This window comes from Plectropomus leopardus, chromosome 15 (assembly GCF_008729295.1).
Source record: "Plectropomus leopardus isolate mb chromosome 15, YSFRI_Pleo_2.0, whole genome shotgun sequence".
NCBI classification, from domain to species: domain Eukaryota; kingdom Metazoa; phylum Chordata; class Actinopteri; order Perciformes; family Serranidae; genus Plectropomus; species Plectropomus leopardus.
This window is the reverse complement of record NC_056477.1, coordinates 16,702,415-16,763,362: the sequence shown is the minus strand read 5'-3', so window position 1 is coordinate 16,763,362 and position 60,948 is coordinate 16,702,415. Positions and strand designations below refer to the sequence as shown.

The following is a 60,948-nucleotide window of genomic DNA, read 5'->3' as shown; positions in this document are numbered from 1 at the left end:
TAATTAATTAATTAATTATTTGAATAATCAAACAGTGATGCTGGTCAAGGGTGGTCCACAAAATACTAAAACAGTATTGCTGTTTGCAAAACTGTGGGAAAACGGAACAACCCTCCTCTCTCAGGATACCCTCATTGTGTAATGTTGATAGGTTCACAGACGGACACACACACACACACACACACACACACACACACACACACAGAAAAACACACACACACACACACACATGTACATAGACCTCATGGGAACTAGCTGGCAGAGTGGGTCACTCAGAAGAACAATGCTAATCTGTGCTCCAGTCACTGTGGAAGTACAGGAAATAATAAAGATAGCTGTGTTCTTTGTGGGAAGTCGGAGCTGGGTATTATGTTTGGTGTCAGCAGAGATCCAACAACAGTTATAAAGGCCACACTAAAAGAGATTTATTACATAAAAAAGGTCCAAGTCAGAGAAAACATGACCAAAAACAGCTTGTATAAATGTTCAAATTTTCAGTGATAGTTATCATACAAAATGCAAATATCTTAACAGCAGAGATATCAAAGCAGTGATACACTTCATATTAATAACAAACGGCTTATACAAACTGTCCGGATATGTAATTGTAAAAGTAGAAGCACGTTGGTGTATGATATGATTCTGTTGCAGCTTTTACTTTGACCCTTTTACCTTTACCTCTACATTCACTACAATACTGGCAAACGTTTCCATAATAAATCAACAATCATTAGTGTTGAACCCACCCCTTCCCCTCTCACACACTCTCACACACTAACACAGGTTACATCTGTGCATACAGAAACACTCATACTCTGTCACTGGCATGAGCTCGGCCTTCGAGCTGATGTTGAATCATAGACTTCAGAGCACTGTACCTGCAGAGGGGGAAACACACATGATTAAAGACACTTTCACACATGCACTGCAAACCTAAAATTATCAAGACATTACCCGGAGGAGCTGTATGCGAGAACACAAATGTTTTTTATTTGGACTACCCTGCTAGCTCCCAGTACAGAGTCCACGTAATGTCTGATTGAGCCCATGTCCAGTCAGCAAGTGGGTGTTTATTACATTTCTATGATGCGGCTTGCATGAAACCGTTAGGAAACTAACAGCGAAAGGTGTGGAGGAGTCATTTACATGTCGATGGCAAACGGAAATGTCTAACTTTGGAGATGACAAGATTTGGGATCTTCTGTCGGCAAGGGCAGAAGCTGAAATCGTCAGACAAAGCTACAGCAAGAGACATTGTTGTTTATGACCAAATTACAGAGCGGCTATGCGACCGTGGTGCAGTCCGCATAATGTTGTGCCCCTGCAAGTTCTACACCAGCACCACACTTTGTCTAAACCTCCTTTAATAGCCTCTGACACAAACAATCTCCTGTTGAGTGCTACATTTGTGAAAGAGAAATCTTTTCAGTATTCTTTTCGGTTTTAAGCAGGAACTTGAGATGTTCAACTTAAGATCTGGTCACAAATATATATACCGTCTAACTCTAACACAGTAAGTGTGTGTGTAGTAGAATATGCTTGTGTATGTAAATAAAGGAATAAATCATATATTTGAGACCACATGCCCCAAGTCACACACAAACAAAATGAGTCACGGGGCAAAAATCTCAGTCATGAGAATGAATGATTACACAATCTTATAAACAGTTAGTGACAAATGTTTCACATAAACAATGTCCTCATTGAGGGTCTTGTCTTGACTACGTACTCGTCAGTCACAGATATTGGCTTCACATAAAAAAAACAACATTAGGCTCCACTAAATGACACTTTGTCTGGATTGGAACTAGTTTTGTAACTCTTGTTTGCTGAGTAGAGAGGCTCTTAACTTACTTTTTGGTCAGCTTGTTTATTTCACGTTCCTCTTCCTCTTTAAGTTTCTCTACAAAGCTGTCTAAAACAGGAATCTCAAACTTTATGTATTGGGCAACCTGGGGAGAAAAAGATTAAAACATATCAGCACATATATCAGCAAAAGGGAGCTACATGTCCTCAATGACATGATACTAACTGCATCCATACTCTGAGTGCACAGGCATCCAAATAGCATTCATACTCGTTTTCTCTGTCCAGATAAAGAAATCAAAACCATAAGATTAAAATAATAAATACTTAAAATCGACCTAAGTTGACTGTAACACAAGATGATAACCTTCCAGCAGAAATAGAAATAGAAGAATAGCTCTAACCACTATTTTACAGGTTCAGTTCACCTCATGAACAACATCCACACAGACAAAGTCAACTATGTTTTTTTACATTTGTAGAACTATCGCTGCACAATTGCATCAACTCCTCTTGCACTTCAAAAATGATTTTTAAATATATTACGCCTAGCAAAGTGATCTTATTCTTAACACTAATATGTAAGCGTTATTGATGTTACAGAGCTGTTTTTGTCGCTGGCTATTATCAAATGTTGTTGTTTACCACATTGCATTGTGGGATACTAATGCCAGCATAGTGTCCAGTTTTTTTTTACTCTGCCATTCACATGTTAGTTTCATACTTAGGTTTTGGACAAACAAAAAAATCTCACACACTGTTTTAGTGTCCTAAATGGCATGTTAGAACGGAAATTTGGAAGCTGACTATATTTTTAGTGCAAAGATATTCTAATGTGTTCTGTGGTTCATCCACAGTGATCATTCATTCCTATAAAAGTTAGTCAGTGGCATATGATGCCAAAAACGCTTTGGTGGTATGACATTACCAAGAGCTGCATTGTGGGGCCTAGAACAGCTAACTTTTGGTTTAGCGCTCCACTAACTTGAATGGGGTCACAATCATTTAATATTGTGGCTCTTGTACTGGACCTAATGAATCAAATCCCAGTAGTGAAACAAGTAATTTCACTGTGATTTTTATGCAAATTTTTTTTTAAAAAAGTGTCCCTGAGCAGACGGCTCTTTCACATTGTAAGTCAATGGGAAAACATCTTTTTGGGCCAAATGTCATCACACGACTGTGTAATTCCACTTTTGGCCTTTATGTAAACTTGGCTTCAAAGCCTGGCGCTGTTCCTGGGGGTTTCCTCAAAGTGCACTATATTGTTTCTACAGTAGCCCAGAGCGGACAAACCAAACGCTGGCTCTTAATCAGGCCATCTGCATTTATTTGCATCGGCCACTGAAGTTCTACATACTTGGCACATTGAAGAAGTTTCCTTCTGATGCCATTACATCCTACACACTAGGACCTTTAATGCTCTGAGTAACACGAACAAAATGTCATTTATCTCCACTGTGTTATGGTCGAGGCAGAAACAACAGTTGTTTCCAAACATGGACAAAAAGCAAAACTGTGGCTACATACAACTAGAGGTAAGTCAGATTTTTTTTAATTAGCTGATCTTACTGAGTTGCCACACACTGTATGAGAGTCATTCCCTCTAAGACAGTAAAGAAAAGTTTTCGGCAACAGGTTTTATTTATTACTCAGTGCAGTCACAACATACAATCGGCCATCTCAGCCTATTGTTACATCAGTCCCCAAACAGGATATCTTTTCTCAGAAAGCTAAATTTAACCTGACCGTCTATCATTGGTCCATTGTGTCATTGTGTGTCTGTGTTGAGGAATATACACAAAAAATGAAAAAAGGGGGTCACTTATTGAGAAGAAGATGAGAGAACAGAGCTGTGGGAGGAGGTCCAGACTCACATCGTATGTGACTTCCTCTCCCAGGTCGGCCTCCGTGATCAAGATCTTAGAGATTTTCTCACAGGGTCCATAAAGCACACGAGCCACCAGCGGGTATTCACCATCCCTCAGGCGGGTCCTTTCTACAAGGTTGTACACACAAAGAAAATAAGAAACCACAAACACACACACAATTTTTCTATTGACAAAACTGCAATGGAAGAAAGACCGACTTACCACCAGACTCATGCACCATATACAGGACAAACTCTTCAGGTTTATTCTCCACCTTAAAAATACGTAAATACAATTATTTTTAGTTTTGCTTAACCCTGAAACCTGAGTAAATTGACATGATTTCTTTTGAAAACATTGGAAGAAGGCAATGAGCAACAAAAATAGAAATTACCCAAATGAGCAAGAAATAAGTATAAAGTACAAGAAAACTAACTGAAATTTTAAATTGAAAATTATCCTCTTAAGAAGGATAATTGATAGTTTTAAATATATAATTAAGACCATTTGCTATAAATATTGTTATTGCCTAGATTTTTTTTCCTCCAGTGTTTTTCTTTTTTTCCACAACATTTTTTTGCACAGTTTAAAAAACATATTTTCTACATTTACAAATTTCTTGCAATTTTTGGTGCATTTGCCTCTTTTTCCATTTTGAAAAAAAAAGCCACCAGTTTGCTCAGGGTTCAGAAGTTTAGAAACTTGAGAAAGGCATCTAAAAGCAGCACAAAAGAAGTGATATCGCCCAGGGTTTTAAAGGGTTAAACACCCCTTGAAATTTACTCAGAGTCTCACTGCCTACCCTAAACTTGTGTAGTAGCAGGTTGAGGACTTGTCCGGTCGTCATTGAGCTGTTCACTCGTACGTTAGTGACTGAGCCGTAGGCTGGAGTAAATACAGATGTCTGAAAGCAAAAGAAACAAAAATGCAGAAATAACTGAGAGAACGAAAAAAACTGGGAACATCACTTTATCAACATGAGGAGGGATTCCTGGACATGAACACCGTGGACATTTATAACAGGAAGGAAACCCCTCAGTTTGTAGCTGGAATACGTTCAATAAAAACACACACACGCACACTGTATTCAGGAGAAACTGAATGCAGTGTATCCTTGTATTCTGTGGAACAGTAATGAAATCTGCCCACAGCTATTGTGAAATTCAGCCCAAGTACGGGCGCAGCAGCACAGGAAACTCCTGCCCTTGTGCAGCTGGAGCTGTGTCAACAATGGGATACACTAATGCTGGTGCTCGTGTGTGTTCTGTTTACTGTACCTTGTGGTTGTAGAAGTGTCCATTGATTGAGAACCTGTGTGTGCGCAAACGTTGCAGATCTCTGGCAGTGTGTGTCTTTGACCTCCTCTGGACCTGCATGAAGGAAGCATCACTCCTGGTTCTCAGCAGCTGAGGAGAATCCTCCTCCTCCTGACCCGCCGTGTCATCACCTCAGGGTCAACAAAAACACACCTCTCTCTTTACGCAGGCATCAGATGGTGCATGCTTTTATACACATCAGCAGCTATGCATGACAGTTACACTGAAAACGTAGCGACAAAAGCACATGATAATCACATGTTTGGAGGATGAAATTTTAATGTTTACGTAATTTTGACAATTTGAAGTTAATAAGCAAGTTTAACTTTATAATGAGTAATGGCTACAGAAAAATGAAACCATCTGTATTTAGACTGCTTCCCTATGAACCTCGATCTCACTATGTAATTCTGTCTACCACTGGGAATGATCTCTCGTAAAATGAGGGCCCAGTATTGATCTAGTCAGGCAACTTATTACCATTCTTTCATGTCTCCATTGAAGACTACCCCTTTTCCACTAAATTTAACATGTGTGCAGGAAAAGCTCCCTGTTTTTTGTCACATTCAATGTCACGCATGGGCCAGAAAAAGTATCTGGAGTGTGAAAATTAAATGAAAATACTCAGCCATTTCAGCGTAGTCGTGAGTGTTCAATGTTTCTCATGTCAAAAACAACATAATAGTAAATCCCAGACAAATGATCTGGTTTAGCAAAGTAAATGCAATTTGTACAAAGAAAAAAACAACAAAGTTCTTTATTTGTTTCAAGGCCAAAAGGCCAATGTCAGAGCCATGGCTAAGTAGTCTGATGTTGATTATTTATAGAGCTGGTGATCTGATCAAGATGGCATCTCATGTAATCTGAGCTCAACACGTGAGCCAGCCTTTCCTATGGAACTGCTGAATGAAGCACTTGTTGAGCTCTAATTTGCTTCATGTGTTCGTAATCTGCATAAATCCAGCAGGTGAGCGTGTGTGAGAGGGATTGCACGTGTCTGTTACTCACAAGCAGGTGTGGTGTTTCTGCCCAGTGAGTTATTGTTAGACTCCGCTGAGAGCTGCTTTGCCACAGCATCGTTTCTGTAGAGCCAGAGCAACAATGTGTTTATCATCTGTTAGCAGTCAACACTCTACAGTGTTCAACACTTAAGATGCATCTAGGTGTTTCGAAAATAACATTTAGCTGATCTTGACTCAAACAAAGTCTATTTTCTAGATTTTTTTCAGGACTTTTAACTGCATCTCAGTGAAGATCGTATCCTGGAAAAGCTAGCGTGAGAAATTGAGTTAAAAAAAACAGTTTAGCATTTTGGGAAACACAATTAAACACCCCACTCTTCCTCTCTTGATCTACTGCACACACCTTTTGAATCTTTTGGAACCCTCAGTATCCCTTTTTTGAGTAAAAATGTGTATGCTGGTGCTCCAGCAGCATATGCAATCACTCACTCAGCTCTAGTGCAATGGGCAGACTTAACATTTTTGCACCTTTAAGCACTGAGAGAGGCCTCAAGGAGCTTCAATTATTTTCTTTTATGCAAAGTCCAGTCTTTCAACTGATATATTCTGCCAAGTTTTAATTATGTTATGTCACTAAATACTAAGAAGTTAAACCAAACTTTTCGTTCCAGGCTTTCCGAGGGCCTCCTCTAATCACTCCCCCTTTTCCCTCCTTGCGTTTGCTAAGCAAACTTTTATTTTTTAAACAAACTACGACTTCCATGGTCAATATTACTTTCATTATAGATTATTCCGCCATCTACAATCATTTCTTGATCAGTTTATTTATTTTATTGATTAATTAAAGCAATAAAAATATCTGAAAAAAACCCTCATGTATTCAAATTGCTGGTTTTAAAATAACCGTCCAAAATCAAAATATATTCAACTTATTATCATATGTGACACATCTGAGAAATTGGAGCCATTGAATGTTTTGGACATTTAAACATATTTCCAATCCAAAAAATAAAAATGCATACATTTTTGCATTTTGTTAGTTAATTTCTTAATGCGTTTTATTATTCATGTTTCATTCACTATTGGGCTACATGCTGTAGTCAGTAAAATCTTCTCTTATTTTATCTTTTGTAAATTCTAACGTATCTCTAAATCTTAAATAAAGCACCATTATGTACTTCACATGTACAAGGAGTTTTCCTAGTTTCCTTAAACACATAATACAGGGTGGGGATGCAGGTGAACGAGGTCAGCTGTTGGAGTTTGAATTTCTCTGCTATTGTGTGAGAGGTCCCTGCTGACGCTGTTGTAACACAACCCACATCTGTTTTTGTAGCACATGAATCTGCAGTCAGACTGTACCAGGTTGTCATACCGGTTCAGGCGGAATCTTTCGTTATCGTCGTACATCTGAAGTCTGATTGGTCGGCGCAGACCCCAGTAGATATTCAGCAGCCCCTCAAGGATGAGCTCTCCATCCTCCTGCACACGCATGCAAACACACACACACACACACACACACACACAGACACACACACGCACACACACAAAACAATAATCAGCACTCGTGGTCAGAGGGGATATCCTGCTGGCCGCCTGCCACAGGGGCTCAATATCAGGTGTACGTGCAGAAACAGTCGCTCACAGCTACAGGGTGAACCTCTCATCTTGGAGAAACCCGTCTGGTGTGACCCACCTTTTTTTGAACAGTACAAGGGTGAAGTCATGTCTGAGAAGGCAGCAATAATGAGAATAGAGACATGACTGCTTCAGGTCACGTACACACAGGGGGAAGGCGTTTTGATATCACAGAACTGAAACTGTAAATTTAGAAGAAGTTGTGCTGATGCATGAATTCATAAGTAAGGAGATTAAACAGTGTCAGCCACTTTGGCACCTTTTCACTTGGCTTTTCAAAGTAAAGCTAAAAATAATAACAATCAACTAGAATTACCGCGTCATGGTTATATGCCTTTCGCGAACCCGTTTAGTAGAACTTACAGTTTGCATTCTGGTGTGTGAAAATATGCGTTTCACACATATCTTCCCATCAGCAGCACAAAAGATCCATACATTTGTTATAGTGTCAAGGTGGACACATAAGATTAGGTTTGCCAATTCAGTATCTGACCAAATGTCTCCCCTTCTGTTTCTGAGTTATGACATTAAATAAAGGCCAGAAAAGTGTTTCGTCATAAAAACAAAACATTGTTTTGTGAGGTCACAGTAACTTTGAGCTGTGACCTTCAACAACCAAATTCTAAATCAGTTCATTCTTGAGACGTTTGTGCCAAAGATATTTTATTTTATCCATATTGCCCAGCCCTACTAAAAACTGAGGCCAGCTAATCAAAAAATATGGCTGTAGTTTAGAAGTCTATACATTGAGATAAAGTCAGAAATACTGTCAGGTATTCTCATTGTCTAGGAGCATGTGACCACTCACACACTTATGCCTATAAAAGCAGTTGGCTTGTGGATCTCTGACTGCTTTAAAAGCCATGTGGTGTTTACACACAAACAGCTTATGAAGCTGAACCAATTCTTCATGCTGGGCCTCTAAATGCAGGCCTTTTATGTTTGTAGACTGTTATGTAGACTGTCACGCTGCATGGATAACTTGTGGCTGACATAGTTATTTCTGACCATTATGTCATAGTTATGTATGATCGAAAGCAGGCTTGATAGTGAGAACTGTGCAAATTGATGAAAAATATTATATAAAAGATATGAAATCAGTCATTTTTAGTGCCATATTTAGTTAGAAAATCATTTTAAAACTGAAATTTAAGGGAAAAGAGTTTTCATAGGTAAGACAGATTGCTCCCTGGGCTTCATTGTTAACTGGAATATAAACATTCAAAGCAGCTGCACCAGCAAACCTCGCTGACCCGCCACTCCTAAGCTTCCTGAGTAAGAGTGAACACACCCTCAAACACACACATGCACAGACACACGCACATTCACAGAGAAGGGAGTAAGGTCAGCAGAGCTATTTTTGGAAGTAACGGTTAATCGCTCTGCATCAGGGTGCCTCTATAAAGCCTGGAAACACACTCCCCTCCAGTCATACTCAACTGAGCCGACTAGACATCACTCCGTTTGACTCTGCATGTCAACGCTACAAGTCAAGCCTCAAGGGTGAGAATGCCTCTTCTTTTTTTTGGTATTATTATCAGCTAATATTTATTATAATGGGGTTACAATTTAATAATTTCTGTAAGTAGATTTTAACATTACATAACTTATTTTACTTAATTCAGATGTAGAAGATTAGGGACACAAAGTTAAATTTAGTTTCTGAAGCTCAGGACAGAACCTTCTTAAAAACAGAAAAGTACAATCACTATCTAGATTTGTTTTTTTAGTAAATGGTATCATCATATGTCATTGAAGTCTGCAGACAAAGAGTCACGGTCTCACTGTTTTATTTTTCCTCTTCTGCTACAGCATGAAACGCAGGCGGCTGTTGCCTCCCCTGCCTCTCTTACCCACCATCACTGAGACGCTCGAGGACTCCCCTGCCCACCTGTCATCCTCTCAATCTACCCAGAGCTCCCAGTCTCTAGAGGACTACATGACAAGCATCCAGGCTCTTGCCTGCCCTGCTGAGACCCCGAGCTGCGGTCCCGTCCGACTCCAGAGGTCCCCCAGGCTGCGGCAGTTCTCAAAGGCTCAGATGAAGCTCTCTGTGACAGCCGCACTTCCTCGCGGCTCTCCCCGCACACTAAGGACTTCCAGACATTACAGTCTGGGTCTAAACAGCTCAGAGGATTTTTCTCTCAAGATTAGCAGAGAAAAAGACTGCCGGGGCAAAGACCCTGTGGACTGGCTGTTTGGACAGATAAGGACTTAAAGGGAGATGTTGCTGTGGGACGCACTGAAAGCACTTTGGTGGAATATCTCATATTCAAACAAGGCTGGAAGAACCTGTTCTGTTTATCAAGATTACAGCAGCGCAATGTCTGATGGGACTTATTATGAAGGCTGAACGCAGACATGATCAGCATATGTCTCGGGAGAAAAGTGGAGATCTATTTATTTCTATGCACTGAGGACTCAAGTCTACATGTTTACATTGTTGGATATTTTGTAATGATGTAAAGGATAAGGTTTCTAATAAAGTACTAAAATAATCATGAAGATTTTTTTCTCTGCTGTTTAATTTACAAAAGAGCTGGATGACATCACATCTCAAACCTTCCTGAAAATATAGCTGAATTCACTTGTAATTAATCAACAATTTTAATAATTGTTTGGAGTCATTTATCAAACAAAATATTAAACATTGTCTAGTTCCAGTTTTTTAAAATGTAAGAATTTGCTGCTCTTTTTTCTATTATCTCTTGTGAACTGAATCTCCTTTAGTTTTGGATTGTTGGTCAAACGAAACTAAAGACATCAACCTGTTCTCTGGGAACTTGTGCTAGACAGTTCTCTTGTTTCTGATATATAAATACTAAATGACATTGAAAAAAATAAGTAGTTGAACTTGATAATCTGATAATAAAAAAGTAATCATTAAAATGCTGCTGACAGGGTTGCGAACATGGATGTTGTGGACAGGCTCCATCACCTTGGGGTGATGTGGTTACGGCTGTTACCATATTATTATCCAGTCATGAAACTAAGGGCATCTGCTCCAGTACAAGGATTTGAGGTACTTGTAAACCCACTATTTTTTTAGTTACTAGTTAGTTTTCAGATTCAAATAAATAACACAAAATATAATCATCAAATTATCACAATATATTATCACAGACAGATAAGATAGGACTGTATTGATATCCTGGGTGATATTCACAAAGAAAGACAAATCCCAGAATTCCACTGTCATCTAGTGGTAATCCGTGACACTACAGTGGTGGCCTTTTAAACCAAAAAGTATCTGACACAGCCACCAGAGGGAGCTACATGCACATCTGTTGATATTTATGTTAATGCAGCAGACATGCACAGGCAAATACATTCAGCCACTCCTGTGTTAAACTGAGCGCAGTATTGACTCAGATCAAACTATTATATTTTGCTCCAACCTGGAAAAATTATCTTGAGATTAAAAAAAAAATCATTAATCAAAGGGTTTACAGCCCTTTTAACACAAATCCTCATGCTAAAGTGCTCTTGAGCTAGCTAGGCTGAGAAAGCAGAACAACACCTTCAGAAATCAGCGTGACCTTCAGCTAACACAGTTGTATTCTTAAACATTCAAGTTGGAGCTTGTTTTCTTATCAAAAATCCTGGTTCAGTTTACTGCTGATGTCACTGAGCTTCCAAGTCAAACCACCTGACATTTCCGCCCACAACATGACTAACGCTCATCACCTGACCACACCTGTAAAGCATGACCATAATGTAATGTTAAAACAACAAATCAACTTGTTTTTTATTCCCACACAGAACCGTTTTACATCAGTCCAGATAATTAATAGAAATTAACTCTTAGTCATGTCATCACAGTAAACGCCTGTTAATAATGTTGATCATCTACAACTGGTTTTGATCAGGATTCGTGGCCACTGTATTTTCCGGGAAGCACATTAGGAGTTTTTAAATTTTGGTCTTAGGCCAGCTTACAACCCAAGAATGTTGCTGCTGAGTAACTTTTACCCTCATTTCCACAAAATATGTAATGAGTCAATAGTGAGCAACCTTTGGCCTAAACGGCATCACCTCTAACAATGACCCCTCTTACACTGCCTGTTAAAGGTGGGAGTACTGAATTATGCTCCACCATAGGTGCTAGTAAAAGCACCATGTCTGAATAAAAAAGACAACCAGCAGGACAGGAGCATGAACAGGACAAGTGGGATGTTTTGACCACATGCTATGTGTGAAACCCACTGCAGGAAATTTTAAAAAGCAGCTAACTGTCTGCAAATTGGGAAAACAATGAGGTTCCCAAGCTCCTTACCCTCTGAGCAGAGGACAAGATCAGCTGCCATATAACAGGGACAGTAAATGATTGGAATGCCATGTTATGCCATTGTGATACTTTCAAGGTTTCTCTGTTTAAAAAGGCTAATGTCACTATATCAAGGTAAATGCACTTGCACTTTTATAGCGCCTTTATAGTCTTTTGACGACTCAAAGCACTTGTCACACTTGCACTTTCACACACACAATTATACACTAGTGGTTGAAGCTACCAAACAAGGTGACACATACTAATCAGTTAAACATTCACACCAACTCACACACCCATGCCAACACTGTCACAGGAACAATTTGGGGTTCAGTATCTTGCCCAAAGATACTTGCAAGACTGGTGGAGCTGGGGAAAAACTTGATCTTTTGATTAGTGAACAACCTGCTCTACCTCCTGAAACACAGTCACTACATGTTAAGCATGAATTATTACAGCAAGACATAAGAGCATATTACATAAAGAAACACCACTTTCTCATCATTGGCCATACTGTGACAGTATGTGCTGTATACAAGCATTACCATTGTCAACATGCTTTCACAATGTATTTTGTACACTAACAATACACTGACAAGGTTTATTTTGTCGCTGTTCTGAAGTTTCTAATCCAATCATGTGATCTTTCTCGGCGTATGCTTTTTCTTAATGGATGTTCAAATTCACCTCATGCATGTTGTTTGGAAAGCTGATATTAAAAGTTGTAAGTGTCCCCTCTGGAGCTTTTGATTGTATTGAATAATCTGACCATGCACACAACTGATTTTCAAATGATATTTGAACATTTTCATGTTCATAACAAAAGTAATTGAACTGGCTTAGATATGAGATTGTTTGGTGCGTGGCTGTTTTCAGCATCAAGAATAAAGGTTCAATCTAAAAAAAAAATTCTGTAGCTTCAAATTGTGAATCTACTAGCTCTTGTGGTTTCGTTTCTTTTGTTTTATTAAAGACAATGAGTCAGGGATTTTGTCCAAATTAAACTCTTGCCTCTGCTCCTGCACTTACATCACCAGCTAGAGATCAGTAGGACTGAGTCAAAGCCTGTAAAGATGACACATAAACAACAAACAATGATGTACTACATGTACCTGTATTCTTTCATTTAGTATAGCAGACAGAGAATTAATGATGGACATCAACAAAGTGGTTCATCAAAGCTACTACCAGCAAAATTTATGACATAAAGTGGGATGGCTGCTCTTTAATGCCAGTTACTCTTGAACACTAACAACAAACTAGAAAATGAGATTTTTTTAGTGTTCCTGCAGCTGAGAGTATGGTGACTTCTTTATGATCACCAATAATATTTCAGCATTAACAGTATGTCAGAGAATTTTTAGGATTTCAGAGTCTGGGACAGGAATGCCGGCACGCAGCATGCAGTGAACAATGCTAACAGCACCAACAGCGCAGGCGGGTGGGGGTAGTAACGCTGTCACACCACCTTGGGTCATGATGGTGTTATCAGCGGTAACCGCCGCATGAGGACAGTGCAGAGCGACAGCGAAAAACTAGGCAGTGGGATACGGTTACAGTCAGTAATGAGGTGGATGCACCACTAGGTATACGGGTAGGTTACTGAGGAGGAAGCAGGTAGACTCTTCGATATATTCCAGTGACTTTTTGGCGAATAGGTTAAATTACTGTAAGCGGTCAGAAAAAGGGGTGGGCATACATTGTACAATGACATAAATGGGCATTGGAAAACTACCCAGGGTTTTTAGTTGTGCGTGTGTGTGCATGTGTGTGTATGTGTGTGTGAGTGTGTCCCTATTTATAATTCTGTGTCTCCTCTCTAATGTCTAATTTTTTGGGGGGTCTGTGAACACAGTGCAGAACCTTATATGATTTTTTTTCCCCTCAGCAGCAGTTTGTGGAATCTGAGTCACGGGATGGTTAACTGATCATTTAATCTGATCAGAGCTGGTCAGATCAGATCGATGGACAAGAGCAGCAGCTGCTGTAAAGGCGTGCGTGCAGATTAGTTTCACTTTAACTGGGCATCGCGCTCCACTGCTCCGACTGTGCCTTAAGTGCGCTCTGTGGCCCGAGAGTGCTGCAATGAATAACCAAACAGTGAATTTATATTTCATAAGCTCTCAATGAACGGTCCGGCTCCAAAAATGTAAAAAACATGAATACGTGGCAGAAGATGTTGTTACCACAAATAAATTAATGTGTGGGAAACACTGGTTGTTGACAAAATATCTGATGCTATGCATCATACAAAGTTAGCTGAATATGAGTGAGTCATTGTCACTTTAAAGTGAGTCATTGTCCTTCCCTGTTTCATTTCATTTCTTTTTTCCACATTTATCACCAAAATGCAGCCGCAGACAACTTGTCTGATAACACAGAAAGCGACATCTAATGTAGAATCATCGGTTTTCACGGCAGTAGGCTCTTTCTACAGCTATCACACCTATATATAATTACAAATATATATTTAGGTCATTCTACAAGTCTGGATTGAATCAATTTAGCTATGAATGAAGCAACACTGTTTTGTTGAATTACTGACTTGCATTTCCAGCAAAGTTCAAAGATGACATGATTTTAAAATCCCACATTAGAGCTCAGAGGACGCATTACAAATTGTGGTGGTATGATGCAATGTGTTGAGTCATTCTCTATGATGAGTTTGATGTGACATCTTCTCATTAAATATCAAGGTTCAGTAAAAACAACCTGTAAAAAAGGTTCAAGCTATTCTATCTTTAATTTTTATTAATATTATGTCAATACTGTGATAATATAATTGGTTCCTGTACTGTACATGTGTATGTTGCATTCCATGTACACATATTATGACCATGACTGTGGGGGGATTTTCCCAGAATGAGAAAATGTAGTGAGTCTGGCGGGTGGGACAAAAAAGAGGGACAGATCATGGCCACCCTGCCCTGCACCCACAGACACACACATACACACACACACACACAAACACACACAATCACACTCACTCACTCACTCACTCTAAAAAACCTGCTGGTGAACACAAAGGGAAACTCCAGACCATAAACCCATAGAATAGCTATCAAACAAATAACCAAAAACACCACAACAGCAAAACGTTTAGTGTGGAAATACTTTGTTAGTGGTTAGTGTATATTACTGAAATTTGAGACTCCTTCCATTTTCATTTTCAGGGAAAAGGTTTTTTTTGTGATTGTCAGCTGTTTGGTATGTTGTAAAAGAACCCAGGAATGGCAGGTCTGTTCTCTGAACTGCTGGCACACATGAAGCTTACTCGTTCTCAGGTCTTTTGTCCTCGAATCTGTCTGAAAATCAAAATGCTGGTTCAACTGGTTCCAGTTTTGTTATGAGTGCAACCCATTTACAATGCTTTCTGTCCTACTATCCAGCACACCCACACACATACCACCCAAAAAGTCATTAATTACTCTCCCTGTTTACCACTTTTATTTCCGTCACGCCAACACTGTTTCCTGTCAGGTGATCTGTCTCAGCCTTTCTTACCTCACGAGTCCTCAGCTGGAAGTTTTTCCCTTCATGGTAACAGTTGTAGGTCCTAAGCAGTGACAAGATGTCAGACCTAAATATGAAAAAAGACCACAAAGGGTAGATTAACATTCAGCTCTCACACAATGCAAACACTGATGAAATTAAATACATGTAATCATCATTGTGATTTTACTTTAATGTATACAATTACTGTGCAGTAAATGACCTAAAAGAACTTACTTTGGTATAAGTTTCTCTTCACTGAGCTTCACGTAGATTTGATGCTCACCCATTCTGACGAGAGTCCAGCTATGGCAGAAAAACATCAGACAAAAATAATAGTCATGACAAAAAGATTGTTTTATGTTTACAACATTGTTTTTAAAAGGTCCCATTGGTTAAACAGTCTGATTTACATGTCATATTTTATTATGAAGTAGGTAAAGGTGCTATGCAAATACTGTAAAAGTATCAAAACGCTCAATCTACAAAAAAAAGCACACAGTCCATGTTCAGAAACTGTGGCTTTAAATGAGCTGTCAGGATAATTGTGAAATTGTGATGTCACAAAGGAAGAAACTGCTGCTACGATGTCATTACAGCCATTCGCTGGCTGCAATGATGGTGCAGAGATGCTGAGAGCTCAGATGCAGAGGACCCGGAAACACTGACCAATCAGACAGTCTATTTTCATTCCGAAGTCATCAATTAGCTTTGCTTGGTCAGTGAGTTTGGCGTCAGGCACCGATGCCAAAAGCCACTTTTTGCAGTGGCATGATGCACTGGTGAATAACGTTAGTTTATAATGGGGCAGGAGGCCTCTTTTATGGCAGTATGATGCGCTGCCGTTTAGCTGTACACCTGTTACTGCAGTATGATGTGCCACTCGACAATGTGACTTTGAAACGCTGCAAGTAAGCTGGGAAGTCCTACAGGGCTGTCAGAAAGGATGGTCGTGGATCCAACAAACCCTGGACTTTCACCCAGGTGCCAGCTGTGCTTCCTATATGAATTTTGAGCCAAACCATGATGTTTTTTTTCCTAAATCTAACCATGTGCTTTTATTGCACAAGTGAATAAATGTTAATGTTTTATCAAAGTTGTAAAATACTTTGAAAATGACTATACATCTAACAGAGACTTCACGGTTTCCTGTGAAAACAGAAGTTAATTTTTTAAAAAATACACATTTAAAATGAATACCATTGAACAGGCATAATTTGTCATGCCATCCCAGAACGTCAGCAAACACAGGAGCATACCTTGTGTGTGATGTGTAGATGTAAACAGCACTGTACAAGCGACAATATTTGATGAGCTGGGGTGAGAATGTGTTTGATCAGAGCAGACTGGGCTTTTTGGAAGGGGGGCTTAAAGAGACAGGCACTAAAACCAAGTGTTTCAGACGGAGGGTGATTACAGGTATTCGGGCAGGCAGCATGAGAAAAGGTGTTTTCGGAACATTATAGAAAGTAAATATGTAGGCTACTAGCACAAACCCCAAATATAAGTATTGATCTGAAAATGAGCATAATATGGGACTTTAACTACAACTAATAACTCTATGTAATTGATGATTTTCATGTACAGATGACCTTAAATAATCTCTGAGAAAATTCCTTTGACCAGGTGTTTTTAAAAAGATGACAGACTACCAAATAGAAATATATAACAAAAATAATTCTTCTAAAATGTGTACATCAGTTTAATGTCCTGTCATGTTTCATTTTTAATTCAATTTGAGGATTGCAAACCTTTTAAAATCCGGTGGTAAAAGCATGGAGGGAGAATTAGGAGAAATCACATGGTGCTGTTGGCACAGAGCCACCAGAGTAACATGTTGTGGCATAGCCTGGAAAACACTGTCTGCTGTCTCATTCAAGGATAACTCCTGTTACTGTGGCAAGGCTCTTATAAACAGCTCCTAATAATGATAAAAAACACTACTCAGTTGTCTCTGTGGCACAATTTCTAAAGAAAACAACCAGCCTGCAACACAAGTCTTTACGTCCAATTTATGATGCACACTAAAAACAGAAGGACCCCTATTAATCACTGTGTCCTTCAGAGTGAAGTCTTTTCTGACAAGACAGAGGAATGGTGTCCCTGATCTCTGCATCCTGATTCCTGTGTCCTTATTCTTCAGAGGGAAAGTGCCATAGGGAATTTCCTGGTTTGGAAAGCCCAGTTCTGAGTATGCAGGGGGGAGGAGCAAGAGTATAAAACGGCAAACATGTGGCTCAGTTGCTCAGTGTCAGCGTTCAGCTCGTCTCCAGTATGAAGCTGTATCCTCAGTCAGCCTGCCAGCTTGCCTTCCTGAGTCTCTGCTGTTTGCTGATCACAGGTAAAAATTATCTTCTCTTATAATCTGTGTATTCTGTCATAAAATCCGGATTCAGTAAAAGTGGGGTTGTTGTTTTATATTGGCAAAGCTGTGCATGTGAACAAGCAGTAACTCAATCTCTGCTCGGGCTGCTCTGTATTGAGTTAACCTGTAATCCTGTTACTGTCTTTGTCCGTGCAGTGAGAGAGTCAGACAGCACGTTTGTCCCAGGAAGATGTTTGTGTCCAGAGACGCAACCAGGTGTCAGAGGGCAGCTGAAAGAGCTCACAGTCTACCCGAAAAGTGCCAGCTGCAACAAAGTCACAGTAATGTAAGTGCTAACCAGATCATGCAAGTATGCACATTCATGCACACACAAGTCCAGATGAGTGAACATGTGGGTTTATGTGTGTTTTTCAGAGTGACACTGAAGAGTAACAATAATGTAGTGTGTCTGAATCCAGAGGCACCGCTGGGCAAACAGATGACTCGCTGCTGGAATAGGTAAGACTTGATCAGTGAAACTTTGCTTAAACTAGTACAGACACACTCACTTAAGGCATGCACAGTCTGACTGAGTTTAGGGTTAATTTGCACACAACACCAGCAATATGCAATATTCCTTTAACACGACAGTAGCAGAATATTTGAGCAATGCTTGTTCACTCATTATAGAGCAGTTCCACCTGTCTTCATATTTCCCGTAAATCGCTGCCAACAGTATCTCATTGTTGCCAAGCCAGTTATTGTAGTGACACACCACCTGCTTGAATAGTTTTTACACCTTTTGTCAACATGTGAAAACAGAGTGGTAATTGGAACCCAAAATTGCTCCCATGCTTTCCTTTCTCAGTGTATAGGCCAACCATGTAATGCTAACATATTATTCTTCAGCTCAGACGCCAAAATAAAACATTATTGTCATAATTATTGTACATTTGTCAGTTCATACGTATAATGTTAATATTTCTAAAGTGATGTAGTTCAGATCACATGTATTTGAGCTGAGTTTCTATCAGGATGGGGAAGGGATAGCAGATGGCATGCAACCGAGGAGGGCCAGCAGCAGACCAGTGTTTGAGACCACAAACAGCAAAACCACATTATTTTTATGACAAGTCACGACATTTCCAACTTTGTTTGTTGCGACAAAACCGGGTATTTTAAGACAAACAACGTTTTCCTAACCCTAACGATGTGTTGGTTATGCTTAAACCAAACCACATTTTAACCACAGCATTGTTGCAACATAACATTGAAACATAAAGTTTCAACATATCTGCTACATATGACATGTACAATGTGGTTTGAAAAAAAGATGCAATGCCACAATTTATTCTGAAGATTAGGTTGGATTCTTCCATAAAAGCTATTCATGCCACAACAAACATCTATTAAATTGTATTCCACTTGACTCTGATTCGCACTACATCAATTCACAGCCAGGCTTAAGTTTTTACTTTTGTGTTTTCTAGAGCTCAAACGTTGGGTCGTGATGTGAAGCTGTGCCTGAGGAGGAGGAAGAAGGGGAGGGGTCAGCGCCAGCGCCAGCACCAGCGCCAGCGCCAGCGCTCTCGACAGAGAACCCGGGGGCACAACAAGAAAACCTCATCCTCTAACTCCCAATAGTCGACCAGCCTGAGAGATGATACAAAGCTACTGCACAGAGAGAAGCCTGTACATGCTGATTCTTGCCACACTGTGGACTCAAGGCCACCAGAGGCCGTTAAAAAAAACACGCTACTACTATGCTACTCTTTCTATAAACAGCTCAGACATTTCCCGGGTTATCAAGTCCCTAAACTTGTTGTCTGAGCGTAAATCTCTTTGCAGGCAAGCAGCAGGGGGCTTTACTTATTCTGTGCAAATGACTGGTGTGATGTTGAAATATGAGCCCTGGAGGCTTGTCATAAATGTTAACAGTTTCTGCTTTTAAACACTGTTAAATGGTCAATATATTGTCAAAGTGTAGTTCTGTGTATGCAGCTGGAAACTGAAGAGACTTAGCTGGTTATTTATTTTTTCATATGACCGTGAGCATTTTTTTGGGCATTGTTTTTGTAAATAAATATATAAGAACAAAAGTGTGGCCTTGTGTGCTATTCATTGTTAAAACTCTATTATCTTTAGAGCTGAATGATGGGAAAGACGATTACTTCCTTGGCAGGATATGAGAGGTCACCTTAGGTCACCTCGACTTTAGTTAATAAACTACAGGATGTGAGTCAGCAGCAGGCACAGAGAAAACATGTCTCACTTAAAACATCTGCACAAACATCTAAAAGCTAGAACATGAGCTAACTGTGGGTTGTGTCATAAATATCCATTTCCATGGTCAATCTAAAGAGGTCACCACTTGATGTAAGAGCATTTTCTGGGGGTGCTCTGTCACTGGTTATTGACTTTTATGGACTTCTGTTGCGCAACTGAGACATCAAGGTGATCAGGGCGTAGACTGGTGAGAGTGAGTTTTTTATGATCACTAGTAAACATGCTGTACACCAGCTGCGTGATTTCTTGTAAATCATGAGACAGGACAGACCCCATTAGATCCACAAGAGAACTCAAACAAATCCTCACACATAATGCATTTGCCTACTTTAGGCATGCACTGACACCAATCTGGGCAATGGAAAGTTAATACCTAAGGCTTGTGCTAACCTGTTTTGTTTTCCACCTAAAATACCTATTGGTGTCGATATGGGCTCTTGGAAAACTGATATGTGATCCTATTATTACTTCATGCTCGACAGCACAAAGTGGTAAAATGGAAAGTGAAAGTAAACTGCTCAACAAAGTGGACTTTGTCCCAGGTTTGGCCAGTTTAAGGGACTTTTTCATCTATTATTGACTATAATGCAATTAGCTGCTCCTTTGAAGTCAAATATTCCACAGTGATAGTCAGGTCAGACAGGACACCAACAGAGAGGATCTGTTAACAGTCAAGATAACTGTCTTGTTAGTGTTACTGTCTTGTGATCATCAGAAGCCTCCTTAAAATCCAATCCACACCTAAGTGACAGCTGTTAGTTTGCAGATTAAGATGTTAGTCATCAAATCTAGACCATTAGCTTATTACATTTGCTGCATAGTTTGATCTTAAACTAGCATATCAGTGATTACAAATTTGCTTTATCTAAAACAAATACAATATTAAAGTATCCTTAAAGGTCCAGTGTGTAGGATATAGTGGCATCTAGCAGTGAGGTTGCAGAACTCAAACTTCTCCCATGTGCCAAGCGTGTAGGGGAACTACAGTGGTTGCATGAAAACCGTGAAAAAGTGAATGGCCCTTTCCAGAGCCTTTGTGTGAGCAATTACAGAAACAACATGGTTGACTTCGTGGAAGAGGAGCCACTCCATATGTAGACATAAACAGCTTAACAAAGTCAGCCAAAACACAACGATTTTTATTTTCAGGTCATTTAATTATATGCAGTTTCTGCGACTATAGATGCTCCTAATTCCTACACACTGCATGCATATATAATAATAATAATGCATCAACAATTACATAAATACTAGAATACACTAAACAGAGAGAGATGCTATTTGCTGCCTTATCAATAGGCCTACTTGTTGGGCATATTTTGATAAAATAAATCTTTGCTTAAGTAGAATTTGGCATGCAGGACTTGTATTTGAGTATTTTTACACTGTGGTATTGCTACTTTTATTTAAGGAACTCAATACTAGTACCCGGGATCGGATGGGATTTTTGAAACTGATACAGATTTTAGAACAGGGAAATCCACTGATTACTGATTTTGCAGTGGATATAGTGACTTTTTGAGCCTGAACAAAAAGAGACATTTTATGTGGTTTGTGCACAGGTTTTGCACCAATGTGACTTAACGATTTCACACAAACTTTAGATTTGGTTAACATTTTCCACACCACACCACACATAGCTTCCACTGAATGTGCAAATCATTCAACTCCAGTTGCAAATTATTGATTACCATCCTTTTTTTTTATATACTTTTATTGTTTAGTTTTTTTCTGTGTTACTGTGTACTGGTGTTGTAATCAGGGGTAGTAGATTGTGTTTTGTTGTATTTGAAGAAAGGTTGAATGTCTATAAGGTAACATGATTTAGTTTGCAATATACATCTGGTCTTTGTTCTGACAACTGGGGGTTTTTGGTTTTGTGTTGACAGAATTTGGTAAATTTGGCAATTATTAAAACCAACTTGTTTTTTATGTTGCTTATTTAGTAGTTTTGAGAAATACAAACATATGTACCAGCATAAACAAAATAAGTATACAAAAAATAGGTACACGTGTATACTTGCCCACAAACTTTTGCATGATGGTCTAATACTTTGAACAGAACCAAAAAAAAGGAAAAGATGGTATTGTGACCTAAAATAAATCTAACCTCACCTAACTAAAATCCTAGACTTACAGCACTCCAGTTCCCTGATCCTGAGGACCCCCTCATCCTCATCAACTTTCCCATATCCTCCAAGGTCACAAGAACAATCTTCAGGAAAAAAAATCAGCAGTTTATAAAGAGTAGAAAGGGAACTGAAATGCCTTGTTATGAATACCAGAACATCTTATCTTAGATCTCCCCTACCTACTGTTTGTTACGGACTGACACTGACAGTTCAACACTCTCATGAAGGGTATCTAAAATACCGATCTCTGACTGCAGACTGCAGTATGTGTGTGTATGCATATCATGTATATATATGTACAAATATATAACATCGGATCGTCGCCTGTATTGTATTATAAAATATTATATTATACATCACTATATATATATATATATATATATATATATATATATATACCATTATTATTATTCTATCATTATTATTATATTATATTATACATAACATTGGTCATCAGACATAAAATGTCAAGCGCTAATGTCATGATGCTGATACTATTATTAATATTAATATTATGGATATTATTACTACTATTATTAATACTATCACTACTATTATGTGTGCGATGTCTTCAAACTGATGTTATAACCATTATTAGTATTATATGTACACCTCTACATATTCCCCTTATTCTGCTGTCATCATTACCATGCTCATGTGTATCCTTACCATCATCAGATTGCACCTTACCACTGCATTTGCACTACCTCAGTACTCTTTTGCACTACCTCAGCATTCTATTTATTCTATTTTTATATATTTATGTTTATTTCTATCTTCTATTATTCTTCTTATTTTTCTGTGTATGTCTCTGTATGTCTTACGTGCCAAGCTGCTGTGACAATTAAATTTCCCTCCGGGGATCAATAAAGTCGTCTAAGTCTAAGTCTAAGTTTCTACAATCATGATGTGCTATGGTGCTGCCATCTGTGTCTAAAGCAGGGGCGTCCAAGCTTTTTTGAATGGGGCCCAGTTTAGATGATATGAAAAGACGTGGGGGCCAGTTGCTTCTCACATTATATAGTTATTATATCGTTATATATGAAAAATAGCACATACAGATTAAACAAAAACACCTCTTCCATTGAAAAAGTATTCAACTCACCATTACCCCTGAAACAGTGGCCCTCGCTGTCGATGCTGTTATACTTCTTTCTTCATTTGTTTGCTTTATCTTTTTTTTCTTTTTTCATAAAAACACATTAGTTCTGCTGGTTTAGCTCCTACTTGATGCTACACAGTTATGGCTACAATTGTATGATAGTCCTGCCATGAGCCTAAAAAAATGGAAAGAATGCAAAAAGATCTTGCTTGATTAACCAATATTAACATTTTGTATATTTTGAAAGATTAGCCAAGGACAATTTAAAATCCGTCTGAGGGCCATGACTGGGCTTCAGGCCAAACTTTGGTCTAAAGAATTTGGTACACTGAACTTCACCAGTACTACAATACAATTTTTATTCAGTCTAAATTGTTGTACTAGGTATTTATACTGGGGGGTTATATTAACACCTGCTATATGTTTATTGTCTGAGTTTGTTTTGCACTATATGTTGAGCCACACCGATTGTCATAACAATCAATTAAGTTTTCTGAATCTGAAGTGTAGTATTTACTCCAAAGCTTTATGGAGTTGTTGGCAGGGATTTCCTGAGATGATCAATTTATTGTAGCACATTGTTTAGTCATATGATAAACAATTATTCAATGCAAATTCTGGTCCACTTTTGATACATTAAATGATTTTATACTGAACCATTCACGCAACTTTAACCTTGTTCAAGCTGTTCATAGATGTTATTCTAAAAAGCAAATTATGGGTAGATATTTCCCATACAAGAATAGCCTCTGGTACACAGGAAGTGATTCTTTTGCATTTCCTGCAGCTGAAACAGAAGTTTCTTAGGGACAAAATAGAAGAAGAAAAAAATGCTTGCATGAGCAGTGACAGTCACCACAAAAACCAGGAAACAGAGACTGGTCAGCAGTGACCACAACACAGTCTGATTGGGAAGTGATCTCTTGCAGGAGAGGTGCAGATTCAGCTAAACAATGAACACTGAAAGAGATTTATGTCTCACTGCACCTCCTCTAATGGACTTCTTCATCATCTGAAGAAAATGTTAATGACTGAGGCAATAGCAGCACCTATCAGCTCTCCATTCTCCATCTAATGACCTATGCCCACCTCCACTTTCATCCTAGGAACCTGCTGACAAAGTAAGTGCATAATGGGATGGTCAGTCTATCTCTTATGCATATTTATACAGAATAATGGATGTATAAATATTCTATTACTTAAAGGATTCCAGTCTGTCACTATTATTATGAATTATTCATCCACTGCACATGGCTGTACAGGAAATGGACCAAAAGCTTAGAGCTGTGCAAAGAAAATAGAGGTCATTCTGATCCTCACATTTCGGTGAATTTACATGATCTCTCTCCAAGCTTCTATTTCTTTTGTGACTAAATCGTGTGTGAAACCTCCTTCGGTGGACAAAGAACCTTCATTGCAGGTCTGCTAATTGGTTTGATCATCGCGAGATTCGTATCCAATTATCGCACCTTGTCTGGCAGCTGCGCCCGGAGACAATCCCATTCCCATGCGTAAAATGTCCAAGACAGCTCCAAGTACGCACATTAAAAAAAAAAACCTTTCCACAAATGCCTGCATTTAAAGCCAAACACAATAACTGTAAGGAGACAAACAGTATATCAACAAATCACTTTCTTAAGGTGGACCTATTTCCATTGCAGCTCGTACTATGAAGAGCGTGCAATTTTGTGTAGCGTAGTACAGATTAAAAATGACGAAAATTAAAGTTTATCACGCTAGTTTCCAATGAATTAACATCATTAAAAGGAAAAGAAAACAATTTAAATCGTTAGAAACCTGCAACTAACTTCAGCATGTCTCTTGCCACCGGGGTATTATGTTTTTTCAGGGTTAAACCGCAAGAGCACATCGGTAAAGTTTCCCCCCTCGTGATGTATTTAAATTTCCTGCAGTAAATTTGATCAGTTTCTCACCATAGCAGACTGCGTCCTCTGTCCTCTTCCGTATATCCACCAGCGATGTATCACGCTTATCGTGTTCATGCCTCGCCGGCTGTGCGGTATTCAGAGCTGGAAGATAAAACTGACAACAGGATGCCCAATAGAAGGCCACACTCATCCGACTAAGCCAATCAGCGTTGAGCGTGGGCGGGGTGAGAAGAGTCGAGGTTGCACACCTCTCTCTCCTCCTGATGAAGGTGCTTCTCTCTGCCTCATCAGTCTCAGACATCAGTTTCAACTTTTTTCCCCCATTTTTTTCTTAAGTTTGACCTATATAGGAGTTGTAAACTTGGGAAAAGGTTGGAGGTTACATTACATTTGTGTGTTTTATTTAAAAATCACTACAAATATGTTCATTTGATAGCTATAATCGATTAATGGAAATGCATTTTTCTTACTGTGCACAGCAGACAACTGTGAGTTGGCTACAAAAAATATCATGAATGAAAAACACACGTCTTGTGTTTTGCAACCTAATTATAGTCATAGGATAGTTTTTTCCAATATTTGTCATTTATGATTGTAAATTTAATCTTTAGGTGTTGGGCTGTTGGTTGGAACAAAAGAAGCAACCCGAAGACACTACTTTGGGCAATTTTTTTCTTCCTATAGACTAGAGGATTTATCGACTAATTGTGAAAGTAATCAGCAGATTAATAATCAAAATAACTGTTGGCTGCAGCCTTTAGGATAAACTGGTGAAGGATTTGATTGACCCACCTATCTTATTTTGTGTAAGTTCTGATTTCAGTTGTTTTTTGTGCTTTCATTCAATATTATGCTTGAATTTTATGAAGATGACCTATTTATGTTGCTTTTAAAAAAAAATAATTGTGGTTTTTACATCATTTTACATTTTTTCCCCTTCTTTTTTTTTAAATATTTAGAAAATCCAATTTTTGATTTCCACCACACCTACACATTAAAACGGTTTTATTTCCCTTTTATATTTTTTTTATATCTATTTATATAATATGTAAATAAACTTAATCTTAATATTTGTACAAGTGTGCAATGTGTATTCTGTTTGACTGATTAAAACCAAAGCCTTTACATAAGCAACAATACAATGAACAAATTCCCCTCATTCTTTTTTCTTTTAACAAGTACAATGACAAGAAAATTGAATTCCAGCCATCATTAAAGCACCTATCCTGTTTTTTCCAGCTCAGCAGTAAAGGAAGACGTCTCTGTGACCTGTAAAGATTTATTTCCCCCATCCTGTTTTTGAGCCTGGATCTGCCATCTAGGAAACTATTGTAGGGTGGAAACACAAACTGTAGGAAGTCTCCCTCTCTCTGTCTGAATAGGATTTATGATTTAAAATGTACAGAGGAAGCTCGTTGTTCCAGCAGCTGAACTTCCTCTGAAGAGAACAGCTCATTCTGAAGGATGTGACAAAGTTGGTGGAAGCAGACTGGAAATACTGACGCTCTCTTCCTCTCCAGTATTGGGTCACTCAGTTCCTAATTGACTAGAGATCATTGTGAGGATGATAATACAGCCCTGATTATCTGCCTCAGCAAACTCCAGACAAAGACTCCCTGTTCTCCCCACAAAAACCAGAACATCTCATCTCTCCTGACTGGATTCACATATCACGGCTTTGATATATTGTGTAAAAAAAACATGTTTAAAATGTTGAAGGAATGTATGACACTGTGTAGCTGCAGGGCATGCAATCTGTGTCAGATATGGAGAATAACCCAGTTGTTTAACCGTCAGTGTGTTTTCAGGTGCCTGCTGTCTGGCCCCCACTCTCAGTGAGGTGCTTTCTGATGAATGAGGCTCTCTGCGTTTATTGATTCTCCCCTTAGCTTTGATGCTGCAGAGAGATTGCCTCTTAAGGCTACATTGAGTTATATATCTACAATTCAGTGAACAAAGGACTGTGGAATACAGTGTGTGTACAGTGTGTGAGTCTGTGTGTGTTTGTGTGTTGACAGAGCAAAACAGTATTGATTTATGACCTGAACAAAAGAGGAACGTCTGTATGGAGAATTGTATCCTTTGTAGCATGATAAAACAAAAGAAAAACAAATACAGGCTTTTCATTCCTGCTTTTGTATCACAAATATGATAATTTCAAGGTGATTTATGGAGCTTGGGTCTGATTCACACACCCTGTTAATATTATCAATGCACAGTGTATGACATATTGTTAATGCATGAATAATTATGTTTGGTTTAGTGATGTGTTTTGGTGAAACGCAGGTCCATGGCAGCACTCTGGTGGGTGATCTGATGTTTTTCTCATCACCATAATAACGTGAGCCCTCCTCCCAAGAGCTCCGTCTCCATGGTCACCGCTTGCACACGACAAACACACAATGAGGAGACTTGAATGTGACCAACACACGCACCTGCACGAGCTCTAATGCCTGCTAGACACATTTTTTCTAACGCTGAATGAATATAACAGTTGATCTAATTTATTATCTCATGAATAATGTATGCTGCAGTAACTGGATTGGATTGGCATCAACATCTTTCCTTCAATCAGTGCTGGCTTTGCAAAAATCAGACTAAAAGCCACGTGTTCATGTAGGTGCAAATGGTTTAATTTCTTTGGATTTGTACATCTGAAGATGAAAGTGTTAAAAATTCTTCATTTTGTGCAAAAGTTCAATTAAAAAAATACAAATCAGCAGAACATTTAATAAAAAATCTAATAATCTTCATATTTTAGTTGTTTAATTGCATAAAATATACAATAAACACACAAATATGCTCAAAAGTCTTTTCTTTTAGCTGGTGTCAGGCTGTTTATAATGTTTTTTTCAGCTGAAAGTCCATTCCAGTGTAACACCAGCTAGTTGCACTCAGTCAGTATGAGCACACATGCTTTCCTTTGTGTGATATCAGTGAGGAGCTCAGTCTGAGCGCAGACAGACGTTCAGTCAGTAATCATAGGCGCAGTGTCTGAGGTGGTGTCTGGCTCCGGCTCACTGTAGACATCCATCTCCTCCATCTCTCTCTCCACAGGCTCCTCCCTATTTCTTAAGCATATCCTCTCTTTCCACCTCCTCCTCTCCCTGTCTGTGCCTTTAGGTGCTGCTGTCTGCTCCAGCTCCAGCATGGCCTGGACGCTCTCTCCTCTCTCTCCCGCACCAAGGCAACGGCCTCTGGTTGAGAGAGCCAGTCCCCCACCTCTCCTTCCGGTCGCCAGGTGGAAGAATGAAGCGGTGCTGTTTGAGGCTGTCCCTTCTGTCACACAGACAGTGGTTGGACCTTGATCACTATGGCTCTCCTGTGGACTTTTAGGAGATATGATCTTTGTTTTCTTGCTTAGTATGAAGTTGAAAAAGGCTGTCACCAGAAGCATGGTGCCTGAAAGCAGAAAATATGTTCTAATTTTTCTCAGAGGGCACTTTACGATGTCACAGAAGAATACACACAGCTAGAAATAATAAAATTGAATAATGGCTGAATTCCATTTAGCTGCTTCGGTTTCAGGGTCCTCACATTGTAATTGCTGGCTCACTCTGTCATGGTTTACTGGGACACATACATAGAATGCAGCCATCATTAATGTTATTAGCTGCACAGCCCTGTCTCCTAGAAATTATGTTTATATATGACTAATTTGAAACATAAAACACATTTTGAAGGAAATGTAACACTGAGAACATAATGAGGAAATGTTGCTATAACGTAACAAGTCACAAAAATATTGATACTAAACAAATTAGTTTATTAAATGTTCACTGACAATGTATTTCAGCTTGTTTTTTTTAAGATTTAACGGAAATTCCAATCTTTTCCGAATCACTTTAAGACAGGTATCTAGACACGAACCAGAAGTTCAGGTGTCAAGGTCCTGCACTTTTTATGCCCACCATCCTCCCCAGCCATCTTCTTCCAAAGCCTATGCGCTAAATGAGTGTAGTGTTTTGTTACCTAAAAGAAATGTTGTCTCTATGTAATTTATAGGAGGTTGCAGCTACATATGTGTGAAAGTGTCTGCTGCTGAAAAGTGCAGTAAACTGTCCTGTTATTATCTGTATAAGTGTAATATCTGCCAGCATTATGTTACCTGGGATAATTGCATGCCACACCAACACAGGGTGCAAGAAGCAGACCACTGACATGATGGAGTAATAGAGGAACTTATGGAAACCTCCAATGCGAGCCATCTTCCCCCACAACACAAACAGCTGCCAGTCTGGAGGACAACTACACAGGAAGACGAAGAGAGGGACTGAGGCAGCAACAGGGACTGAAAAGTCATGTTCTTACAATGTTAGATTCTTTTAATGGAAAATATAGTTAAATATGTGAATGCTGATATGGGACATATTGTATATCCCCATGCATGGCATGTCAACTGCAGTGTGCCAAAAATACCAGGATGTTCTGCTGCATCCAGTTGCATTTTGCAGTGTGCAAACCAGCATGTTTTTCTGGCTAATTTGACCCACAAATCCTTCCAATCCATCCTTTGCACAGCATGCGATATGTCACATTGGCTGAGTCACAGACAGATGACAGCTCAGCTGACTGAAGCAGGAATAACGGATAACAGTGCATTCAAGTTACTGATATAACAATAATAATAACCATAAGAATATCAGTTATTTCAGTGAAGAAAACTATAATAAAGATGACCAACTAAAATGTACATAACTATGAAAATAACAAAGAAATAAGGAATGTGAAAAATAAGAACAGAGAAATGTTACTGTTGTGAATATAATGCTGCATGTTAAAATCTACAGTGTATGCAGTTTGTACTTTAAAGTTTCGACTATATACACTGCAGAGTGACAGCAGCAAAGCTTCACGGGCTGACCTCCATCTTAATGTTTTGTTTTTTGTTTTTTTCACTAAGGTAATGAATATGAGAGGGCCAAAGCTTGGGATATAATTATATGTTGAAGTAGTATGTCAAGTCTGTGCATACTGCATGCAACAGTACAGACTTTGTAAGGCCAGCTGCATTACACACGAAAAGTTTTTTGATTTTTAGTATGCAATACGAAATGCAGCTTTAGTGACGGACTGATAAAATTGAGAATTCATATTCAGATTTAGGTTTTTTGACCTGCTTTGCACTGTTCGTAGTTGGTTAAACCAGCTCATAGATTTTTTTCTGGATGTGTTTTCCTTCTTTGTATTCATGCCAAAGTGTCCATGAAAAATATGAATGTTACAGCAGAGTTACTCACGGCAGACACATGAACAGAAGCGTGTCCAGGAAATAGGCCAGCTCAAATATCATGATGCCAACAGATGACACTCTGAGGAGAGAAATGTTTAAAGCCTGATGAAACTGATACACTCTCAGGGATGAAATCAGTAAACAGTTTCCAAAGTATGTAAACTTGATCTAAATATGTCAGCCTTTGTGTATTTTATCTCAGGCTGTGGAAGAAGATCACATTTTCTAAATTGATGCTTGGGACTTGGCATCTCTAAGTTTTTTTCTTGTTACTGTTTCTTGTTAGATTACTGTATATGGTCCGTCTCTATTTTCTGTTTTATTGTCTGATAACCCTTTAATCCAGTGAACCAGAAAAATGTCTCCAGACCAACCATCTCTGTACGCTGCCCTCTCTCTAAAGAGTTATTGCTGAGTTGTGTGTTTCTGTGTGTGTGTGTGTGTGTGTGTGCGTGCGTGCGTGCGTGCGTGCGTGCGTGCGTGCAGCGTGCGCATGAGTGCAGCATTTATCTGCGTGTGTGTACTAAAGGAATAAACAGTCATGCATTTCTGGTTCATTTCTGGTTTCCTCAAGGAGATGTTGTCCTGCAGCTATGTGGGAGTTTGGCTGTGAGCCACAGAGATAATTCGAAGTTGCATTGAAGCAGTACTCTCCTTTCTGCCCTCTGTACCTCGCTTCATCCCTCTGACTCCTTCCCAGCATCGCCTTGCAAGTGTGTGTATCTGATTAATTATGAAGGCGGGCACAGTATTGTAATTGTTAAGAGCCATCAAGCCACACATTCTTTGCCATATTAAAATCCAGGCCGTGTATTTATAACTCAGTTTTTGTAACAGTTTAGTCTCAGGTAGGCCAGAGTCAGAAGTGCTTTGGTAGGTTTAAATTCATGACGTATATTATGAGGTGGATTACAAACCCTAAGCACTTACACCAGGTAGATGCCAAGGCTGTTGAATTCTCCCTGTTGCAGGGTCTCCACTCCCACAGCACACAGCACTGAAAAAGAGACAGGAAGTTCATTTTTATTCTGAGAGTTACCATTGAGCCCATTTTGTCCACCAGATGTCAGACTTAGTTCGTGATTTTCTTCAAAAGAAGGCAGCGCTGCAGAGTGGAGGGTCAACCGGTTTTACTTTACCTTGGGTGATTAAATGTAACTGTCATTATTTGTGCTGTGCTGCTTCTAATGTTCTTTTGCATTTTTAAAATGTGTCTGCCATATTGTTTTCAAGATAATCATCCCTGTCTTCTCACAGCAGTGATGTTTGAGGTACTTGTGCTGACTGAAAACCTTTTTCTCCTTGTCCTTCAGCATTTATGTTACCCTGAAGTGATCCAACCTGAACTCATGGTTTATAACACAGGGGGTACTATTGAACTGATGATATATACTGTATGTTATATAAAGATATTTAAAGAACACTTAAATTGGTAATTGTTGTAATTGTTTCCGCCATGGTAACAAAATGTTGATAATCACTTGCTCATGCTTGTAATTACCGTATCACTGCCAGCAGGTAGTTTTATGAGTGGGTACTTAATACATCACAGAACCACTGCCTGAGAATCATGACATTTAAAAAAGGTCATCAACAGATTCTCAACATGGTATGCTGATAGCCCTTCCTTATGAATAATAGCTTAAAGGAATAGTAATTCTTCTATTCCTCATCTACATTTATTCTGTGTTAATGAAAGCACCAACTTTTTGTAAAACCAGATCCTGGGCTGCACTTGAAAGTTGTTGAATCATTCCTCTTTGTCTGTAAGATCAACTAAAGCAGAATGCTGAATCTTCTCTGCTGTTGTCCTTAACCTTAGACTTCAGAAATTCTCCTTAACAGATCAGTAAAGGGATTTCATTTGATAAATTTATACTTCTGCTACCACCGGCTTCATAATATTTTAAAGGAATAGTTTGAACTTAGGGAAATACGCTTACTCTGAATGCAATCTTCCTAAGAGTTAGATGAGAAGGTTACTATTTTAATGTTTGTAAGATACATATGTAGCTGCCACCTGCAACCAGCAAGCTTACCTTAGCTTAGCACAAAGACTGGGAACAGGTAGAAACAGCTTGCCTGGCTCTGTCCAAAGGTTACAAAATCCGCCTATCAGCACCTCTCAAGATCACGAATTCACACGTTATATCTCGTCTTATCTTGTCAATAACATATTGTGGTTTTATGAGATTATATACCGGAGTATTTCTTTCCAGCTTGAGGTTGCCAGACAACCAGCATATGTTAGTAAACTTTAGATGTACTTTTGAACAGACTGGGGCAAACTGTTCTCCTCTATTTCCAGTCTGTATTGAAAGCTAAAAAGCTGCTGGCTCTAATTAACAGACAGTTATAAGAGGGGTATCAGTCCTCTAATTTAACTCTCAACAAGAAACAATTGTAGATTCCCAAACACCACAACACATTTGAACACGTGGAATGATATAAAATTAGATGACAACAAAGTCTAAAAAAATATAAAGAAAGGCCTGTTTTGCTAATTAATCTTTTCCCTGGGAGGTATAAAAGAGGTAAGTATGGTTAAGTGGTGATCGCCACTAAACACATGGAAACAATTTCGCTGGCTTACCAGAGATAGAATCTGCACCAGAGGGAAATCAGGGGAATGTGGATAAATAGTTTCTGGTAGTTTATAGAGTGTGAGAGGAATTAACGCTGCATATAGACCGGCTGGATATTAACATGTATGTGCTCCCGGCATGTATGTCTGTCTACAGAACACACAAGGAGGCAGACAAGCAGGCACAGACATGTAGTCATGTGAACACACAGCAAAAGGGATGGAGGCACATGTAGACATCATAAACATACATACACACATAGAGATAAAACATAGAAAGTGCTTGTAGGTGTGAATATATAACAGCTTGTGATCATATAAGCCCTGTAACCCAGCTGAATACAGAGACTTGGTTTTGGTATGATTTGAGGCACATGTCTCTTAGTAAATGCTCAGTGTCTGCAGCTGTTTGAATTTAAGTGGAGGGGGTCCCATATTTTTTTGATGGAGGCAGCAACCAGAGAGCTATTTCCCCCGTGATGATTTAATGTGGGCTAAGAGAGCTGCATGCAATCTGTCCCTGCAGTGTGCCCAAAGACAACTGAGGAGGGGCCATAATAGCAAGGTTATGTATGATCAAGTACATCTTTATGTGCTCCATTTATCATCAATGACATGGTGTGGTGTCCTTTGCAGCCAAGAGTACAGTTGGCCAACATCCCCATCTAACCTTCCAACAATCTGGGTTTATGTCATCTCACCCCAAATCAAAAATATATATTATTCCTCTTACCTGTAGCTGAGTGCTATTTTATCAGTCTAGATAGTACTGGTATAAGTTTCTGTGTGCTAGAGATATTGTCTGTAGAGATGTCTGACTTCTCTCCAAGATAATGGAACTAGATGGCACTCAGTTTCATGTAGGAGCTATTTTTTTTTCTATTGACCTATACCTACTAACCATCATCGTGCAGACGGAAGCGTGCATCTAGCCTACTGCTAGCTCACCTAGCACCACTGAGCTAGCTAATGTTGCAGCTCAGCCTGGACCCCCAGGAGGTGAACCGGACTTTGAAGCCAATTTGACAGAGGCCAAATGGTGCAATTACAACTCTGTCACAGGATGCCATTGGTCCCAAATAGATGCTTCCCATAGAGGATTCACTTTCATGATTTGATCCATTTGGTCTGATAACATTTTTAAAGTCTAGAAGATCATTTATCCCCATTCAAGTTAGCAGAGGGCTAAACCGGAAGTAGCCAACTTGGCTAGTAAAGTCTTGAGTGCACTTGCTCTATGGGCCAAATGATGTGGAAGATCTTGGTAATTGTACACCGGGGAAGTCCTTTTTTTTCATTTTCATGCACCACTGAGACACTTTCAATGGAACTGAATGGGGCCCTGCCTCTAACGTTCTATCCAGTTCTCTTTATACATCTATGTCTCAGCAGGGAAGGACACCATTGATGATTACATCTCACATTGTGAGCACGAGTTTCTCGTCCATGAGTATATGCACACCTCCTTCTTTGCTATGATATGGTTGGTGTGTGTAGTTCCGTAGAAAGAAAATATTTTCTACATGAAACTGCTCACAACATGGTCTGTGGATTATCTTGAGCAACCAGGTCCTGATTTCTGGAAAGAGACATTGATGTTGAGTTTTTCAAATGTATTGTTTTTGGCGCTTTGAGCACCACATGCCAAGTACCATCTAGTTCCATTATATTCGAGAGAAGGCAGTCATCTCGATGGACGACATCTCCAACACTCAACAACTTAAAACTAGATTGATAAATAGCACTACAGGTAAGATGAAAAATATCTGTTTTTGATTTTGGGGTGAACTGTCCCTTTAAAAAATCTAGATTAATATTTTCAGTTCAGACAGGTATCAGCTTTAACAACAGGATGCACACTATAACTTTTTGTACTTATTTTCTATTTTTTTTTTTATTTTAAATTTTATAACAGCACAACTACAGAAATCAGTGAGAGGACCTGGAATCTGTTGAGCATCTGTTAGTGTATGCAAAGAACAAAACTATGCCCAGACGGAAACAATAAGTAATACACAAGAGTCTGATTTTAATCTTGTTATAGATTTCTGTTTGTTTTTAATACATATCTTACCTGTTGCTGTGGAAACACCAAGGATCCTGCAGGCAAGCTCCACTACAATCCACCAAACACTAGCTGAATTCCCCATGACCTCAAATACTTTCCCTCTTCACTGTTTAAAAATGCAACCTTCACGGTTCTCTCACTCTATACAAAATAGCTGGCAGCCTTATAGTTACTAAAGTAGCCTTCTAGACGCATAGTTGACTGTTAACTACATGTGTGGTTGTTGGTAAAAAACAAAAAGTTGGGTAATCCATGAGTGCCATGATGTGAAGCTCAGAAAGGTTTGTGAGTCAATGCCCCTGTTGCTCCAATAAGTGCTAATCAGCCACACACACTCTTGCACACACACAAACAATGCTACTTTCAGCTGCTTTAACATTCCACCCTGTGCGTCAAGGTGAAACTCTTCAGTTGGCGGTCATTTGTTCAGAGAATCACATTTGTTATTAGAGCTGGTTAAAAATTATCTGTGAAGACTTAATATAAAACTAACTAATACACAAACACACACACACACACACACACACACACACACACACTCAGAATTAACAGTAATTTGTACGCACCCTTGAACTCCAGAGAAGTTCGGTGACCTTGCTTCCCAACCAAAGAGTTTCTCATCCCTGCTATAACTCCCTCTTACTTTCCTCTGTTTTGTTTCACATTGTTGTGAGGATTTGTGTGATTCAGTGTAATCAAACCATCAGAAACATGTTTTATTTCTCAAGGCCACAGTCATACATGCATCCATTTATGGGAACACTGTTGTAGAAAGAGCTAGGGATGACATAATAGGCTGCAGCTTGCGTCAATAAACAATTGGCCACATTAGAAATATTATCAACAAGTTCCACTTAGTTTGCAGTTTAATGCAACACTGACTCTGCACAGTGAGGCAGATATTCTTATAATGCAAAGGATATGGCATAAAATGCCACGAGAACCAACAGAAACCCTTTGACACACTTACACATGTGTAAATGTAAGCCCACATAATCAGTAGACGAAGGTTTGGCTGAGGTGTAAGCTTGTTCGGGCACAGCAGAGGCCTACTGGAACAAGCACTAAGAGTCACAGAGCTCACACACACACACCCTGACTCCTGGTAGGGGCCAAAGTAAGCTACATAAATCTCCTTAAATCTCTAACAAAGACACTTTTGTGCATTTGTTCCACTTGTTTCCGGCTAAGTAACAAGGTTATTTGCGGTATTTATGGTATAGAGTATAAGTGAGTGTGTCTGAGTAGTGCTGCAGAAACTACAGGAGATAGATATGTAACGATGAATGTAATATGTAAGGGATAATGTACAGCGAGTGGGTCATTATTGCTAAATGAACCCCAACAGGGTGATGCCGGATCCCTCAGTGAAGCAGAGGGGCCTTGAGTACCTGGAAGGGTGGTTCAACGTAATGAAGGGGTTCTCTTTGAAATAACGACCAGCTTGCTGTACATCATGCTGCTTAGTACACAGTTACTTATTGAAGAAATCAGTAATTTGACACAAAAATATTGATTACAAATGTTTTATACTTATTTTAAAATGGTTTAATTAATTTAATAATGATTATATTGCTTCTGATAAGTCTCTATAATCATAACTGTGTCAGCTCAGAAAAAATAGCCCAATGACCAATCAGAATTGAGTATTAAACAATAATAATAATGTAATAGAATAATAATATAATTGAACTGATTACACTCACAGAGAGGACAATATTTGGCTTGCTGTATTGTCAACTATACTAGTCCAGACTGAAATATCTTAACTATTGGGATAAAATGCCAGACATTCATGATCTGCAGAAGATGAGGTCGACTGACTTTGTTTTCATGTGCTACCATAAAGCCAAAATTTGTCAACAAATACTGTATGGATTTACATGAAATTTAAGACACACATTCATGTCCTCCTCGGGATGAATTGTGGTAATTTTGGTGCTCTTGTAACTTTTCTTTGTGTCATCATCAGGTAAAAAATATTGATTATTAAATATTTTTGGTTTTTGACCAAATACCTGCAAAACTAATGCTATTCTCATCATCCTCAGCTGTACTTTGTCTTAATTATTGCTAACTAGCTAATGTTAAACTAATATGGTGAACATCTTGTTAGCATTGTCACTGTGAGCACAGTGACATGCTTGGTGGCTTGTTTTGATGGTTTAATAGCTACTTGGTAAATGGACTGTGTTTAAATAGTTATTTTGCCCAAAGCGCTTTACAACATGCTTCTTATTAACTGATGCATAAACGCTCACATTGAGATGGGAGCAGAGGTACAATGCAAGGCACTGGCCTATAGAGTGCTGCAGGAATGAGTCCTAAAACCTGGAAATTTTCAGCTCCCTTGTCTGAAAATTAGTGTTTGTTTTTGTTTTTTTGTTTTTGTCGAATGGGTTTTGGTTAGATATCTAAAATAAGGTCTGTATTTGATGCAATTTAGGAGACATTCAGATTTAGTTCTGCGATATAAAATATGTCAGCAAATACCCCACTCATTGCATTTTTATGCTTTTACATTGGTCTTACAAAAGGCAGTTGCTAAAAAGTGGCTAAATCTGGCCGTGGTGTAGTTTGTTTATAGCCTGATACTAGCTTTTTACCTCTGGTGACTGCATTTATGCTGAAAATACATAAAACTGGTGTTCATTTGTGAGATTATCTAGCTAGAAAAGTCATGAAAATAATATAAACTTTTGCTTGTGACCAAGCTCGACAATAATCCAAAATCCAGTGGAAAAATCATACCGGCTTTTGTCAGGGGGAACCAGTGTGACACTAACTACCATGTTGGCCTACAAAAATGTATCCTTGCAGCACTCTATAACCATCAGGAACAATTTGGGTTTGGTGTCTTGTTAAGGTAGCAAGGAGCCAGAGATTGAACCACAAACCATGCAGTTAAGGACATTTTCCTCTGCCTCCTGAGCCACAGATTCTTGTACACAATAACTTTAACATATTGTAAAAAAAAAAATGCCAGGAACTCACAGTTTGACCACCCACAAAATATGATTGAATTGATAAGAAGAAATATAAAGAAATCTAAATTAAATTACATGTATATTTAAACTGTGGTTCATTATTGCACATGAACCACACATGCAGGAGAAACGTAAGAATGTGTACTGTGCATGTTAACTGATCCCTTGCCTCCATGGCCCGAGCAGGCTGTGTGTTTATATTTATTTGACATCCAGGGCCCTAAAAACAGCCTTATAAAAACATCATTTATGGTAGTAAGTCTCTGTGTATTGTTTGGGGATCATATCTGACATTTTACTGTACACTCTGAGCTTCATGGCAGATGCAAGGATATGCCAGAGGGCAGAGGAGTTTAAGTAATTGTGAGTGATTGCCATGTGGTCAGACTGGAAATCTAATGTTACAGTAAAAATACAGTCCTATGTTTTCATTTGGACATGTCTCCTCTCAGCCCTCAGCTTCACCCAGCCTGACCTATGACCCCTCACCATCTTCCCAAACTTTCACATGTTCTCTCACCCTGTAATCATCTCTGTGTTACGCCTCCTCACCCTCCTCCTCCTCACCCTCCTCCTCCTCTTCATCACAGCTTCACACCACTCTCCCCCTCACTCTGTGCCCATGGGCATGGGACCACAGAGATTATCCATGCCTCACTTTTTCTCTCGACTTTCTCCCCTCCCTCCCTTCCTCCACATACAGCCTCTCTCAGTCCGGCGTGGGTGTCTGGTGCCTGTCAGAACCAGTGAAAACAGCTCTAATCTTAATTACACCAGCAGCTTTATTACCCTGCTCAGTTGCTTTGCTCAGGCAATATCTCCATAATCACTTCTTACAGGCTGTTTCATCTAAAGGCAGAGGGAGCGCTGTGAAAGATCCCTGAAAGACTTCACTAGTTTCAGTAGAATACTTGAATATTTCTTAAAATATGAAGACATAAACCTAACTGGCCACACTGTGACTATTACACCTCGCTGCAGTCTTTAACACCAGAAACTCTGGCATGGTGGAGCCTAATTACTAGATTTACAAAAGCAGGGAGCCACCTAGTGGTTGAGAGGTGTTGGTACATTGCTGTACATTACCCTGAAGTGTTCGTAGGCTTTTTTCCCCCCTCAGATACCATTTATAACAATAGCAAAAGGTCAGGAGCATCCCCCAGACAGATGAAGCACAGACATGGGAAGGAGCAAGAAAAATATGTGGTTGTGAAACAGATATGAATCATGGGGGAGGTTTTCGTGAAGACAGAGACGATGTTTAATGCCTGCCTGTTTAGTGTTTAATAGTCTGCGCAGATTATATACATCATTATGACGCAGTGATGTGTATTTCACCATGCTCAGACCCCCCACAATTTTAAGGAAGAATTACAATGTTTGTGCGGCATTGTATAAATTAAATGATTGGATCACATTTCTGTAATGCTTTTAAGTTTCTGTAGCAGCAACTTGATGCAGGACAGAATCATGCAATAACATTTTTGAGCTCACATTTTAAATATAATTTGAAATTGCACAGACTTTTTGGCCAGTCAGGGACAGCAGAAAAAAAGTAAATACAACACTCACTGGGTCAGAAAACAAACAAAAAAAATCTCTTTCAGGCATACAGACATATTGTTCATGTAATAAATATTGACTATAGTCACTTAACAATGAATTACGTGGAATTAGATTTTCCTCAGACCGCTGGTTTAGACACAGGCGAACAGCAGCATATCTGATAAAGTATTATCTTGTACTCCCATGTGCTTAATTTTGATTGGCAGAGCGTGACTTGGCTGTGATGTGTGGGAAGTCTTGATTCTCGTTCACACAGGATGCAAATGAGCTGGCCTAAGACAACATGGAAATGTCTAGTTACCATCCTGTAAATCCAGATTCTCACATACCAGTAAGTGTGTGAAACTGTATTACTGTGAGTGGTAATCTTTGGCATCTTAAATGTGAATCTGAGGTCCCCTGTCTCCTTTCCAAAGCTAATGTTAAACTGTCATGTCTTTTTTGTTTCAGATTTTGATTTTAACTTTGCTGAGTAAGAAAATTTACATCGCCTGCAAGAAGAGAATTTGACTTTGATCTGCTGTGTGTATTCATCACATACCACGAAGGTCATAGGCTTTTTTGTGGTGATTATGTCAACAGATCACTGTCTGTCCTTTCACTTTAAATGACAGAACATTTTGATGAGCTAAAACAGCGTTTCCTCATTTTCCCAGAAACCCGAGGCTCATAACCTGCCTCCTCCTTAATGTAAAGCTTTTTGGCTGTCTGTCTGTCATTTGTCTTCTCACCAGCTCACAGAAAAGCCTAATTAACAGAAACCACTTAACTCATTTCTGACAAATGCAATCAGATGAGCTGCCCAGATGAGTGAAGAATTTCTTTTGGCCAATGAGAGAATGATAAACGGCGTCCTGTCAGACCAGTCTGATGTTTTTATACCAGACCATTATCTTGAGCTGTTACAGAGCTGCTCTGTTCTTGTACATTGCCTCGTAGAGGCAAGATTAAGGAATGCAGTTTAAAGACTTTGCTCAAGCACACACATGTGTGCACGCACTTAGATGCACTGATAGCGAACAGAGAAGAGAACTGTGGGCAATTCAGAGTTTGGCCTCGGTACTGAGGGGTTCAAATATTTTTTCTTTAATTTTTCTTTCTGTATGAAACAATATTTCTGTCCCATGAGTAGTTATTCTGTGGTTAGAGCAAAGTCTTTAAAGATGGAGTATTTGCCCTGTAACCAAGAGGTTGCAGCACAGTCCCAGGCCTCACTCTTCCCTCTAGACTGATGGCAGCCTCCCATATGGCCCTGCTGGCCTGTGTTGGCTTTGTTACACATGCCTCCTGCAGCAATTCAAATATGACAGAAGGAAGTGGATCTAAAATGATTTCAGAATATGAATAAAAGATTCAACAGAACCCGCAGTCTTCTAAACATATAGCTGTGCAGCATCATCCTCCTGCTGATAACATCTGAGATGGTGCAGTGTTTCATTGTAAACAGAGAGAAATAGTCATACTGTAACATAGTTCAGCATCATTTTAATGGCATCCAAACCTTAGTCATAAAAATCTGCTATTCATTTCTTCGATGTTCCAACTCAGGCGTAAAAGAAAAGCTTTCATGGTAATCTGGCCTCGCTGTAAAGATTTTCTGAAGAGGTCCTCAGAGACAGAAGTTCGACTTTGAAGAGCACAGAAATTTCAGAAGAGAAAAGAAGAGAAGCTGAAGTTAACAATCCCGAATACACCACTGAGTGTGATCGACTTTAGAGCATGACAGTGGATCTGGGAGGTTTTTCCTTCCTGAGGAAATGCTGTTGTATATCATAATGTAGTATGTATGTGGGGTGATGGACAGAGCTAAGCTGCAGGTTTTGGATGACCTCCTGTCACAGCACACATTGAGGGTCTGTTTGGAATTAAGTGGAAAATCCTGTTACTGTATCGTCCATTTGGGAGCAATAAAATACAGTCATTGTCCATATGTATCACTACCAAATATGGTAAATTTAGTAAAATAATAAAGACAATTGTTACACAGGCTATCAAAAGCGGCTTGAATACCCCAACATATAACTGATTGCATGTGCATGGGTTTTATCTATCATTCTGTGTATACTATACTTGCAGCTCGACCAGTTTTGAAATTTTCATAACGCTACTAACATTTTTTAGGGGCTAATCTCTGGCAGCAGTTTAAAGTTACTATTGGTACCTTTCATAAAAATCTTTTATTGGTCATATTTATTAAAATGGTCACAAAATCCAAACAGCGGTACATGAGACAGATAGTTTGTAAAAAAAAAGATCTTATTCCTCTCCCTCCTCATAGTGCTCTAATTTCATTACCTTCGTGAACAAACTACCAACAACCAATCAGAGCTGGGGAGTCTCAAATGCAACTTTAAATTATGTCCATAACAGCTCATGAGCTTTGGTCTAACTGGGCAGTGCTGGTCAAATATGAATCAAGACTGTCTTACTGCATGTCTGACCTCAGATGTTTTCAGAAACATATTTTAGTGCACTGTTTAGCAATAACATAAGGAAGTTTGCTCTGGCAAGCGGGTGCTTCTTCTCATTTTACAGCTAAACAGTACACTAAAATATTTTTCTGAAAACATGAGGCTATACTGTAAATAGGCAATTCAGTAACATAATTGTGATTCATGTTTGATCAGTACTGCCTAGTTTGGCAGTTTGACTGCAGTTCATGAGCAGTGACTGATATGACTGATAGCCTCAGTACAGACTCCTTAGCTTTGATTGGTTGTTTTTTGGTGCACCATATTCTGATTCTAGCAATTAGAGGCAAGAGGAGGAAAAGGGATTTTTCAAAGACTATCTGTCTCTTACAATACTTTGTGGATGCAGTGAAAATTTGAGCAAATATGAAAAGTTATTTTCATAATAGTTACCAACTGTAGCTTTAAACTCACACACATAAATGTGTTTGTGTGTGCATGAGTGCGTAGGACAGAAAGAATACAAATGAGAGGAACATCATCCAAATTGAGGACCTCACCTTGACCCTCCTGTCTCTTTTCTTTAAGGGTCTGTTCGGTTCGGTTAGCCTTGAAATAAGTTTGGGGGGGGGGGGGGGTTAGGCGTGATTGTTATTACTGAAAGTCCTCACAGATATATAAAATATAAAATATGAGTAACTTATTCACTTAAATACAACTCTAAATTTAGGTTGTGTGTGTGTGTGTGTGTGTGTGTGTGTGTGTGTGTGTGTGTTCTCAATTTTTAGAAATAGCATCCTCTCAGTCAGCACTATACCACAGGTGCATTGGTCAAGAAATTAAATAAACTGAAAAAAAAAACAATTGCAAGGAAATCTTGAAAACCATGTAACGGTTACAAAACAGAGACAAAGTCTTTCCAGCAAAAACAGTCGTATGTTGAACTTAACTAACAGGGACACAGTTAATAGTAAGAATACAGCCAACTGGCATGCATCCCATCTTTTTTTCACTTTATAATTATGTATTTATATATTTTTGTCTATCCCCTTAGTGTGTGTGTCAAGGCCACAAACCACAAGTGAGTTTAACATCCTCAGAGGTCTGAACAGATGGTGATCAGTTTTGTGTTTCTACATGTCTTGGCCACTGGAAACCAGACCAGAGAAAGTGCAGCTCCTGTTTGACTGGTCAGCAGGGATTTGGATGGACACAAGTTTGGAAAAGTGAATCCAAAAACCTGTTTGTGTACAGTCTTTTGCAAAAACACAGTCCCTTACCCTGCGGCTGACTTTTATTGTTGCCAGCTCTGCCCAAAGACAGCTAATAAATTGGATGATTAAGTTCAAGATCCAGGTTAAGAGAGTGGAATCATGTCTTATTATACACCACATTATAAAACCATGTCATTAGTCATGCCTACCACCCTCATACTGAATATCAAAAGAGGAGCCATCATCCTCCCAATCCTTTACATATGGCTGTGTTTAATAAGTGTGTGCGGTGGTCAGGGTGAAGGTGCCGTCCTTCAGCCCGGTTAAATGTTTCCATGCTGCTGAGTTTTGCTAACCACAGCTGGATGCCCAATTGTACATATAAGAGGAAGCCTTGATCAAGGACAAAGATCACTCAGGCTGATAGTTTGCGAGTTTGCATGCATATGCTTCATGCGTACGTGCAAATGCATGCATTTATGCACACACGGGTAAATTTCCTGTATGAAGGGTGAGTTTTAGAATAATGTCCCAAAAGAAAATTGAATGTTTCTATTCAATTTGTGAGGCAACGAGAGCAAAGTTAAACATCACAATGAGACTGATTTGTTAACTTTATTATAAAATCGGTTTAAAAATCTGAATAAACATCATGTGGTCAATGAACTGCAGTTCAACTGAATCCTCTCAGGGTGCTCTTAATGTTGGCCAACATCTTAATTCCCGCAACACGAATTTAAATAACTTCATAGCAAAACTTACTCTCTGCAGTATTATAGGAATAGACAGAAATTCAGAAATTGTTTATTCTGGCCTCTAAAAAATCTATTGGCCTAATAAGAGGGGAGCAGAAGTTTTTCTTTGGCAAGAATATGAGTTGGACTTTACAGTAAGAACAGCTACAACATGTCCTGAGTGTGTGAACACCGGTCACATTCATAAATCACATCACTCATGAGAGGACACACAGGAATAATTCTCTCTAATTACTCTGTTTCTATAGTTAACTTTGTTAACAAGCCTTGAGTGACAACAGATGAGCTCTAAAAGGGAAAGAACATTATTCTTCGTGATCTGAATCAGGGGTCATCAATGTTTTTCAGCCCAAGGATCCCTTAGGTGAAAGACAGATGGAGTAGAGACACCCTAAAATTGAATTTCAAATCAGACTTGGCATTCAGTAACGTGTAGGGTGGCCTAAAGTGCTATGAATAAACATATACTGTTATTGTGAATAAAGTACTGAGCTGTTAAAATATTTTTTTTAAAAATCTAGCACATTCATAGATTTATACATCATGTTTGTTTCCGAGGTAGATGGTATTTCAGGATCTTTGGCTCAAAGTTACTAAATGATTAGCTGTAGCTCACAAGAATACATACACTTGAAATGTGCTATAGCTAATTGGCTAATATTTTTCAATAGTACGTAACTGCTTGCTAAGATAATTGCACAAGGATTCTTGTGTAGCAGCCGATCATCAGTGATATGCAGTGTACATTAAATGTTTATTTTTTTAATTAATAGGCAAATTTTATTTAATTTGCTAATGTTATGTTGGATTCATGTTAATGTTTATGTAGCTACTGTGAAGCCATCGTCATCTTGTTTTTTTAGGGGCCAGAGCTGACAATATTTTGACAAGAGAGTGATGCTGTGGAGGAGTGAGGGGTGGATCTGACTCATAGACTGTAACCCAAGTGACTCGCCCTTAGATTTCTGTAATTTTGAGCCTTAATAAAATGTTATCGGGTATGTTTTTTAAAAAAATTGCCTGCTGTCATAAGTGTTAAAACTAGCTACATCAAAACCGAATTTTAATAAGGGTGTCTGTGGATTTTTACTCTGTTTTGAAGCCAGCCTGAGGTGACCATTTGATGAACTACAATTTATGGTACTTCCACATTGGTGTTATTTCTGAGCCTAGGAGTTTGCCCCTTGGTATTTTCAGACATACAGACAAGAAAGAAAAAATTACATTTAAAATTAAACTATTACCAAACCATAGTTTGGCTAGCTCCCTGCAGTTACCCAGGGCTTACAGACACTTGTTGAAGACCAAGGGTCTAAATAACTGAAAAGGGTGAATATAATGAATCTTCCGTCTACATATAATCTATCCATTGTTTTATTTTGCCTTTTCAAATATCCAATTCCACAACAGCACAACAAAAATGCTTCTTAAGATGTTTCATGTGTCTCGATGCAGCCACTGAGCTTAGAGAAGCAAAGGAAGTGGTGAATAAGGGGAACCATAAAGAGAGATTAAGTGGGCCATGGAGACAAGATGGATGAGAACGCGACCACTGTCAGAGTGACGTGCTTCGCTCTTGAGTTGGATAGATGTGTTGCCAGCATGCTGGTCTCCTGTCACTCCTTCCTGACCTCAATCTGCTCCTCAGTGAACCTGTGACCCTGTTTGACCACACAGAAGCTCTCCATCAGCAGGGTCATGACTGCACTTTAACCCTCTCTGCTCCTCAGTGTCGGAAGACATGTGTGGAAGTGCAAGGACGTCCTTAACGCTCAACAGTGTCCTTGTGACCCTGACATCATGGGTCATCCTCACTCGGGCCGGCTACTTTGAGTTCATGGAAAGTGGCAATGATTTAAACATTCACATCAATATCGGATACTTTAATGTAAAAGCTTGGGATTGGGATCGGAGGTGGAAAAGTGGAAGAGGAAAAGATCAGTTTTAATGATTGGTGGAAGGTTGACAGCAAAGTCAATTGGATTTAATAACGCAGAGTGAAAACTGTGAAAAGGCAAAGCTCTTATTTCTTGTGGAAGTGGTGAATATGAAGTGTGAGAGCCCAAGAGTCTTTTTTCAGTCACGGTCATTTGTTGTAAATGGTGAACCTTAGTGCAGCAATAAGTCACGCATGAAATGTGTGTTTATACTTTACAAGACACAGCAACAAAACACATGAGTCTAACATGTCCTTTATGCAAACTGTTATATAAATATGAAGGATCAAGATTCTGTTACTATAACAACATCAGTGGTATGACCATAATTATATCCCTAGAAAGTTAAATTTTGTAGGTGTTATTCACTGGGGCTGGATGACATTACCCGAGAGCAAAAGTGGGTTCTGTTAGACAAAATATATATATATATTTGTTCAGCTATAATATAACCCTGTGGTGCAACATTTTAGTGCTGAAATGTCAGCTTCTGATTACAGGAGCTCTGGTTTTCATCCAAACACAGAATTCTAATTTCCCAATAACTACAAATTTCACCACCCCTGGAGTCCACCTGCACTGACAAAACTCCTCCTCGCTGTCAGAAATCAAAAGACAGTTTTTCAAGCATGAACACCTGATGACTTTATAGTTTGCCCTCTTCTCAACTTGCTCCTCCAAGGTTTAGGGTCAGGTCAGTTTAGGGTGATTCAGCAGAGCCGTTAACCCCTGCATCTGCTCCAGGACATGTCAACCTGACTAAAAGCTAAGAGCAATAAACAAACCTAAAGGCCAACAGGTATATGAAGAATCAAATTCCATAAATATCCAATGCTTCAGCTGCCGTCAGAACTAGAATGAGATGTGCTCAGTCGCCATAAAAAAATGTTGGCATTGTACATTTCTGCAAACCACAAATATCTTATATTTGCATATTTCATACATGTATCATATCAACATTTCTTCCAACATGAAATAGCATGTAATCTGACTTTGTAAGTGGGCGGTAAAATGGTGGATGGTCCGTGCATTGCCAGCTTACACAGTGACAGAAGGGGTTGCGTTTGCAAAAGATTACACTCTGTAACTTGGTTTCAAAAGCGTGAACAAAAGGCCATCTGCAACAAAAGTTTAACATTTTATGCAAGAAACGTTTCCATATAAATGGCCCCTGAGACCAACAGACAATAAAACTGGTTTTAATTTAATGTGTCACTGCAACGTTTACAGCACAAAACGTAATTATGTTTCCAGCGACTTTTTACAGAGACATTGTTACTTTTCTTGCTGGGATTGGGCCCCCCAAACTGGGTATTTTAAATCAAGATATAATCTTTTTCTAACTATAACTAAGTGTTTTTTGTGCCTAAACCTGATCACACATTAACCATGTAAAGATTCAACACATCTGCTACATAATGATGTCCAATTGTAACATATCCATGATTTGAAGAAACAACTTTTTTCTGGGGGCTGTGTTGAACAAAATGATACATGGATTGGTTAAATCCTCCTCACAATATGTCGCCACGGTATCGCTGAATTTATTTGCTGCAGTTGTAAAAAATGTTAATGTGAAAGGAAAGTTTTGACAGCAATGTGACAAAAGTATATCTTGGACAAAAATACTCTAGTGGAGGAAAAAAAACTAAATACATTTACTCATATAATGTGCTTTAGTTAGTCAGGTGGTAATTTTAAGGCAGGAACTTGTACTTAATTTGAGAATTTTCTACTTCTTTATACTTGTTATTGACTACATTGCAGAGAAAAATATTGTACTTTTTACTCCACTGTTTCAGGTTCATAGGTTATAGACCCACATGCACAATTCAGACACAATCAGGTAAGTGAGAATCGAGGTTTTTAAACAAGACATCAGTCAGCGAGGCAAACAAATCAAAAAAGGGCTAAGCAAAGGCAAAGTAAAAAACAGTCCAATAACAGGCACAAGAAACATAGAAAAATACTGCTGTAACATTTGCTACCAGAGACAAAGTCGAACTGGTTACTTTTCAGATTAAGATTTTATAGACAATATGATTGCTTTGCAAAACATACAGCATTGTTATAGACCAAACTAATACCCAACTGTATTAGCTACACCTCGACCAAAAACATTACTGTTAAAAAATTAAAGTACAAATTACATATTACATGGTAATATTACACTGACAGCATGAAGAGTAGTCTTACTTTTGATATTTTGAGTAAATTTATTTTGGTAATACTTCTGTACATGACTTATTACAGGACTTTTACTTGTAACAATGTATATTCATTGTGTTTTATTGCTTCTAAGTACATGATTTGAATACTTCTACATTTGCATCCATCTAAGTTTCAGGATGTCACAAAAAATGAGGTATTTCAGTGGTATTTCACTCTCCACAAACATAATCAAATCAAACACTGGGTTTGCAGCATAAATGTAATTCAACTCTTCAATCTAAAAAAACAAAGATTTACTTGACATGCTCAGGAGAATACTTCCCATGACCTCAGGGAGATCCAGCACGCTTCATTCAATCCCCACATACCATGCTCTGAGAAAAAAGTTGTCGATTAGCTGGCTGGTGATGCCTGACACTGCACCTTGTCCAGATTTCACGGTCACTTTGTTTGATGGAGGTCGCACTATGATATATACCTACAGTCCTGACCTCTAACACTGTGGCCTCTGGCGACCGCACACAATCTGTGAATGAGCAATCCAAACATGATGTGGGATTACAGCGGGAGGTTTGCTGTCTACGGGCTTCACATCGTGACTCAACACTGTTGCTCAACTGTGTATCACTGGAAGCCTGACTTAAAATTAGAGTAATGCATATATATAATATCTCATATATTTAACATTTTATTACAAGCATGAAAATGTATGGACACAGTCACATAAACACAATAATATAGACATTATAGTTAATTCTAGGTAGATTTGGAGGGAATAAGAAAGCAAAAGAGGACAAAAGATACATTTCACTTATTTCATCATGCTCACATAAATCTTTTTCAACGAGCACATGGTCGGGTCCACACACAGAGACACACATAGAGCCCAGCCTCTCCTCATACACATGCCAGACCTGTGCCAACTAATGCAGAGGCCATGATTTCTTGTTAAAACACACGCTGATTGGTATATGCGTCATACCATTTGTCATATGTGCAGGAAAAAAAGCATAAAAGCAATGGTTATAATAAAATGAGTTTTTTTGGCAGTTAAGGTTTCTGACATGTTTTCTGTACTTAGAGACAAATCAGTTGGGTTATCTGCATCATAATACAAACAAATGAGGCAAGCCCAATAGAAAATGACTTGTTAGCTATACTGTTTTACGTCAGCATTAAAAACAGTGCTTGGTTTTGTCAGTGGTGCCATATGAGTGTTTATATTTTTTGTTATACAAATAAAAAACAAAAGGTTCTAAATAACTCTAATGGGTTTTGGCAAAACAGATGTTTATTTTCTCCTGAATGTACGTCAGTGCAGTTTGAGTACTAACTGCGGTTGGCATGAGGGCTGCTTGTGGAAAGCGACTTATGACTGATAAGTCAAAGACAAGCAAACTGCACGAGTGCTTATGAAAAACACCTATTTACTTTCCAATCTGCTCCTGGTTTCTTCGGGAACTGAGCAACTGTTTGCAACCATGTTGTCTTTATAAGCATGCACGCTTGATGTAGACCGTCACCCACACTTGACAAAGACCAAATACAGAGAGGCAAACAATTCTCTTTTATGTGAAAAAGAGCAGGATTGCTCCACAAATTGAGTCTGTGTTTGAAATGTTTCCCCAAGGACCCCGTGAAACGAGCCTGACCACAGTCTAAACAAATGCCAGACAGATAAACCTGCAGTGAACATCTCTTACTAAGACCAAGATGAATGTGGGCACACTTAACACACACACAAACACACATAGGCAACACAAGAAGGCACAAAATACAATACACAACAACACAAATGAGTAGCATAACGAATAAAATGAAACAGTTAAGAGCTGTCTAATTGATTATATAATTCATTAAAACAGACGTCATGACTTTCATAATGAATTTAAGCGACACAAAATCTTCTGTTTGTTCCTGAAATGAAAGACTATACTAGCTTTCTGACAATCATTAAAACCACATGGTATCTACACATTTGTTTCAAATCTCTAACTAAACACTGCATCTGTGGATGCATCATTAATACTCATTATTATAATGAATAAATAAATAACACTGATTCCAACATCGTCATAACATCACTGATGTTTGGCATTTGTCTCTGAGTGAATGTTTTTTTGTCCTTTAAGAAAACAAAAAAAAACTTAACCGTCTATATCAGTCATGTCAATTGTGGCCCTTAGACTTTTTTTGAATGGCATGTGGCTTTTCTTTCAAAATATATTACACAACATTACACAAGCCCATCACACAATATTGGTTAGTCAAGTTCAAGATTACTTTAATTTTTATTCTGTTCACCTCATGATGGACTATCATACAGTTGACAAGCACCAAGGAGGAACTATGGAACTACTTTCATAAGCAGACAGTAAACAAGCACACAAACAGTTACCTAACAGTCAACAGGGCCACAGCAAAGAAGCACACAGCAAGGGCACACTGTCAGGAGCGGTGGAAAGTTGTTGAAATTGTTTATCTGCATTTTTAAGACCACTATATGCTGCCAGATTTTTCCCAAAGAGGCTACATCCAAAGGATCAAGGTGACATGAGCGTTTGCTGTAAACTAACACTGGCCGTACATAGTTACATGAGGAGACTTCTACGATTCTTTCAGGAAGCTCATCATAAATCATACATCAGAGGACTGAGCCTGTTTAACCACCGCACAGCCCCGAGCTTCGGTCGTGAGGTTGGAGTGTGATCCCAGTAGCCCCAAACTGCTGAGCGTGTGTGAAAGCTGCATTCATAGTGTTAGTCTAAAAGGACACGTTGGATTACGGCTGGATAAAATGGCCTCGGGCTATCTTTACAACTCATAACTGCTTCAGTGCTGACCAATGTGTGTGTTTGGGGGGGGCAGGAAACCGGCCTAATCCATCAAAATCAGTCCATTAAGCCCCAGACAGATTCAATTAAAGGAAAAAATAATTACCTCTGCCACAATAACGTAACAGCAAAAAACACAATACTGTCTTAGGCAGTTAACCACTCGCAGCTTGACATGCAGACAAATATTTAAACATGACAAACAAACCAAAGTTTTAATGCTGTTTTTCTTCTTTTCTCCTTTCTTCTTCCTTAAAACCATGCGGTAGGGTCCCACACGGTGATTTTGATTTCACGGATGAAAATGTAAGGCAAGTCTCCTCAACAAAAAACAAATGCTGCCCTCCACGCTTGTTAAGCGTTGAAAATATCTTCCTCAACCCGAACTGAAGTAGAACGTTAATAGGTTTCAAATTAACATTGTTTAGTTGTCCAAATACATCTAAGTCTTTCCACCAGCCCCGTCCAGCTGCGCAAATATGAATGATTTACCCACTGGGAGTATAACTTTCATTTCATAGAAAGAGCTCTGTGACAGACACCAACAGACAAGCCAATGCAGACAGAGTTCAAACCTTAGAAATTAAATATGTAGAGGGGACACCTAATATATCAGGACAATAGAAACTGCAAAGTAGAGCCTCAACCACAAATATGAACCAGTAGAAGGGAAGCTCTTTAATATTTTCCAGCGGTCGCTGTCATACTGTCAAATATAATCAGCATTTTTTTGCTTACTTTGGAGGGACATGAGAGAGATGTGGATATGGTGAAGACGCTTTTATGTCTTCAAGGTTTTAAATGTAAAGATAACTATATTTCTTTACCAAATGTCGAGAGGACTGGACGATAACCTCTTTTCTGATGCTTCATTGAAATGCTTTAAAGGAATAACTTTACATTACACGAAAGGCATGTCTTACAAAGAGTTATGAGAAGATTGATACCATTCATAGGCCTATATGTTTCTGTTAACTGTAAAGTTACAGCCAACAGTTAGCTTAGCTCAGCATAAAGACAAGAAACATCAAGGAATCCACTGCACCAGGTCAGGATAGCCCCTTATAAAATAGAAGATTGTCATTTTTACTTTTTTTGTATGTGTTAGGCAAATATCATATAATTAGTGAGCTTGAGAGGTGCTGGAGGGTGCCTTTTGTGACCTTTGGAGAGAGTCAGACTAGCTGTTTCTTCCTGTTTCCAGTCTTGATGCTAAACTAAGCTAGGTTTCATGGCTCAAACATGGCTGGAAAACATTGTGATGTGTCACAAATGCCTCAGTGAAACACCTTGACATGCTGTTAAAAATACCCGATTTTGACTCCACAACACTGGTGGAAGCGACGTGAGGGGCCAAAAGACAACTGCTGTTGTTGTTTGTTGGTTTTCAACAGTGGTCAGCAGCTATGCAGGCGTCTTGCATAGGTGATACACCATCCACCGTCCCCTCCTCCTCATGATGGCATAGTCAGCTTAGATAATACGTCAGTAAAGAAACACTGATTTGATGAAATGTGCAAATGTAACTTATTTCTTGGTTTGGAGAATGTACAATGCCAACATTTTCTTCTGGTGACTGGACAGATTTTTAACTTTTAACTCCAAAAGCAGTCATTATTCAAATCTCATTAAAATGAATAATCATTACAGACTTTAGCAAACAGCAAACATCCCTTTATCGTCTCTTGCTCTGTTTTTAAAAACCACAGCAGACAGTATATCTAACAAACCATTCAGCCATGCAGCCATGGTTCCTCTGTATCCTCTCATGACCTGTCTCTCAGAGGGTCACAGTTAGCCACAATGCAAAACCAACTCCTTTTATTTCCTTTTAACCCTTTTATAGCTGTGCAACTTAAGTAAAGCTGTTCATTTCCCCTCATCCTCTGCCCTTTCCCTCATGTTATCAGGTTTTATAAGGTCTGAGATAGCGCCTTAAAGCTCAGACACTTCCCAGAAGCCCCCCATGAGTCCCGAGGTCTGGTCAGACTGACTGACAGCAGGCAGCCAATTGAGGGTCACCTGGCGCTGCCTGGTGCAGGCCTGGGAACAAAACATCTCTTATCAAAAATCACAGCGCGACACAGACCTGCTAACTAACCTCACCTGATAACAGTGATTCAGAACAAGCAGAGGAAGAGAGGGGGTATAAAAAGGAGTTGCAGGGAACACTAAAATCGGGAAAGGAAGAGATTCATCAAAGAGGGAGATTAACATAAAGGGTTTTATCTGGGTCCTTAATTCTGACCCACAATTCATTAAATGACCAGGTGTTATTTTGCAAATAAAGACTTTCAGATCACCACAGCTTGTCCTGTAACACAAATCAAATACTGCTTTTATTCCTCAATATGGAAATGTGGCATATGGAGGCCTGCTGTGATTGTTAGGGATGTCTGTAAGGCAGACAGTTTTAATGTGTGTATGTTCACTGCAGGGTTTCTTGTAGTAAGCCCTCATCACTGGCCCGGACTATTACAGCCCAGTTAAGATTTACACAAAAACCCTATTAACATGGCATACATGTAGCTCCATGCTTCACATATGTGTCAGTCATGAAAATTCAGAAAATATGTTGCTCTCCAGCTCTCTACAATTATCTCGTACTTAATGCAAAAATGGTTGTTTCCTGTTTGACTTTTATTAAGTGTTATGACAGAAAAAAAAGAGAAAATGAGGTTACTGAAAGAGAGAGTTGGAGGGAATAGCAGAGGTTTGTGACACTGATTGGTCTCTGTACTTTTACTCTGTGTGTCTTCTTTAATGTGATTCAAGTGAAAGCCACACTGGCTGAATAGCTGCCACACAGACCCACAGACAGACATACAGTTCCAGTGAAAGCCAGCTCAGATTTCAACGGACAGCCAACATCTGAACAGCGGATTATCACAGCTTCTTGACCATTATACACCATTGAATGGTCTTGATTCCCTGCTAATGGCATCCATGCATTTGTAAAGCGAGGAAGTGAAAGAAATGGTTGCCAAAGAATAAAAGAGAAAACCTGATTTCACATTCACCTCCTGAAACCTTTTCACTGCACTCACAGCTCCCAGACACAAAGATGCTTTTGTCTGCAGAGCCGGGGGTTAATAAAGTTCTGTTAAGGTCCAGAGACAAGGCCACTGGGAACCTCTCACACACACTGATACAGATACTGACAAAGAAACCCTTATATTACATATATATACTATTGTAAGGGCATAGTGTTCTTATCAACATTGGGTGTTATACAACTGAGGGTTTGGGGTCCACCCTCAGAAAAATGTGAGTACTAGGCACTTAATTTCCTGCAATGTGGTGAATTTTTATGCATCTAACTGTGGCTTTTCTGCATCAATTTACAGCAGGAGTCTAATGATTTTTAGGCCAAGGACCCCTTGACTGAAAGACAAAGAGCAGAAATCCCCTACAAATATTGTATAAAATTGAGCTGCACATTAAAAAAGGGCATGTATAGGCTTAACAACCTTTAAAGGGTGCATACAATACTAAGCTTTTAAAAATAATGGTCAGTGGTCAATGGTTAGCGAGATGTCTGACCCTTGTGATTGGGGTTCGGGTGTTATCCAGTTTGCACTTGCCTGTAGCTAACTAGTTTTGCCTCACTTTTCTGAATATGTTTGGTAAAATGATTTAGCATTTGCTAGCTCACATGACTGCATAAGGGTTCATTGTTAACAGTTAGCCTTCATTATGATTATAGCTTTTGAGTTGTGGACTGTGTTTTGGGGTTTTGTTATGCTTTCATGTTGTTACCTGTTTGTTTTCTGGACTTCATCATCAGCATTGAAGACTTGCTTTTCGTTTGCGCACCTGTGTGCTTTCTGGTGTTCTGCATTTGGGTCCTCACCCAACCTCACCCATGACATACCAATGTTGTGTATTGTAAATCAAATGGGTTCTTTTCTATGAATAGGCCACTTTATCTTTGCTGTTGATAATATGTGCCAAATTAATGTTCATGTGTATTTTCAGGCATATTTTAATCTTTGAAAAAAAAATAAGTAAATTTAAATTTAAATTAAAATACCAAACAATGTAAGTTACCCCCCTGCAGTAACTCTAAACCCACTGTTGAAGACCTAGGATTTGTGGTGTGAATATCCATGTTTGTCAAAATAAAAGCATATCTCAAAATATTCAGGGGACATGTCCCCTATGACTCTCCCCAGACCCCCGAAATCTGCACCTACGAACTGTTGTAAAATAGTCTCATTAAATAGTATTGACGATTGTATACCAACTAACATAAAACATTTGTCCTTTATTGTTACATTAAACTATGATTAGTTACATTGACCTAACACTCATCAGTAACAGTCTCTTAAACTGTTGTGTTATTGTCTGTGTCTACATTAATGTGGATACATGTGGAAAATAGTGTTAATGTGTTAAAGGTTTGTGTCAACACAAGACTTTTCAGATTGTTTCCCACACATTTGCCATCCGCACACACTCAAATGCAGAAAGTTCTTTCTTTTTTTCTCATCTCTGAGTTCATTTGTGGTCTGAAAATGCTGTTATGGGACATTATCACTAACAAATGGTAAGGACCATGTCTAAATGGATTGCGCATTGTGACAAACATGAACAGATATTTGAACTTTGCCTGAGTAAAGCTCTGCTTTCTTTCTTTCTGTCAGCAAGAATAAAATCGGGATTTATTAAATAGTGCCTGTACCTCAAGGCTAACGATAACTTTGGCAAGACTACATGGAGGCTCTTGATCGAATCATTTTATACAGAATGTGTGTGGTTGTCATACAACAGAGGCAGAAGAATATGTCAATAGAAATAACTCTTCCAAGAGAGACCCTGAAGCAAAATGAAGTTATCTACATACATTGACATGGTCTAAAACTAATTCGAATTTTAAACCTAACCCCAAATCACAGCTCTGAATTGGATTAGAATTAAATAGATTTCATTATCAGACTCACATGGTCCGCATCATGATGGAAAATACATGGAAAACGTTTTTCTTTCCTTACAAATAGGAACTGTTGTGAATCCTTTTGCAATGAGCAAAACCACCCCCAGTGCTGTGCGGTGAAAAGGACATGACAGGAGTGTGAAGTCATTGTCGCAGGAGAACAGTGGAGAGAAGATGGATGAGGAGAAGAGGAAAGAGGAGGGGAAAGGAGGTAAACTTGTAAGCATGCTAAACCCTGTAAACCTCACTATATTACCCCCCCCCCCCCCCCCCCCCCCCCACACACCCACACCAGGGAACAGTGGAGAGAAGATGGATGAGGAGAAGAGGAAAAGAGGAGGGGAAGGAGGTAAACCCTACACAGACACACCACAGACACACACACACACACACACACACACACACACGCTGCCACCCCCATGAAAAATAGCCCATTACTGATTACTGTAGTTTGGCAAAGACTGAGCAGAACACCAAAGACATTAGAGCCGTTTGGAATCGGCCCACTGTGGGTTTGGAGAGTCTAAAGAATAAATTTAACTATTTTTCATCTGTCATTTTTGTCCTCTGAAGTACAGGATGAACAGATCTTATTTCACTACCACTTTAGTATCATTTATTTCTGTTTTCATTTAAGAGTGGTGTAGGATCCTACAAGTATGCACTCAGTCCTGCAGCTATTCCTTCTGCAACAGTAACAAATTAGCTCCAAATGAAAGTTTAATGGCTGCTGTGGCACTTCATTGCAGTGTTCAGCAACACTTGCCGATATGAGCAGAACTGCTCTCACTGAACTTGGTGTGTTGGCCAAGGCAGGTGTGTGTGTATGTGTGTTGTGATGTTTATGACCTTTAAAGCATGTGTGGAGAAAGTTGAAAAGAGCACTTGCGGTGGTTCATGCGGTTACTTCAAAGACCACCCATAATTTGACTTCATTTGTGTGACCTAATTAAGTGGTCCTCAACCTTTTTTGTGTGAAGGACCCCTTAATTGATACACATTAGGTCACTGACCCCCATTTGAAAAGTTTTTGCTTTAGGGACTTCTATCTTAAAATATTTGGGTTGTTAGATTTGATTAAGATCAGAATTCTGTAGTCATCATCAACATTTTAAGGAGATAACCATGGAGAAAATGAATTAAATAGTGAAAATATCCTCTGATGCTGACAAGAATCCATTATGTAAGTGTTGAAAACTGCAGTTCATTGAACACCCACTTGAGGCTGGTAAAATGCCCAACTTTACAGCAGAAATAAACATGGTTGTAGCCTGGTAAAAAAAAACTGTTTTAGTCTCTATAGCTAATTTCAACATTCATGGCAACCTTATGGGAACCACAAACGTAAGCCTCATGTTGGAGCTTCAAGTCAGATGATCACCAAAGTCATTAGGATTCATCCCGCGGGACCATGAATGCCATTACAAAACTGATTAGCAATCATCTAATAGTTATTTCAGTTTGGACCAAAGTGGTGAAACAACCCACAAACTAATATTACCATGCAGCTAACATGGCCAAAAAAGTCAAAATGTGTCCAAGCACAAAAGCTCCATATTGTGCACTGAGTGGACATAATAAAGATTTTTCCACTCTGCTTTTTCTGCAGTTTTGCCTCATTGATGAAGATAGTAACACATTTTATAGCTCTCCTGTGAAGATCACTTTATTCCAACACATATTTTACACCAGTAAAGGCCGTGAATCCCAGAGAGGAAACACCAATAAGATCAGAAGCTGTTGCTGAATTATGGTAACCTTAGTTTGAAAGGGTGATATGCCGAGGATGAATTTAGAGCGGGACAGGTCTTTGAATCACTCATCATAGTCTAACCTCCCAAAGAGAGTCCTATCTCCTCCCCTCCCTCTCTCCCTCTCTCTCCCTCTCTCTCTTTCTCTCTCTCTGTCTGCTACACCTCAACACTGTTGTGAGTTAATGAGGAACAGAGCATGGTTATAGTCACTAATCAAAGCCAGCTCTGGAAACAGACCTTTAGCCGGCTGCTCATTTCTCTCCCTCACCTCTTGTTACTTTGTCTTTCCTCTACATCGTCTCTCCTCCTGTCCTCTCTCGTTGCCTGTCAGTGACTCTGCTTCCTGTTTTCTCCCTCTCCCGCCAGTCTTTCCGTTAATGTCCCGTGCTCATTTGTCATCCACCATGCTCATTGAACATTGGCGACGTACATATGTTGCTGATAGTGAGCATACAGGAGGCCTCAAGGATCACACGGCCCATTAAGAATATCAGAGCAGGGGTAAATAACTTGAGGCCAACCAACCGCCGTGTCAACACGTCACACACACACACACACACACACACACAAAACATGCATTCCTGTACTTTTTCTCTTTAAAGACCATCAGTGGTATAATACATACCCTAGCCTCTTACTCTAAACTTAACCATCACAACTAAAAGCCTAACCCCAACTCTTACCCTAAACCTAATTCTATTCTATTCTTAAAACCAAGTCCTAATGCAAAACACAGAAAACTGTCATATAAGCAATAGTGGTGATGAAGCCAACTTTTGCGCCCCCTCATGTTGGCTGAGTCTCTGCCAATAATTTACTTATTACCACACTGCACAGACTTAATCTCATTACCAACCTGCATGTACGTTCTGCCCCAGCATGAGAGGAAATAACTCTCCATACCAGCAGACAGCGGTAGTCTGAAATCATCATTCAAAAAGGAAAATTAGAAGACCATCTTGAAGCTTGTAAGCCAGTCAACACTTTTATCTAATGTTGATAAAATATCTAATGTTGAAATAGCAAAGCATATTTACTGTGCACCAGTATACAATAACACAAACCACCAGGAAATGTTTCTGCTAAAGGGCTCAATGGTTAAAGATCTACAGTCTTACCAAATGTAACCAATTTTCAGTCTCATTCAATCTCAAGAGTTTAGCTTTCTTTACTTTCGTCACTTCTGTTTTTCTTCTCTTGCACTGAGCTGAACCCCGAACCAGAGTGATTTAAAACACCTATTTGCTCTGTCATCTCTAACACCAATTCAACATGCTAAATCAGCCAAAACAAGCTGACAAGGGATGAGGGCCAACAGTGTGTGACATGCCAAGACTAGGGCAACAGACGCTAACCAACTGCCCAACATTGACCGACGGCTGACCATGGGTCTTGGTGTGTCTTTGATTAGGTTTTAAAGTGAGAAACAGCCTAATTGCCCTCACTTTCTGAAATGTCCTCATTTGGTTGATGAAAATGCACGGTCCTCACTATGTAGTGTATGCAAGTACAGGTACACATACACTCAAACAACCGCACACAAACACACAGACACACACCTGCCCAATTCCTCAAGTCCATTGATCAGTTTCCATACTAAAAATGTTTACTAAGTATGTTTGCCCCATGATAAATACATTTTTATATCTCTGCACACATCTACTGCATATTGTATTTGTGCGTTTGTGTGTGTCTGTATAAATGTGCATAAATGTGTGTCAGTGCACATGCAAGTGGGTCTGTACACATAATCCCCTTCATGTTCATTTATGCTGTCCTGAAAAATCACCCTCTGTGTCCCAGCTGGGGTATTACTTCAAAGGCACCACACAGGATGAATAGCATGTAACAATATCTTGTATTTGTCCATGTGAAACAGGACAAGATACTCTGTCTTCACTTCTCTGCTGGTGCTGTTTCCTCACTCTGATTAATAGGCCTTTGATTGCAGCTACAGACCTGTACCCAAGCACATGGAGCTGCATGGCTGCCCATTATTACAGCCTGCTAAGTTACAAAGAGCGCACATAAAAGTGACAGTCGTGTTAAGCTGCTCTATCATTCTGACTGACAGCTGTAGCTTTAACTCTCTCTTTAAATGCTCCTTAAGTGTTTTATATAGTGACCTGGGCATGGAAAAGCAGTAAAGAGACAGCAGCTGTGGTGTTACAGCTCAGCGGACGACTGAGAATAGAAAGACCTGGGGGGTTGTCCTAAAAAGGGGGTGGTGTGGTGGCAAAAGGAAAGGGGCTAGATGTGGCTAAATTGGGGGAAAGTACTTTCTTTACAATTACACCATGTTTCCACGACAATTGATCGGTCTAGAAAACATGATATGTCCAGTGCACTTAGCAAATTCATCCACCAGAGACTGGACACTGTAATGATCACTCCATATTACTGTAATTATTTTCGGGCTGGACAATCTGCAGGTTTGGCAGGATTTTCAACACACATCCGCAGAAGTGTGTTTTCTTTTTCACAGCAAATATAATTTTTCTTTGCCTTTCTTGTTAGCCTTTAATGAGTTTCTGATATTAATTTCAAAATGTAAATACATCCCTCTGAGAGAATAATGATGAGGATAGCTGTAGACGGCCTCATAGTGTCACAGTAAAATAAGTACACTGTTAAATTTATTTAGCTGGATGTTTTTATGGCCTGGGACAGTTCTTGTATTATTTTTGGTTGTATTATTGAATATTTACAGCTTGTCCCTTTTTCCAGAAATAAAAGCATTTGCTTTTTGAATAAATGAATGAATTATGGGAAAAAACAGCTGTGGTTAGCAAACTGATGCCTTATGGATTCAATTTCCCGTGCAGAACAGTAATGAAATTATATTGTTATCAGGTGTAAAAACTCAAATATATAGCATAGCTGTAGATTGCATCTTTTAGATACTGCAATATGGAGAGCATTTGCACTGAAAGACAGTTTATTAAGACAGTTATCTTCAAAACAAATCAGTTTTATATTAAATGGTAGGGGTGAGCAGAGTTTTTTGTCACATGGTTTGTTTTTCACATTCATTAAATCTTGCTCCATTGAGGGTGCTTTTAAAAAATGCTTGTACTGAAATTTTCAGAGTTGGGGTGATGTCACCTACAGGGTCATTTTAGGAGAAACTTAAGCATTAAGGTGAGAGGACTTAAGTGTTTTTAATATCAAAATCTTAATCTCCTTCTGTGTTTCTCTTCCATGCAGGTTTTACACAGTGGGTTATCATAAAGCAATTATTATCATTAAAGAGTATGAAGTGAGAGCCATAGTTTAGATTTTAGGACTTTAGACTTTAGGTTTATTTCTTAGCAAGGCTGCTACATGTTGATATTAGCTTAGTTACAAGCAAAAATAGCTTTTAGGATACTTGTCATATTCTCTTCAGGGTTGGTTGTCACAGTTATTGCTCTTTGCTTTATTCTTTTTAA

The 60,948-nt window shown here is 39.0% G+C and overlaps 4 protein-coding genes and 1 long non-coding RNA gene across 5 annotated transcripts; 3 read left to right on the top strand and 2 right to left on the bottom strand.

The window, feature by feature from the left end:
* Positions 1 to 263: 263 nt before the first annotated feature.
* rassf4a (Ras association domain family member 4a) lies at positions 264 to 25,191 on the bottom strand. The gene is made up of 11 exons (XM_042502186.1): positions 25,112 to 25,191; positions 15,590 to 15,658; positions 15,365 to 15,440; positions 7,331 to 7,437; positions 6,002 to 6,075; positions 4,955 to 5,124; positions 4,480 to 4,581; positions 3,900 to 3,951; positions 3,684 to 3,805; positions 1,855 to 1,952; positions 264 to 878 (listed from the first exon to the last, which is right to left on the bottom strand). The coding sequence occupies exons 2-11, from the start codon at positions 15,640 to 15,642 to the stop codon at positions 809 to 811; spliced, it is 924 nt and encodes a 307-aa protein (XP_042358120.1). The 5' UTR covers positions 15,643 to 15,658; positions 25,112 to 25,191; the 3' UTR covers positions 264 to 808.
* LOC121954590 (protein DEPP-like) lies at positions 8,986 to 10,098 on the top strand. Its single transcript, XM_042502189.1, has 2 exons — positions 8,986 to 9,096; positions 9,406 to 10,098. Exons 1-2 carry the CDS (start codon positions 9,068 to 9,070, stop codon positions 9,809 to 9,811), a joined length of 435 nt encoding a protein of 144 aa, XP_042358123.1. The 5' UTR covers positions 8,986 to 9,067; the 3' UTR covers positions 9,812 to 10,098.
* Positions 17,609 to 19,750, top strand: LOC121954589 (C-X-C motif chemokine 10-like). The gene is made up of 4 exons (XM_042502188.1): positions 17,609 to 17,693; positions 17,874 to 18,003; positions 18,093 to 18,176; positions 19,148 to 19,750. Exons 1-4 carry the CDS (start codon positions 17,627 to 17,629, stop codon positions 19,299 to 19,301), a joined length of 435 nt encoding a protein of 144 aa, XP_042358122.1. The 5' UTR covers positions 17,609 to 17,626; the 3' UTR covers positions 19,302 to 19,750.
* LOC121954591 lies at positions 24,104 to 28,334 on the top strand. The gene is made up of 2 exons (XR_006106578.1): positions 24,104 to 24,298; positions 28,190 to 28,334. It is a non-coding gene; the product is annotated as an uncharacterized LOC121954591 (long non-coding RNA).
* tmem72 (transmembrane protein 72) lies at positions 27,912 to 35,033 on the bottom strand. The gene is made up of 5 exons (XM_042502187.1): positions 34,958 to 35,033; positions 31,230 to 31,296; positions 30,307 to 30,378; positions 29,175 to 29,314; positions 27,912 to 28,468 (listed from the first exon to the last, which is right to left on the bottom strand). The coding sequence occupies exons 1-5, from the start codon at positions 35,031 to 35,033 to the stop codon at positions 28,035 to 28,037; spliced, it is 789 nt and encodes a 262-aa protein (XP_042358121.1). The 3' UTR covers positions 27,912 to 28,034.
* Between the last annotated feature and the right edge of the window lie 25,915 nt (positions 35,034 to 60,948).

What these genes read in the sequence shown, in the direction of transcription:
- rassf4a (XM_042502186.1), bottom strand. Translation starts at nt 15,642, where the DNA reads ATGGGTGAGCATCAAATCTACGTGAAGCTCAGTGAAGAGAAACTTATA. An exon ending in TCCAGCTGAGGACTCGTGAG is followed by an intron (nt 7,438 to 15,364) that starts GTAAGAAAGGCT and finishes ATGCGTGTGCAG; the next exon opens with GAGGATGGAGAGCTCATCCT. An exon ending in ATAAACAAGCTGACCAAAAA is followed by an intron (nt 879 to 1,854) that starts GTAAGTTAAGAG and finishes CCCCCTCTGCAG; the next exon opens with GTACAGTGCTCTGAAGTCTA.
- LOC121954589 (XM_042502188.1), top strand. Translation starts at nt 17,627, where the DNA reads ATGAAGCTGTATCCTCAGTCAGCCTGCCAGCTTGCCTTCCTGAGTCTC. An exon ending in CTGCTGTTTGCTGATCACAG is followed by an intron (nt 17,694 to 17,873) that starts GTAAAAATTATC and finishes TTGTCCGTGCAG; the next exon opens with TGAGAGAGTCAGACAGCACG. An exon ending in ATGACTCGCTGCTGGAATAG is followed by an intron (nt 18,177 to 19,147) that starts GTAAGACTTGAT and finishes TGTGTTTTCTAG; the next exon opens with AGCTCAAACGTTGGGTCGTG.
- tmem72 (XM_042502187.1), bottom strand. Translation starts at nt 35,033, where the DNA reads ATGGGGAATTCAGCTAGTGTTTGGTGGATTGTAGTGGAGCTTGCCTGC. An exon ending in TGGTGTTTCCACAGCAACAG is followed by an intron (nt 31,297 to 34,957) that starts GTAAGATATGTA and finishes TCTCTTTTTCAG; the next exon opens with TGCTGTGTGCTGTGGGAGTG. An exon ending in GTGGCATGCAATTATCCCAG is followed by an intron (nt 28,469 to 29,174) that starts GTAACATAATGC and finishes TTCTGCTTTCAG; the next exon opens with GCACCATGCTTCTGGTGACA.
- LOC121954590 (XM_042502189.1), top strand. Translation starts at nt 9,068, where the DNA reads ATGTCAACGCTACAAGTCAAGCCTCAAGG. An exon ending in CTACAAGTCAAGCCTCAAGG is followed by an intron (nt 9,097 to 9,405) that starts GTGAGAATGCCT and finishes CTTCTGCTACAG; the next exon opens with CATGAAACGCAGGCGGCTGT.